General features: G+C 40.5%; 2 protein-coding genes across 2 annotated transcripts in view; one reads left to right on the top strand and one right to left on the bottom strand.

Moving 5' to 3' along the window:
* The window catches only part of LOC120566847 (microfibril-associated glycoprotein 4-like), a 17,047-nt gene extending 13,223 nt beyond the window's left edge, over positions 1-3,824 (top strand). The window contains exons 2-6 of the mRNA XM_039813507.1: positions 176-331; positions 1,442-1,480; positions 1,626-1,722; positions 1,794-1,961; positions 3,156-3,824. Coding sequence (XP_039669441.1) covers positions 176-331; positions 1,442-1,480; positions 1,626-1,722; positions 1,794-1,961; positions 3,156-3,409 — 714 coding nt within the window. The 3' untranslated portion in view covers positions 3,410-3,824. The remainder of the gene's footprint in view (positions 1-175; positions 332-1,441; positions 1,481-1,625; positions 1,723-1,793; positions 1,962-3,155) is intronic.
* A 10,231-nt stretch (positions 3,825-14,055) lies between these two features.
* Positions 14,056-61,619, bottom strand: LOC120566831 (NACHT, LRR and PYD domains-containing protein 3-like). The gene is made up of 11 exons (XM_039813487.1): positions 61,506-61,619; positions 45,051-45,140; positions 43,121-43,413; positions 40,826-42,620; positions 40,559-40,732; positions 30,282-30,455; positions 27,965-28,138; positions 25,153-25,326; positions 24,637-24,810; positions 15,732-15,778; positions 14,056-15,607 (listed from the first exon to the last, which is right to left on the bottom strand). The coding sequence occupies exons 2-11, from the start codon at positions 45,116-45,118 to the stop codon at positions 15,030-15,032; spliced, it is 3,651 nt and encodes a 1,216-aa protein (XP_039669421.1). The 5' UTR covers positions 45,119-45,140; positions 61,506-61,619; the 3' UTR covers positions 14,056-15,029.
* Positions 61,620-72,089: the final 10,470 nt, after the last annotated feature.

Genomic DNA, 72,089 nt, shown 5'->3' with positions numbered 1-72,089 from the left:
AACCCAGTGGAAAAACCCACATAGAGTACGATGTCAGCACAGTTTGTTTTCAAATCCGCACCAACCAAAATGAGAATGCGTCGGCGACAGCAGAGTCTCCCTGAGCCTGCTGCAGAGACCAAAGTCAGAAATGTGTTCTTGATCAAACTAAATGAGAACATCTCTTCTGTTCCAGCTGGTTTCATTCGTCCTCGTCCTGCTGGCTCCACTGTTGAGCAGCTGCCATAAGCTCTTTCTGCCGTTTGACTGCAGTGACATTTACCGCAATTACAACAGCCAACCCAGTGGAGTGTACACCATCTATCCCATCAGAGCCACATCTGCTGTCCAGGTACACTTCATCCTCTCTAGGACGCAGGTTGAACTTCAGATAATAATAATGTTAAGAGTTACAAGTTCTGACTGATGCTTCTGATACAACAAAATAGAAAAAAATTGATTTCCCCAATCAAATTGATCTTTATTTAAATGTCCCATGGCATGAACATTTCACTTTATGATATATGGTCCCCCAGTGGCTAGAAATGGTGATAGGTGTAAACCGAGCCCTGGGTATCCTGCCTTTTAGAAAATGAAAGCTCAGATGGACCAATCAGGAATCTTCTCCTTATAAGGTCATAAGGAGCAAGGTTACCTCCCCTTTCTCTGCTTTGCCCGCCTAGAGAATTTGGCCCCCCCATGAGAGAGAGAGACATCATGGCTTTAATACGAGCAAAGTGGCAGTTGGTCAAGGCCACACCCCCACCCTCCCCCTTGCCCCCCATTTCTTCTCCTCAATAGCTATAGACACAGAAATGGCACATCCTAAGGAAAGCTCATTGTGGGACTGGCTCTAGTGGCTATAATTCTGCACCAAGGCTGAATTTTGGGAAAGAGACTTCAGATACAGTATTAGGGGACCACTAAGGTCTATACAAAAGAGACTTCAGATACAGTATTAGGGGACCACTAAGGCCTATATAAAAAAGACTTCAGATACAGTATTAGGGGACCACTAAGGTCTATATAAAAGAGACTTCAGATACAGTATTAGGGGACCACTAAGGTCTATATAAAAGAGACTTCAGATACAGTATTAGGGGACCACTAAGGCCTATATAAAAAGACTTCAGATACAGTATTAGGGGACCACTAAGGCCTATATAAAAAGACTTCAGATACAGTATTAGGGGACCACTAAGGTCTATATAAAAGAGACTTCAGATACAGTATTAGGGACCACTAAGGTCTATACAAAAGAGACTTCAGATACAGTATTAGGGGACCACTAAGGCCTATATAAAAAAGACTTCAGATACAGTATTAGGGGACCACTAAGGTCTATATAAAAGAGACTTCAGATACAGTATTAGGGGACCACTAAGGTCTATATAAAAGAGACTTCAGATACAGTATTAAGGGACACAATCACATTAACTTATAACTGTGTTTGTGTGTGTAGGTGTACTGTGACATGAATTCAGAAGGAGGACGGTGGACGGTGAGTATTTTAAATGAAGTCAATACTTCCTGCAGTTTCTTCACAATAAATCACATTCCAGTAAAAACGTTAGTGTTTGGAAACATGAGCTGTCAGATATCTTGTGTGTTTAGCTAGTTAACCCCCCATCCCGTCCCCCCCCCAGGTGATGCAGAGGAGGATGGATGGCACGGTGAACTTCTACAGGGGCTGGGATCAATACAAGACCGACTTTGGGGACCCTGCTGGAGAGTACTGGCTCGGTGAGAAATTAAACCAAACTAACAGTCATGTCTTCATGAAACTGTTTCTAAATGTTTATGTTTGTTTTCAGGTCTCGAGTCTGTCTTCCACCTGACTCAGAGGAAAAGGTACGAGCTGCTGGTTGACATGGAGGACTTTGAAGGAAACAAAACGTTTGCTCGTTACTCCTCATTCTTCATCGATCCAGAAATATACGGATACAAACTGCATGTTTCTGGATTCATTGATGGAGGAGCAGGTGAGGCTTCCATATTAAGGACGAGAATTTCAGCCATTAATTTTGAGGAGGGTGACATTGGTTCATGCTACATACTTGTCCCTAAACAACTAAACACAGAGTTAAACAAGTTGCTGAGAAATCAACTCAGTCCTCTGTTTATATTTCATGAATCACATGGTTTCATATTATAATCTAATTCTGTTTTAATGAAGAAATTTAAGAGCAAACTAACTTTGTCAATGATTTGAGTGTTCATCAGGTTTAGTGTTGGGTACCGTATCCTGAACTTTTTATGGTACCGACCGAATTACAGCGATAATATGGATGACCGATTGACGTTAAATCAAATGGTGCCAAATTTCTGTAGCTGAGCGTTAGTGCAACCTTGTCCGTCCTCTGCATGTCAGAGAGCGGGGCTCATCGCCGATACACCCGTCTGCAGAGTTGAGGTTCAGACGGACGAAAATACGACTCTTTGTTCAAGTCACGGGGAGTCATGTCAATGCCGATAAAGAGGTCGCGAGTGCAGTTACACTTTTCAAAACTCCACGCAGCAATATAATAAAATGGCGAGGGGAAACGGGTCGCGGTGCAGTTAAACTTCCTCTGAGACTGATGGGCAGAACAGGGTTCTCTATGCCCTGGTGACTGACTGACAGGCTGGAGGTTGTAAGGCAACTCTATGGTTCTATACAGGCAGCATATTTCAGTAAAAAAGCTTTACATAAAACAATAAAAATAAATGTAAACAGTCATGAAAAATAAATATTAAAAAAGCTAAAATAGAATAAGTTACAGTGTAGTTAATAAATAAATAAATATTTGATTTAATAGGTTGTAGGGACGGGAGAGGGAAGGGTTTATTCTGTGTGGAGTGTAAAATGTTTTTAATAAATAAAATGTTCAGAGTAAATAGGATGAATATGTTTGGAATTATTTTTACAATTGAAATGTTTGTTCTATTACGGATTGAGGGAAAGGTGTTTTAGCTGGCTCAATCTGTAGCTTTATTGATTTAATTAAATATATATACCATAATAGCCGTTAAATGTCCAGTGTTGTTAGTTCAGTAGTTGTATTATTTAGTTATACTTACTCTAGGTAGAGAAGTAGACTGTGGTTATACTGGGCAAATAAATACACTTTAAAAATGTATATCATTGTTAGTTTAATCATAATGTTCGGATTATACATATAGTTTTGTTTCTGTAGGAGACGCCTTGACTTTTCACAACGGAATGAAGTTCACCACCTTCGACAAAGACCAGGACTCTGATGCTAGGAACTGTGCCAGACAATACCTGGGGGCGTTCTGGTACAAAGACTGTCACCATGCAAATCCAAACGGTGTTTATCGTTGGGGGGCTGACAGCTCTCTCTCTGCTGTTGGAGTGGAGTGGTTACAATGGAAAGGTCATAACTATTCCCTGAAGACCATCAGCATGATGATCCGTCCTGTGCAGTAGTTCTCCAGGACCAACGTCCAGCAGAATATCAGCTCATCTCTTCTCATTTCTTTCTCTTTCTCTCATTAAGCATTTAATCTCACAACAGGTCTTATTTTCCTGAAACTGGGCAGCAGCACTAAGAAAACCAACTGATGTTTGTAAATCTTGTTACCGTCTGTTTTGTTTTAAAGCAGTCGCAGGTCGCTGCAATGTGGAAGACAAGTCCGATGTGTCTCCAGTTGGGCGGCTGCAGCAGGAAAGTAGGGCCCATAATCTTTAAATGGAAAAACATATATAGTCTGATTGGTAGTGTTAATCACGGCATGAACTGATAACACAAGTCTAAAAGAGAGAAAGAAGTAAAGAAAATGAAAATGAAAAGTATAAAAAGATCTTTGCAGTTCAGGACATCCAGTTGACGTTTGGTGGAGGTTTGAAATTAAATTCTCTATTAAATAAAAAAAAGATGGATATGCTGTGGAATGTTTATTATACTATTAATATTATTAAAAATTAATGAAAGTATACCGGCCAAACTACTGAAGTATTACTGCAAATAATTGCATTAAGTTTGTTAAATATGACTGAAAAATCATTAAAATATTGCTGAACATATAACGGTTAAACTGTTACTGAAAATAAAAATATTTCACAAATAAATCTTTTGAGAATTGAAGCATTTGGAATAAATGAACAGCTTTGATCTTTCTTTTCTTCTCTTTAAAACTTACTTTTCACATCTGATTCTGACTCTGCGTGAACTTTCTGAGACCTCGTTCTGGGACTTTTTCATACTTTCAAGAGAACTTGAAGAGAAGTTGACAAAGTGCAGCTGGCGATAAGGCCAGAGCCTATAAATCTAGCCTTGAACCACGGACCTATATTTTATTTCAACAACACAGTGGGAGACGGCCGCGAGGAACGTGTGACAATAACGTGGTGGTTAACGGGGAAACATCACGCCACACGCGGGACACGATCCCCGGCCTCCGGGGTGAAAGTCCTAAATTGTTTGACCCATCCACCCCCCCAACCAACCTTCTTATGCGGATTTTCGGTTTTTCACACTACTCGCTAGCAAAGCCGTGCTGTGATCACGGTATATGCTTCCCATTGAAATATATTAGTTTACATTTTCGTGCTGGCCACCACGAAAAAATTTCCCTGTTAACATGAATCGATAGATTAAATAACGTGACCATTTCACGAACTGCCATGGGTGCACTGGGTTGCACACACACACACACACACACACACACACACACACACACACACACACACACACACACACACACACACACACACACACACACACACACACACACACACACACACACACACACACACACACACACACACACACACACACACACACACACACACACACACACACATTTGCTATGGTGATTTCCGCAGTGAAGAAGTGTAGGAGGGAGGGGGAGACAGTATCTTTAATGGGTCAAACATGTCCATTTAATGATAATTATACATCTTAAGTTTGTTCTGTAATTGAAAAACCGTCCAAACGGCAGAAGAAGAAAAGTCAGATGTGTCTCCAGTTGGGCGGCTGCCACAGGAAAGTAGGGCTCATAATCTTTAACCCTCAGAGCCCTAAGGCCATTTTTACAATTCCTTGTCCGTCTGGTTTTATTTTCTAAATAAGCTTGTAAAACATCAACCCTGTTGTCTACAGTCAATGAATGTACATCATTTTTTTCAGGAAAAAATGGGCTATTAGAATATTTGTGCTGTAGTGAGGTCACTTGAATTTAAAAAAAGGTTGTATGACCTTAAAGACAAATAAATGAAATGGAAAATGAATCTCACAGATATTTATTGATATCACACACAGAACAATAAAAGCTAAGCCAATCTCCTGTCTAAATCAGTTCCCATATGTCTTGGGTGTCAAATTGTGAAGAAATAAACATTACAACTTATACAGTTGACAAAATATATAATTCTTTTCAAAAAAAGTCCAAACGCTTTTGCCAATAATCAAAATAATAATGTCATATTTATTGATATCACACCACACAGCAATGCTACACAAGCATTTGTGTTGTCTAAAACAGTTCTCCTATGTATTTGGAGTCATCCAGTGTAAAAATAAACATGATGAACGTTATATCTCATATAAATAACAAACTATTTACATTTCTTCAAAAAAGGCCCAAAAGTATCCCAAATATCTAAACAGTGACGCCATTCTTCCCTGAAATAGACCGGAATTATCTCTCTTTTTCACTTTACTCTTTGTTCTCGCTCGGAACAGCCTGGAGTTATCTATCTTTTCCACTCTCTATAGTCTTTGTGTGACGGACCAGCCTTCCCATTGGTTGAAAACGTAAACACTGTCTTGCAAAGCATCATGGGAGATTTATGCTAGACGGAGCACAGACCTAGCGGCAGAAATGACCGAAAACAAGATAAATTATGGACATCGAGTGGATAAATCTTGGATGTAAGCATTTGGATTTATTGCTGAATAACTCCGAAAAGAGGCACAAGTTCAAGGCTGGATAGAAAACCTTCTGTAAAGGCTACGAAGACAACAAAGATACCCCCGTGATGCCTAGCTCGTTAGCTATTAGCAGGAGAAGACGGAAAGAAGCTAGCGGAAGAAATGACCGAAAACGAGATAAATTATGGACATCGAGTGGATAAATCTTGGATGTAAGAGTTTGGATTTATTGCTGAACAACTCTGAAAAGAGGCACAAGTTCCAGGCTGGATAGAAAACCTTCTATAAAGGCTACGAAGACACCAAAGACACCCCCATGATGCCTAGCTCGTTAGCTTTTCGCTGGAAAAAAGGGTAAGAAGATCGATAAAACTTTCATAAAGTTATCTAAATATTAATCGGAGGTGCCGTGTGACGTTGTGGACGATGTCAGCGTACTTTAAATGGAAACGTATATCGGTGGTGTTAATCACTGCATGAACTGATAACACAAGTCTAAAACAGAGAAAGAAGTAAAGAAAATGAAAAGTATAAAAAAAGATGATGTACCGCACCGTCTCGTTGCATTGGTGTGAACTGGTAGCTTTCAGAGTGTTGTGAGTAACTGGGGGATTCATCTTGTCTCGTCGCTACTCTTTGGTCTGAACTCGCTATGCACCCTCCCCCCCCACCACCACACATACACACACAGACAGACAAACAGACAGACACACATACACACACATACACACACCGATACACATGCTAACGGTGAAAGGAAGATTGATTACACCTTAGTGTGCTACAGAGTGAAATTGTAAGTTGTTTTTAATGACTTGCTTACCTTTAGCTATGTTTTCTTGAGGTAAAGGAAAGGGGATATTTTGGTTTGCTATGGAAAACTAAAGACTAGCTAGAGTGAACGAGCGAAATACAAGAAATGGTTAACTTAGCAAGCTAATCACAACTCTTTATTCATTGCCAATAATATAGCCTATCTCTATAGTATTCTAAAACAATATCAATCCCCATAGAATGTTGTTGTCACTGAAACCTAAATGTCATAAGGTCCCTGTTAATGCTATTGTACCGTTGTATCCTTCAATTCATTGAGCAGATGAGATGGAAATTGGAAGATATATCAGCAGAGAGAAAGAGAAGCAGGAGATTGGCAGAGCAGTTGATTCTGAGGGAGCCGGTGTGATTGAGGTCAGTAGTGGTCTATAGGTCTAAGGATGGTTTTCTTCTAACAATAAGCATTTGTTGGCAGGTCTAGGTACTATGCATAGCCTAAACTAAATTATTTCATTATATTTATTATATATGCTAGTTATATTCTGACCAATTTAACTTTCTGCATTCATTGGCTGTGATAAATTAAATTAATATGTAGATGTTGCCTAAATGTAGGCTATGCTAAAGATGAGCACATGCCCAAAGATACACATGCGAGAAAAAAAAATGAAAGCAATCCTACATACAGTACATACAGTATATACAGTAAACATTACTCCAAATCTTTTATTCCTTCCGCCATCAGGTTATTGTATTTAGACAGTAGCCACTTTAAATAGGATCCGTATTACAGTTTTTTTCAGTCGCTAACAAGCATTTGTCCAAACAGTTGTCACATTTTCAAAACTCTAAACACAATTAGCACAGCATCAGTCTTTTTTGGCCATACAATTCACATATTTCATGTCTTTTTCACACAATATGCAGTCAGTGAACACATTTCCAGAACGCTTACATTTTCTTAACAGACAAGCTATACCTCCTAAAAAAATGATGGATTGTTTTTGTAGTATTTACGAATGTTAAAGGTCCAATATGTAATATTTGTACTGTAATAAATCCAAAAATGACACCAATGCCTCATCAGATATTAAGGAAACATGTTAAACTGAAATACTATCTTTTCTGACAACAATGCTAATTTCAGTATTTTTTCTTTTTGAAATTTACATTCCGTGACGGAATTTATGTTTATGTTTTGATCTGTGTGTTGTTATCAACGGCCCAGTTTGACAGCCAGGCCGGGTTGCCAGATATACCTGTAAAAACGTAAACCCAGCGCGCTACAGCTGTAACGGTAGTACAGCCATGAAAGCAGCAAACAAACAAACAGGATCAATGGAGATAGATTCTACCCGACCTAAAAAAAAGAAAACAGCATGTTTCTAACAGTTGCGTGACCAGAGACATAACAACCCCCTGGTAAATAATGGAGATGTATTTGAAAGATGGAGACAGCTTAGAGCCCAAAAGGACGCAGAGTTGGCTTATTTTCTCCTGAACCGGTAAGCATTAGCTTCAGGCTAATTTATCACAGCTACTAGGGACGGGCATTTTTTGTCATTTCAACATTTGTGTTCTCACATTGAATTATATAGCTAGAGTACCCGAGTTGGTTACTCGCAAAAACAATTGAGACACAGCCAGTAAAGTGATCCCGACTGGTCCTGGCTAACGCCGCCATGCTAACCCTGCTACCTGTTAACGTTACCGGAGAACCAGGCAAGCAGCCCACGGCTGTTTACAGCGTGTAGCCTCGTCAGCGGCTGGAGCCGACAACGGTGAGTTATTTTAAGCCACGAGAGGGGGGCTGTAAATCGGAAAGAGAGGACTGTGAGTTTGCAGTGTGTTTAGCGATTTTTGCCATAATTCTAAGCCAATGAAGTGTGTTCCGTCGGTAAGGTAGTGGTATTTTTAGCGTTTCGTATTGTAATTCTAAGCCGAGGAAGTGTGCCTGACTGGCGTGTGGAGAGGACAGTGAGGTTGTTGTGTTTTTAGCGGTTCATACTGTAATTTTAAGCCGAAAAAGTGTGTCTGTCAGTTGGTTACAGAGCTCCGCGTGAGCACGGGCTTTTATGACTGTCAATATAGCCAGCATCTACCGTTAGCTACTCCGCTGTGCTGTGAAGTAATGTCTGGCTATGTAGAAGAACGTGTCTAGCAACGTTGTTGTGTAGTCTGCGGTCTCAGCCTGGCAACCCCGTGAACTTCGAGTCTGGGCAGGAGGGGGCGGGGGAAACGACTCTCCAGTATTTTGAATTGGTAGTGCAGTAACTATTTTAACCGCTAGCTGCCAGTATTACACACAATATTACATATTGCACCTTTAACACACAACATCCCACAATAGCAAAAACAATTATCCAAACCTTAGATACAGTATAAAAACATCTGCTTCTGCAATGATATTAATTCAAAAACAATATATCTCAGCTGAAAAAAAAAAATGACACACAGCTGATTCATGTTGGTTAAAGTGGGCAAACCACAGCTGATTCCAGTCTGGCTGGGGTTATTTCTTTCAATTACTATAAAAGAAGGACTTTGAGGAGTGATGTGTTTGGAAACAGAAACAGAAAAATACAAACACTGTACGAGGAAGAGGAAGAGCAAGGGGACCAGGGAGAAGATCAGGCCCAGTGAGAGATGGAGGGAGAGGTGCAGAAGCAGTGAGAGATGCAGAAGGAGGTGCAGGTGCAGTGAGAGGAGCAGTGAGAGGAGCAGCGAGAGGAGCAGGGCTGGGGAGAAGAGCAGGCCCAAGGAGAGGGCAAGGTAGAGGTGTAAGAATGCGTGGTGGTGGCATTCCAAGGGCTGCAAGAACAGTAGTCAGTGATGAAATTCGTGCCACTATCATTGACCATGTGATCAACCACGGTCTTTCACTAAGAGAGGCTGGTGAAAGAGTGCAACCCAAGTTGAGGCGGTCAACGGTTGCCTCCATTATACGCATCTTTCAACAAACCAACAGGTAAGTATTGCATTTTACATGGATTGTTTCTATTCTCACTTGACATGTCAATAAGGTCATACAGTAATGCATATGTTGAATTTCTTTTGTCCCTCTAAAGAATGCAACGTCTTCCACCCTCTGGGGGAAGAGGAAAGCTCCTCAATAATGATCAAGAGCTTGCCATTGTAGAAATGGTTGTTGCAAATAATGCAATAAAACTGAGTGAAATTCAAGCTCGAATTGTGGAGGACCATGAGATATTTAACAATATTGAAAGCATCAGCCTCACAACCATTACGCGGACATTGTCTAAACACAGAGTGCGAATGAAGCAGCTCTACACTGTTCCCTTTGAGAGGAACAGTGAGAGAGTCAAGGAGCTACGACGACAATATGTCTAGGTATAGTGTATATTCAACTCAAGTTCCAGTTCTATAAGCTTTGCACTTTGCAAGTAGATAACCTACACAGTAATAGGTTACAGTACAGTATGATATACAATAATGACATGATATACATAAACTTTGTTTCAGAGAGTTATGGAATTGGAGGCCAACCAGGAACCTCATGAATTCATTTACATAGATGAGGCAGGATTCAATCTGTCCAAAAGGCGTCGACGAAATATAATTGGAAAGAGGGCCACAGTTGATGTGCCAGGACAGAGAGGGGCAAACATTACCATGTGTGCAGCAATGGCAAATGCAGGATTACTCCTTCACAAATGTCAGGTTGGACCCTATAATACCGAGCACCTCCTCGCCCCTTTCTTGATCTCGCACCAGCCCGGTACCAGAGCAGGATCAGGAGGGTGAAAACATGAGGACCTTTGTCATTTCCTGGGACAATGTTGCTTTCCACCATTCGTAAGCAATAACAACATGGTTTGAAGACCACCCAAGACTGGTAAGTCTCTTCCTTCCACCCTATTCACCTTTCCTCAACCCCATAGAGGAGTTCCTGCCGGCGGGTGGAAGGTTTATGACCATCAGCCACATGACCAGATGTCCCTCCTTGAAGCCATGGATGCTGGATGCAGGGATATCACAGTTCATGATTGCCAAGGGTGGATCCGACATGCCAAGCGGTTTTATCCCAGGTACATCCCCTTGGATGATATCAGATGTGATGTTGATGAAAACATGTGGCCTAACCCTGAAGATCGCAGGGATTAGATACAGTAATTTTGTGCTTTTTTGTTCCCCCTTTTTTATCTGGGCTTTTTTTTTTTTCATGGATATTTTGTTCACTGTAAGCATTACTGTAAAACTTTTTCTGTTCTATTACTGTATACTGTGTTTCGACTGTACTTCCTTTAGTAAACAGTAAGGGAAAAAAAATGATTTGCTTTTTACTGAAATGTGTTTGAATGTGAACATTATTGTACATGTGGACATACAGTTCCCAACCAAGAAATTTAGTGTAAAAGGTCGATTGCATGTTTTGCATGCAAATACCTGAAACATAAGTCTATGCAGTTTTTATAATGTCAACAATAGCCAGTATTTTGAAACCTGGTGTACTTTGATTGACTACATGTACCTTGTAAAGTGAAAACAAGTGTTATTCTTTGACAGAATAATTTCATTTTGAGTCAGATTTCAAGTGTTTTGGTAAAGTCAGTGTGTGCAGAGAAACATGTGTTCTGTCTTGAAATTGAGAGTTAGTATAGATGTAACAAAATGTGTTTTTGAGAAGAAAATTATCCATTTGGCCAATTGTGTTTTGTAGGTGTCAGTCTGTGTTAAGAGTTTAGAAAAAGTATCCGAAGTATGGGTAAGCGCTTGTTAGCGATTGAAAAAAACTGTAATATCTTACATGATAAATTATGCAGTGATGCCTATTTATTTTCTTTTTCTTGTTCTGCTATTTCTCATATTTGTTTAACTTACCAACTTATTAGCTGTCTGGCCTCTGTTTGTCTGTTTTTGGACATTTTGGATGTTTCATGTGACCAATTTGTATTTCGAAGTCATGAAATTAGCATCAGGGTTTGTTTTATCTTAAAGGATAAGACAGAAGGAATAGAGTAGAAATGGAAGAAGAGGATATGTCTGTCACTTTTTACTCATTAAGATATTGGTTTCTTGACTGGTTGTTGACATAAGTGTAGCTCTAATACAGTAACAAAAGATGTGAGTGCAAAGATTTTGCAAACGCAAGTTACAAATACCCTGGGGGCTAAGCCCCCCTGTCTTTCAATACTAGTGACATCCCTGACTCTGTTGGTACATTTATAGTCACAGAAATTAATTGTCATGCCATCAACCTGCCAGTTGTGCTGATCTGGAACAGCGGTTGTGTCATTTGACTTGTCTATGTCTTTCTTGTTTTATGTGTATGTGTTGTATTGTTGAACCTTATCTATTGTTTTAAGCCATCAACCTGCAGCTAGGGACTGCAGATGAAAATTAGCCTGTATAGCTAAATCTGGCACATTTACATGTTGGACTCTCTACTCATGTTGATTAATGTGCGTTGTCCCGTTTAAATAAAGAAATCTAAATAATATAAATTCAATTGCCTCACTGACACCATTTAGCCAAATATCTTAGCTTCAAAACTCATTGATTTAGCAAAACGGCTTGCAATGTACAACCATTCGTAACGTCAACTTGTGACCAAACTATGCTTTGAGTGGTCTAGTTTATTTGCTCTAAACCAGTTGATGGAAAACGCTTCTAATTCACATTTTCTTTTTCTTTTCTTTTTTTGCAACATTTTAAAAATCACTCAAAATTGGCTTGACAATTAGATGGAAACATGACTAGTAGTATAACTTTGAACATCTTTCATAATGCTTGACATTATAGTTGATATTTCTCACTAAACTCCGCGTGCTGTAGCTAGCTTCCATTACCGTCCATAAAGTGAGAAATTACCCAGATTCCCTTGGATTTCCATTTCTCCATGTACATTTTCTGCTGATCAATATGTATCTATTATTCCAAACAGGAGTATTATGAGGTGTAAAATGATGTTTGTAGATTAGCTTCCAATAGAGAAGGACCTGCTGATGGAAAGCAGAAAGTTTGATGGGTAAAGAATTGCATTCAAAATCACATCACAGAAGAAAGTCTGTTCCCCCTATTTTTTTAAATATTAAATTGGGGACAGTAAACCAAAAGGACTGCCTGTTATTAATAAAAAATCTATGAAACTATCTTCATAGTTTTGAACCATGTTAAGTTTCCTTATGTACTGACACTTGTTCCTCCATGTGAAGTTCAAATCAACCTTGTTTATGGCTTTGATCATATTTGTAGAGATGGGTAAGGAGAAGGCTGGGTAAATAAGTCTGGATAAGCTGTCCAGTTAGGCTAATAAGACTCTCCCAAATATTGTGATATCTCTCTGCAGCCATCTATTTAAGATTAATTTACACTTGTCTATATTGTTCCATATATTCATTTTGTCTGAAGTTATCTTATCCCTGGAAATAACAATCCCCAAATATTTAACTTGTGACTTGACCTTTATGAGGCTGCAAAGGATAATCATGTAATGTTAATATTTGATCTAAACTCAGTTGTAAGCCTGAAGCTCTTGAAAACTGGTTGATAGTTTATAAGGCTAATGGAATTAGATTTTCATTCTTTAAAAATAGATTTGTGTTGTCAGCCAATTGACTTATGGTAATTTGTCTGTCACTCACAACTCACCCTCCAATGAAAAATGGACAACATTTCTGCCAACATTATGAATAAAAGTGGAGAGCTGCTGCAAACCTGATGAATTCCTTCTTCATCTCAAATCAAGGACAGGTGCCCTAGAGCTACACAACTATTGATTCCATTATATAGCATCCCAATTATATTCATAAATTTCTTCCCAAATACAAAATGATTCAAAGTTTTCAAGATAAAGGGATGTTCAACCGAATCAAAAGCTTTATAAAAATCTAAGAATAGAATAAACCCACTATTATGAATAATATGGCTGTACTCAAGTAAATCTAAAACAAGTCTTGTGTTGTTGTGAATTGACCTTCCTTTCAAAAAACGTGATTGTGTCTCAACAATGATGGTCGACATACCTCCCTTTAGCCTATCAGCAACAACTCCAGAGAGGAAGTTGTAGTCAGTATTCAACCAATGTTATTGGTCTGAAATGATGTCAAACGCTTTTGCCTTTACCACATTTAGGAATCAGAGTAATTAGTCCTTGTTTCATAGATGACATCAGTTCTTTCTTCCATATACATTCCAGTAACACTTTGAATAGTACATTTCTCACATCATTCCAAAAGAACTAATTTTAAATGTGTTTTGAGCCTGTCTGTCCCTTCTGCCTTCTTATTACTACGAGTTTACAGACACGTTTTGATACTATAAAAATAAAAATTGAATTGAATTGTTTCTGTTGATTGGCTATCAGCTGGAACACAGCCAATTAAAGAGAGACACACCCAACAAACCATAGAAAACAGAACTCAGAGCTGTTTCACACCATTCAGAGGAAATATGCCCTTCAAGATCAAGATCAAGTAAACTTTATTATCCCCAAATGGGGCAATTCTTTCTACAGACAGCAGAGAACAGAAGACAGCATTCCATACACAACATAACTTACATTCATATTCCATACGGACTAATTATATCAAGGTATTAATGAGGCCAATGCCAACAGGTACAAATGAGCTCTTCCATCTCTTGGTGTTACACCTGGGTACTAGGTACCTGAGACCAGATGGCAGCAGTCTGAATTCACAAGACAAGGCCTTCCTTGTGACACTAACTCTGTATAAAAGGGAAATTCTACAAAGTGAATCCCTCTTAACAATGCTGTTTAGTCGATGCTCATTGAACTTGGCAGAGGCTTCTTCCTGAAATCAATAATCATTTATTTAGTTTTCAAGACATTAATGTTTAGGAATGAGCGTTCACACCAGTCAATAAATTCATTCACCATTGGACCAAGGCTAGTGTCCTTGTCGAATGAAGTTGATGTTACACCATCTCTGTGTCTGTCTGTCTTTTAGAGATGAACATTCCCCTGTGCTCAATCATTGTTTATAACTTTATATTCAATAAATTTGGTTCAAATGTGGCCAGCCAATCAAAATCACTCAGGGGAGAAAACAAACGTGGAGATGAGTGGAACAGATCTGTATGAAGGTTTACTAATGACAAAACTGACTGACTCTTAGAATTATAATAACAAAATAAAAATATTATATCAAAATAAAAAATAAGAATATAAAATATACCACAAAGTACTCAAGTTAAAGTACTGATACCACAGTGTAGAAATAAGTAAAAGTACAAAAGTATCAGCATAAAAATACTTAGAGTACCACAAGTAAAATTGGTGATTCTGCAGAATAATCAGTATGTTACTGGTTTCTAATGACTAATGACTTTGCAGCTAGTAATCTGTAATAATACATCATCATTTATTATCTGATTGTATTTAGTTTTAATAATCTGAATGTGTAAAGGAACTATAGCTCAACTGTCTGGTTCTCTGACAGGAGGAGACTCCCCGTCCTCCACAGGACACAGAGACACTGAGCCACCATATGACATGGATGAGAACCCAAACCCAGGATAAAGAGGCTGGGTGAATGCGGTGTTGAAGGTGTAGATGTGGATCAGTGAGTCAGAGGAGACTGTGTAGAAGGACAGAAAGCCAGCAGGACAGTCCACATACACTGCTACTCTACCAGAGACAGAGGAGGAGGAGAGAGGGAGGCCTGTTACTCTGTTATTGTGACAGACAGAGTAACCATCATCTAAGCAGATCAGACTCCAGGACTGATCATTAAATCCAAACAAACAGTCATGTCTGTCTCCTCTCCTGCTGATTCCTCTGTAACTCACTGATATAGAAACCTCTCCTCTCCTCTCAACCTCCCAGTAACAGCGACCAGTCAGACCATCTCTACACAGCAGCTGAGACCAGTCAAACCTCTCTGGATGATCAGGATATGAATGAAACTCCTTTACTAATGTCACCTTCCTGTTGTTGTCAGACAGTTTGAGGTCTCTGCTCACTGTGTTTGTGTCCAGTGTGAGTTGACAGGAATCTGACAGAGAGAACGAGACACGACACAGCTGCAATTAACCAATCAGCACTTTGATGATGACATCAGAGGGTTGAATGGTTGAATGATGTCACAGTTTCATGAATGAAATGTAAAACAGACTTACACTTCCTCAGACCTAGTGTCAACCATCTGACTCCAGCAGGCTCCACCCTGAAAGGAGGAGGGGGGGAGGGGACATTACATCACTCTCACACATTATTATACATTCATGAAGGAACAGTCTGAAAGCTGGAGACAAAAACAAGCAGCTCCCAAAGCATCATGGGAGACAAAATGGATGGATAGCATCACAGCTAGTGGGATCGGTGGCCAAAAATTCATAAATTAGGCTGGATAGAAAACCTCCTGTAGGGGCTACAAAGAAAGCAAAGACACTAGATATCTCCTTTTATCACTGCACTAGAGCACTGCGCTCCCAGAATGCAGAGTTTCTTGTAGTTCCTACAGTCTCTAAAAGTAGAATGGGAGCCACAGCCTTTAGCTATCAGGCTCCTCTCCTGTGGAACCAGCTCGCAGTCTGAGTTCGGGAGGGTAGGGTATAAAGCTGCAGACATGGCACCCCTCCTCTACTCTGCTTCTCTTCATAGTTATCAGATTCATCTACCAACCCTTATAGAACTGGCTCAGGTTTGCCTTGGACCATCTCTTAGTTATGCTGTTATAGTTTTAGACTGCCGGGGGAATTCCTTTGACACACTGAGCTTCTCTCTCCTCTCTCTTTCCATTCTGTGTGCATCCTTGTCCCAGAAATGCTTGTTACTAATTTAGCTCTAGGGAGCGTATTCCCCAGAGTCCTTATGTTTTTTGGCCCAGCAGTTTTCCTTGGATTAGGGTGGCACCTAAATCATGGTTGCCGCTGTCACTGTGGTCCTGCCCTGCTATGCCCTAATACACCCTGCTACACTCTGCAGTGCCCTGCTATGTCCTGTAATGCCCTGCAGTGCTCTGCTACACCATGAACTACTACAACTACTATTTCTAGTCACTTATCTTTATTGTGACTATTATTGATACTGTTCATCACACCCCCAACCGGCACCGTCAGACACTGACACAGAGCCTGGGTCTGTCCCAGGTTTCACCCTAAAAGGAAGTTTTCCTCGCTACTGTTGCACTTAATGCTTGCTCTTCGGGGAATTACTGGAATTGTTGGGTCTTTGGAAATTATAGAGTGTGGTCTAGACCTACCCTACCTGTAAAGTGTCTTGATATATCTCTTGTTATGATTTGATACTATAAATAGAATTGAATTGAAAATTGAATTGAGATTACTGATACAGCTCCCAATAAGTGACAAATTAATGCCAACATTTTCCTATTTACATGTTGTGATTTGTATAGTCAGAGCATGTACAAAGAACAAGGTCACATGAGACACAGCCATCTTAGAACCGTATACATACTGGGAACTATATTCTGAGAAGAAGGCACTGCTACTCTTTGCTCCTCACGACGGGGCTTCTCAAGTGCTGCGAGCAAATAACTCCGCCCATGTAGCAGAAGTAGCAGTACTTCGCCTTCTGAAAATAGTAATTATAAATCATACAATGCCACAGAAAGAATAACACTCAGTAACCATAATACAGCTTGCTTTCTGCCACATGGCATCATTTGATCAGTGAGTACATGCCACTTACAACCCAGTAATACAGCAGAGATCTTATTTATTGATATATTTCAATAGATTGATCCAGCTTCACATTATGTGCTACGTTGACAAGTAGCTCATGCTAATGCTCAGTGGGGAACGTTACCGTTATAAGGTTAAAACATCGTTCAACAACTTGAAGTTATTTTAGGTATAATTGTTTTGATCAAGGTAAAGGTAACGCTAAACAGCACTGGGCCAACCCACTATTACGTTCGCCAGCTGTATAGATATAAGACACATCTAATAATAATTTAGCCTGCAATCCCACCCAGGCTTTTGGACTGTGGGGGGGCCCAAGGAGGGCACAATCATATTTCAGGGGGGTCGGGTGCCTCCGTATAATTACCTGTTGGGACTCAGATGTTGGTTCTGGCTCTGACCACGGCAACAGTGGTTCACTTCAACACAGTGTAAAAAACTCCTGAAAATAATGTCCATCTGGCAAACGTATCCGTCTCTGCAATCATCTCAACCATCAAGTCCAGCAACAGGAAATAACATTTTTTTTGTGACCAAATGTTTTGCGATTCTTCAAAAAACAAAACACCACTAAATGTTGGGTTAAAATGCATTGTAACTCGCATTATACAGCGAGGGAGAACTAATCACTCAACACAATCCCGACTGTTCACTGTCCTGGCTCCCAAATGGTGGAACGAGCTCCCCATCGACATCAGGATGGCCGAAAGCCTACACATCTTCCGCCGAAGGCTAAAAACACATCTCTTCCGACTACACCTCGGACAAAAAAAAATAAAATAAAAAATAAAAACATTCTTGAACCTGCACTTTCACGTCTCTTTGTAGCTTCGTTTATTTAAAGCTAATGTACTTGCACTTACAACTTGTTGTCTGGAGTTTGAGCCTTCACAGTTGAAAGCATTAAATTGTAAATCGCTTTGGATAAAAGCGTCAGCTAAATGACATGTAATGTAATGTAATAATATTACCAACATTTTATTGGGAATGTGTTATTTTATTGCGTTACAGCCAAAAGGAATACATTACTGTAATTGTACTTTTGTAATGCGTTACTTCCAACAGTGGTGATGAAATAATATAAATATTTCTCAAAATGAAAGACAGTTTCTTTAAATGGCAGATATCTGTCCAAACTGCAGCAGTCTTCAACAACAGGGAATTATAATTTCGTTGTTGGAGATGTTCTCCTTGGAGACCTCCTACACAAATATCGGTAGCACTTTATAATAACTATCCATAATTCATCATTTATTAAGCATTAGTTAACTGTTAGTTAATGGTTTGTTCATTATTACTTATTAATTGTTCATACATAGTTCATCATGAGTAAAGTATTTGTTAACACAGTTATAAATGGTTCGTTCATAGTAAACAAGCCTATTAGTTAATGGTTTGTTCATCATTATTAATTAATTGTTCTTACATAACTCATCATCAGTAAAGCATTTGTTCACATAGTTATAAATGGTTTGTTCATAGTAAATAAGCCTATCTTGAAAAATATGTTTGTAAGAACATGATTTATACTTAACAAATAATGAAACAACCATTTGTAAATGAAATAATTTTCCCATTATAAACCAGTTATTAACTATTGCTAAATGCTTTGTTCATCATTTGTAAAGCACTGCTCCTATGTTAATTCTCATGAATTAAGCATTTGTATACACACTCATAAATGGTTTGTTCATAGTAAATAAGGCTCTCGAAAATTATGTTTATAAATAGAAGTTTGACACTTTCTAAGTATTGCAAAAACCATTAGTAAATTAAATAATTTTCCCTTTATAAACTATCTACAAACTAGTAGTAATTTATTTGTTTATCATTTGTAAAGCATAGTTCCTACATTCTTTCTAATCAATAAAGCATTTGTAAATGCAGTTAGTAAATGGTTGGTCCATAGTAAGTAAGCCCATGTAAAATGTTTATCAGTATATTTTTTAATAATTCCTACATGATGCATTAACCATTTGTAAATTAAGTTATTTTACCATTATCAACTAGGTACTCAGGAACGTAAAAGGTTGTTTAAAACTAGGATGTTAATGATTAACAGACTATCTAGACCTACATTTGTTCATGTCTTAAATAAAATGTTATGATTTAGAAAAAGGCCTAAACTAATAGGTGGGGTGTTAACACATCTGTTACAAATACTTACCAATAATGAAATCCATGATTAACTCATGAGTTACTACTGGTTAGTTAAGTATACTGTGTGAGCCCATCTAAAGTGAGTACTTTCTATGCTTTACAAAGCATTTATAAATGAGTTCCAAAGGCTAACAGAACCTGGACACACACATGTATTGTTCTATTTGGACATGCCTTCAGAAATATGCCTACGGATACATAGTGTGTTAATGCATCTTTAACAAGCACTTACCAATACATCAATCCATGATTAACTCATGAGTTACTACTGGTTAGTTAAGTATATTGTGTGAGCCCATCTAAAGTGAGTACTTTCTGTGCTTTACAAAGCATTTATAAATGAGTTCCAAAGGCTGACAGAACCTGGACACACACATGTATTGCTGTATTTGGACATGCCTTCAGAAATATGCCTACGGATAGTTAGTGTGTTAATGCATCTTTAACAAGCACTTACCAACACATCAATCCATGATTAACTCATGAGTTACTACTGTTTAGTTGACTACATGATGTGAGCCCATCTAAAGTGAGGACTTGCTATGCTTTACAAAGCATTTATAAATGAGTTGCAAAGGCCAGCAGATACAACAGAAACACAAGTAAAAAAAAGTATTTGTAACCCTTATTACGATGTAGTAAGAATGTACATTTATGAAATAGCTCATAGTAGTGTTATGTAGTTGATATCAGTGTGAATTTGGACCAGAACCAGAAGAAAACTAGATTGTTAAGAGCCAGAGAATTTAACATCAATAAAGAGACTAGGAAACCAGGATAAAGTTTGAGAAGTGTATTAATATACACAGAAACATGGCATACACATGTACAGATAAAACACAGGAATGAAAAATAACAACTAAAATAATAAAGTGCGTTCATAAAAGAAACCCTTTTCAGTTCTATGAGCTCAATTGTTCTTTGATGACAAGAGTTCAGAGATGTTCAACGTCGGGGCCCATATGAGTTTGGTTTCTGTTTGTCCTACCACCATGAAGAAGGAATCCAGGGCAATCCATATAAGTTCTGAGTCTCGATCCTGGAGCTGCCACCCAGCCAACTGAACTGTGAATCTGTAACCCCTGGAAGACTCTGGGATCTGAAGAATCAATGTGATCCAATATCCCTCTCTGGACCGGACCTCCCATGCATAGTGCTTCTCAAATCTCCACCTCCTCCACCTGTAGATGAGGCCAAATCAGTTCTCTCAATTACTATTCAGAAACAAAATCAATTGCTTAGGCTACAATGAAAATAAAATGAGGTGATATTTCAGTTAACCCATATTGAAATATCTAAATCTCTATTCAGTTGTACAACCATTCTTAAATTTCTTCTCTTAAGTATCAAAAGTACATAAATCCCTTTCAGGTATCAAAAGTACATTTATATTAATAGGTAAATAGGTAGTTTTATGGAACCTACCTTAGTAACATTAACACTATTCTTAATATAATTGCATAAATTGCATGTAAACATCTCTCAAATTGTATTATTTTCCCATAACTTAAGCTACAGTGTTGTAATTTAGAGAAATTAAGACATGCGTGCTTATTTATCCATCCCTGCACAGGTAACAGTAGAAAGAATGCACTAAAAATTTGCCTCTTTGAGTTACTTCTCCATAAACTCCAGTTAAACAATTAAACACACAACTTGTACCAACATTCATTCAACAAATACCCACAGCTAGCAGTAGTGTTGAAAAGCAACATTACTTTCCATAACCAATAGATAGAATCATTAGCCTTTTCACAGGAAATAGACAGTACTCCGCTAGCCTTTTTGGCTAATTACCCTATTAGCATATGAATACAGCACCTTAGCTAACCCGTTAGCTTTGCACTATTAACAATAGACAGTATTAGCACCGTTCTCTTAATACATCCATGATTAGCACCGATTAGCATGGATGCTAGCGAACTCAAGGCATAGCTACTGTTACGCATTGACATTAATATATAAGGTGTTATGGAATGAATCACCATTTTAATGGAATTAACTGCCTTTAACTCCGTGACGAGAGTGGATTCAGGCACAGCTCTCTTTCGTTCTATTCACAACAAGGCATAGCCAGTATTAGATAGGATTTCATTCACTAAATGTCGTTCTTTTTCTCTTACCGAGTGAATAAAAGCTGCCTACGTTCCGATGTAGCGCCAAAAGGGACGTGAAGAGAAGTAAATCTAGAGATCTGACGTAGCCTAGCTGATAGCTGACTCACAGACCTGAGTTCACCCATTGGCTTATTTACAAGCCCATCAAAGCTAAGTGAAAGTTAAATCGTTTTCCACTATTTTCTCCCATATCTCTTACAACTACTTTTGACCATATTTTAATAACTTGGAAAACAAAACAAATGTCTCAAAATACAATAAAATAATATAAGGGTGTCATTATTGTTAACTTTGATGGGCTTGTAAATAAGCCAATAGGTGAACTTGGGTCTGTGAGTTGACCAATCTGCTATCAACTAGGCTTGTTTGTTGAGCTCTATATTTACGTCTCCTCACGTCCCTTTAGGCGCTGCATCGGAACGTCGTATAAGCATGTTGTTATTCACTCAGTAAGAGAAAAAGAATGACATTTAGTGAATTAAATCCTATCTAATACTGGCTATACCTTGTTGTGAATAGAACGAAAGAGAGCTGTGCCTGAATCCACTGTCGTCACGGAGTTAAAGGCAGTTAATTCCATTAAAATGGTGAGTCATTCCTTAACACTAGCTATGCCTTGAGTTCGCTAGCATCCATGCTAATCGGTGCTAATCATGGATGTATTAAGAGAACGGTGCTAATACTGTCTATTGCTAATAGTGCAAAGCTAACGGGTTAGCTAAGGTGCTGTATTCATATGCTAATAGGGTAACTAGCCACAAAAGGCTAGCGGAGTACTGTGTATTTCCTGTGAAAAGGCTAATGATTCTATCTATTGGTTATGGAAAGTAATGTTGCTTTTCAACACGACTGCTAGCTGTGGGTATTTTGTTGAATGAAAGTTGTGTGTTTAATTGTTTAACTGGAGTTTATGGAGAAGTAACTCAAAGAGGAACATTTTTAGTGCATTCCTTCTACTGTTACCTGTGCAGGGAGGGATAAATAAGCACGCATGTCTTAATTTCTCTAAATTACAACAATGTAGCTTAAGTTATGGGAAAATAATACAATTTGAGAGATTTTTACATGCAATTTATGCAATTATATTAAGAATAGTGTTAATGTTACTACGGTAGGTTCCATAAAACTTGAATTAGAAATGTATTTTTTGTATAAAGGTACCTATTAATATAAATGTACTTTTGATACCTGAAAGGGATTTATATACTTTTGATACTTAAGAGAAGAAATTTAAGAACGGTTGTACAACTGAATAGAGATTTAGATATTTCAATATGGGTTAACTGAAATATCACCTCATTTTATTTTCATAGTAGCCTAAGCAATTGATTTTATTTCTGAATAGTAATTGAGAGAACTGATTTGGCCTTATCTACAGGTGGAGGAGGTGGAGATTTGAGAAGCGCTACGCACGGGAGGTTCGGTCCAGAGAGGGATATTGGATCACATTGATTCTTCAGATCCCAGAGTCTTCCAGGGGTTACAGATTCACAGTTCAGTGGGCTGGGTGGCAGCTACAGGATCGAGACTCAGAACTTATATGGATTGCCCTGGATTCCTTCTTCATGGTGGTAGGACAAACAGAAACCAAACTCATATGGGCCCCAACGTTGAACATCTCTGAACTCTTGTCATCAAAGAACAATTGAGCTCATAGAACTGAAAAGGGTTTCTTTTATGAGCGCACTTTATTATTTTAGTTGTTATTTTTCATACCTGTGTTTTATCTGTATATGTGTATGCCATGTTTCTGTGTATATTAATACACTTCTCAAACTTTATCCTGGTTTCCTAGTCTCTTTATTGATGTTAAATTCTCTGGCTCTTAACAATCTAGTTTTCTTCTGGTTCTGGTCCAAATTCACACTGATATCAACTAGATAACACTACTACGAGCTATTTCATAAATGTACATTCTTACTACATCGTAATAAGGGTTACAAATACTTTTTTTACTTGTGTTTCTGTTGTATCTGCTGGCCTTTGCAACTCATTTATAAATGCTTTGTAAAGCATAGCAAGTCCTCACTTTAGATGGGCTCACATCATGTAGTCAACTAATCAGTCGTAACTCATGAGTTAATCATGGATTGATGTGTTGGTAAGTGCTTGTTAAAGATGCATTAACACACTATGTATCCGTAGGCATATTTCTGAAGGCATGTCCAAATAGAACAATACATGTGTGTGTCCAGGTTCTGTTAGCCTTTGGAACTCATTTATAAATGCTTTGTAAAGCATAGAAAGTACTCACTTTAGATGGGCTCACACAGTATACTTAACTAACCAGTAGTAACTCATGAGTTAATCATGGATTTCATTATTGGTAAGTATTTGTAACAGATGTGTTAACACCCCAGCTATTAGTTTAGGCCTTTTTCTAAATCATAACATTTTATTTAAGACATGAACAAATGTAGGTCTAGATAGTCTGTTAATCATTAACTTCCTAGTTTTAAACAACCTTTTACGTTCCTGAGTACCTAGTTGATAATGGTAAAATAACTTAATTTACAAATGGTTAATGCATCATGTAGGAATTATTAAAAAATATACTGATAAACATTTTACATGGGCTTACTTACTATGGACCAACCATTTACTAACTGCATTTACAAATGCTTTATTGATTAGAAAGAATGTAGGAACTATGCTTTACAAATGATAAACAAATAAATTACTACTAGTTTGTAGATAGTTTATAAAGGGAAAATTATTTAATTTACTAATGGTTTTTGCAATACTTAGAAAGTGTCAAACTTCTATTTATAAACATAATTTTAGAGAGCCTTATTTACTATGAACAAACCATTTATAACTATGTGAACAAATACTTTACTGATGATGAGTTATGTAAGAACAATTAATGAATAATGATGAACAAACTATTAACTAAGAGGCTTGTTTACTATGAACAAACCATTTATAACTGTGTGAACAAATACTTTACTCATGATGAACTATGTATGAACAATTAATAAGTAATAATGAACAAACCATTAATTAATAGTTAACTAATGCTTAATAAATGATGAATTATGGATAGTTATTATAAAGTGCTACCCAAATATCTCCTTTTTATGTTCATCCAGAGTTTATACCTGAGAGTTTCCAGTCCCCAGAGTGGATCCTTAAGTCCAGCCAACAGCAGCTTCACTCCTGAGTCTCCTGGATGATTGTAGCTCAGGTCCAGCGCTCTCAGGTGGGAGGGGTTGGAGCTCAGCGCTGAGACCAGAGAAGAACAGCCTTCCACTGAGATCAGACAGCCTGACAGACTGCAAACACACAGAACAACACGTCACATAATTTGAGGATACTGTGGGGTCACATTAACATTATCACTGATTCTTTCAACTCACAATCAAACACCTACTAATCTCCATCAACAATCTGACAACATTACTGGTAGCTCTCTGATTCCTGTCTGATATTTCAAGTTCTAACAAAAGAGTGAGAAGAAAACATAAAACATGTTAATTGAAAGAGATTGAAACTAAATAAACACAACTGTTTGAAATCATACAAGCAGAGACAATCTTAGGCACATTATGAGTTTATCCATTAATGTAAATCAGGATTTAGGTGACCATCAGTTAAACACATTGTTAAATCCTGACCTGAGTGTCTCCATTCTACAGTGTGGACTCTGAAGTCCAGCCGACAGCAGCTTCCCTCCTGAATCCTGCAGGTTGTTGTTACTCAGGTCCAGCTCTCTCAGACTAGAGGACTGGGAGCTGAGAACTGCGGACAGAGCTTCACAGCTTCTCTCTGACAGATCACAGCCACTCAGTCTGAAGAGACAGAAATCAACAAGAAGATAATATTAGTAGGATTAAAATGTAAAAATATTATAGGTCCAGTCTAAGCTAAAGGTATCATCAAACGAAAAAAAGGATCTGATTTGCAGTTCAAGAAACTAAAAAATCTAGATGGTAAAATTAACTCAGGAATAGTCTGGATCAACAGAAGTATATTTCAAGGCTTTGTCCCTTTCATCCACTCTCTGTGTTCTCTAATCTGGATTAATGACAGTTAATTTGCTGCTGGTTGTCCCTCGATTTGCAAAACTCTGTACGCTTCTATAAACAACAACCTTTGAGCTAGCGAACTACATGCTCAAAATGTCAAGTTTAGAAGAAGATGTGGATGGTGCAACAACAGCGTATATAAAGAAATCCTGGAGATAAATTCAATACATTTTAATACCATTTTTAATACCTTTACAATATTTTTTTTAAACGAACACGCCATTGAGTTGCAGGTTTATACGGCAACATGTTTTCTAACCATTAAACAGAGTTTAAGATTTATGAAACTACACCCTCTAGGCCAATAGAACAATGCAGATAGGGAAAGTCAACAGAATAGATTGAGACTAACTGACTTTGGAAACATCTTGCAACCCTAACCCATCTTGTATTTATTTCACCTTTAGAATAAAATTAATAGATGAAATAAAATGATAAATTAAAGCAGTTCAATGAAACAAGCGTTCACTGATGCCATTATAACCACTTAAAACTAAGTGAACCTTCTTCTGTATGTACAGACACCCAAATGAGTACACATGATTCCATGAGGCAAGTGAAATATAAGAAAACAGACATACATACAGACAAGCAAACAAGCATTCGCCGTTTGAACTTGTGATGCCATTATAACCATTTTAAACTAAGTGAACCTGTGATCTCATGGTAAGTGCTTCAATTGAATTGCTTTTTCTTCCCCACGATGGGTGCATACTGCTCAAAACCAACATGAAAAACGTAGCTACTAATGTTTACTCAGCATTTTGTTTTGTTGCTAAACTGTGTATAATGAGCGGCGACGTTAAATCATCGGTTTCAGGTAACGGCACCGTCTATTTGCTGGATGGTTTTAAGGTAACGGTCTGTAGCTAACATTAGCAGATAAGCCCATTGACAGTGACGTTATTGTTCATATTTTGGCACAATCAGTGATTCTGACCGTAGTAGTAGTGGTAGTAGTGACTGAAAATGTGATGTGAGATGCTAAAAAGAATCTACACGCTGTTTTCAGGTAATGTTACTTTTGGACGTTCAACACCCCCACCCCCGCTGCTGAAAACAAATCTAGAGGAAACACTGTCAACCATCAGAGCATCTACATCGAGAGCTAGGAGTACATAGTATATGTTTTTAGAACTTGTTAAATAAATTATTTAGGTAAAAGCAATGACACTTCCACACTGTTAATGCACAAAACCACCTTGCACACTGAGACCGCTAACACATGTCCTTAATCAATCTGAATAACCTATCTACTTCTACTGTACCTATACAATATTTTCTTACCAGTTGAGATGCCACCTGCCCACTGCTTGCCCTGTAGGAATGTTTGCACTATACTCTTCATTTGTGTGATGCATTTGGAGTTTTGCTGACCGAATACGGCAAAAGTTTAATCTATCAACTAGCTCCGCTATCTTCTTCGTTGCTATGCTTGGTCAGAGTGTGCAGAGGTAATTTATAAGACAACTGTTTATCCCGCCCCTCGGATTGAGCCCTGCCAATGGTGTGATCCCAGACACAACATGTCATATCACCCGCTGCGGGATAGGATATAATATCACACAAACTTTACAAGATCAACTTAAATAGACATAATAAAACAAATGGAAAACTCATAGTTTGCAAAAAAAATATTCAAAACATTAATACCTTGTAAAATGGCGATTAATACCATTTTAATACCTTTTAATGGCCTTAATTTTTTACTAATTTGATTTACTACCTTTTAATACTTTTTAAAACCCTGTGGACACCCTGAACAAGGCAGGCATGTTGGTTCTTTCGGGGAATGATTGTAAAGATTTACAAAGAATATGTTTAGGGCATTTCCTCTTTAACTGTGACGTTTTGGGACTGATTGGTGGGATTGCTGTGGATGAAGTACACATGGAAATACACTGGTAAGAGCTAATGAAGTTTAACCATGTATCCAGCTAATTTAAATAACTCATGTTACTGTATTGTGTTAAGAGTTAACTTAATTTAATATTGTATGTGGTGTTTTCTTTTGGAGGGTACTAATGTTCCACCTAAACAAGTTCCTTCCTGAGACTATTTAGCAGAGCCACTGTCGCTGCGTCCAGAGTTCAGAATCAGAATATATTTTTTTTTTATTGCCAAGTACGTTTTTTTTGCACATACAAGGACTTTGTCATGGTGTTGGTGGTGCATGTCACACATTCTCAAATATAAGGATAAACAAATATAAACAATATAAGTATAAACATATACACACAGTATGTATTAATAACAATAAAATAAATGTAAATAATTAATAAAATAAGTTAAACAGTAGTAAAAAGGAATGCCAAGGACCATTGTGATTGGTTTCAAGAAAAGCAAACAACCCACAAAAATTTATGAAATCATTTTAACATAATGTGTAACCTGATCTGACCTGAGAGTCTTCAGGTTACAGTGTGGACTCTGAAGTCCAGCCAACAGCAGCTTCCCTCCTGAATCCTTCAGGTTGTTGTTACTCAGGTCCAGCTCTCTCAGACTAGAGGCCTGGGAGCTGAGAACTGAGGACAGAACTTCACAGCTTCTCTCTAAAAGGTTACAACCACTCAGCCTGGAGAATCAATAATGAACAAGAAGATAAATATCAGTATTAAAATGTGAAAATGTCATAGGTCGAGTCTGGACTAGTATCTATCTATAAATTGCAGGAAGGTCTTTCTGTCTGTCTGTTAGGGTGTAAAGCGCATATCTCTCGAACCGTTAGTCTGATGGATTTCAAACTTTAAGGTGTCTTGCTACGGGCACGAGTAAGTGCAGCGCCAGTACAGTTTGATGTTGTTTGGATTAGAAATGCAAAAGATATCGTTAAATATATAGCTAAAAAAAGCACACATTGGCTTTTGCAGTATCCATAAACTTAGTCCAATGCGGGGAGAAAGGAAAGTGTGATAGTGTTCCACGTTAACGCCTTTTCTCTCTCATCTACCGCATGCTTAAAGTGATGGTTCGGAGTAATTTCACCCTAGGGTCCTTTGCACCATGACCTCGAGCCAAACACCCCAAGTTGTTAAGCCTGGTTTAACAGTATTTAGAGAGCGTTAGCCGCGAATACTTAAGCGCGAGGCATATCGGACCTGGTGGTCTCTTAACATTACCCCACTAATAATGCCCGAAATGATACCAACGGTCCACACTAGTACATATAGGTTATGCACTCATAAAACGATGGATTGTAAAGTTTGTAAGTACACCAGAAGGTTATGTAAATAACACTTGCCTGCTGGCTTCTGCTCTCTGCTGTTGTTGTTGCTGTAAGACGAGTGCTTAGGGACATCTACAAATTACAACACCGGAAAAGAGATGCAACAAAAATATTTTTTAATTTAACTTATTTTTTAAAGTAAGTGCTGTAGTATAACTAGCAGGAGACAAGTAATAATTGAGGTAAGTTTGGAGACATTACCTTATTTATTAATAAAATTAATAAATATTTTTGTTGCATCTCTTTTCGGTGTTGTAATTTGTAGATGTCCCTAAGCACTCTTACTGCCCGGTAGTAACAGCAGCAGCAGCAGCAGCAGAGAGCAGAAGCCAGCAGGCAAGTGTTATTTACATAAACTTCTGGTGTACTTACAAATTTTACAATCCATCGTTTTATGAGTGCATAACCTATTTGTACTACTGTAGACGTTTGGTATCATTTCGGGCATTATTAGTGGGGTAATGTAAAGAGACACTTCGGATCCATTAGCCTCTGCGCTAAGCTATTCAGCTGATAACGCTACGCTACGCTAACGCTCCCAATGTTCGACCCAGGTGAAAAAAGCTTCTGGGGGGGTGTTTGGCTCGAGATCATGGTGCAAAGGACCCTAGGGTGAAATTACTCCGAACCATCACTTTAATTGCGTTAATAGCCCAGGGCTACTACAGACAGGGAGAGAGAGAGACTGTATCACTAACAGCCAATCCAGTTTGCTCAAAGCTATGGTCTTTTTCACAAATAGGTTGCACGTAAGGGGGAAAAAAAGTAGCTTCCACATAAGGGGCCCTATCTTGCGCCCTGCGCAGCACAGTGCAAACCCCGACGAAAGTGTCTTTGCTAGTTTAAGACCGATGCAGTTGTCAATTTCCCATCCAGCGCCCGCGACTAGGATTAGCGTGTGTTTGACAGGGTGGGGGGTGTGGAATCACGATGGTGGCTCTCCATCGCTCTCCATTCTGGTGGTTGATGAACGCAGATATGTGCTAATTAGCTCTCATAATGGGCCAGGTGGGTAGCACACTGCCATGAGTCCATGAGGCTAATGTCTGATTAGTCCACATTGTCATTGTGATATTTTGTGATTACAGTAGTAGGTAGGCCTACAATGTCTTCCTCTGATGTAGAAGAAGCCTACACTGTAAGTCAGTAGTAGGATATAAAGTGGAGTTGCATATTAAGTGGTTTGGGGTCCTTCTATAAGTCATTTTTGGGTACAATTTGGTTTTGATGAATTCTACAAGCAGCAATACAGGTCAAATCACCCGTAAACAGACACATTTTCAATGGGCATTGCAATAGTTATCAGAAAAAAACAAAGATCTTGGTTACCATTTCAGCTCACAGATTGAACTCAGAGTAAAAAAAACATATATAACATATAGTATGATCTCTACATCTTTATATACACTCTATGATCTCTACATCTTTATACACAGTCTATAATATCTACATCTAGATCATATGCAACATTATTATATGAACTTGATCTGACCTGAGAGTCTCCAGTTTACAGTAATGACTCTGATGTCCAGCTGACAGCAGCTTCCCTCCTGAATCCTGCAGGTTGTTGTTACTCAGGTCCAGCTCTCTCAGACTAGAGGACTGGGAGCTGATAACTAAGGACAGAACTTCACAGCTGATCTCTGACAGATTACAGCCACTCAGCCTGGGGAGACGATAATGAACAAGAAGATCAATATCAGTATTATTAAAATGTAAAAAATTCATAGGTCGAGTCTGGACTATAAAGTACTATCCATAAAGTATTCTCAGAAAAAACAAAGATCTCATATGATATGTGATATGTGTGTTTAAAAAGAACACACATATCACCTTTATCACCTTGCAGTCTAAAGTCCTGGAGGAACCCAGCGACCCGATGCCTTTGGCAAAATATTATCAATCTACCTACTGCTTTTGGGAGATATCCATCCATGTCCGGGCCCTACAAACTTTCAAACAGCGAAATACCGGCAAAAGAAGCATACCATCAGCAGTGGCCCTAACTGCAGAAAGGTGCTAAGAGCAAACGCCAAAGCAGTTGCTCGTGACTTTTGTAATGTTTTTCTTCATATAAGGTGCGGAAATATTGTTCCGAAATTGTATGACCAGGCTGTAAGGAATGAGTCAGATATCCCGTTGGTTTGTAACCGGTGCTGTGTGCGGGAAATGTGCAGTGCAGATGTCTTTGATGACACAAATTAATTGAGAACGTATGATGAGGACAGTATGGATGGGAGAGACTATGATTCACTTGGCCTTTTAAATTGGAAAGGGATGCATTTTATTTACGTTAATGCCAGGAGTCCTCTACTTAAACTGGATGAAATCGGGCGTCTACGTCTAAGGCTGCTGTGATTGCTGTATCAGAGACCTGGCTAGACAGTTCCATTCAAGATGGTGAAGTTGGGCTTACAGGTTGTTACATCTATCGACGCGATCGCAACAGACACGGAGGAGTGTCTGTTGCGATCGCCACAATCTACAGATGGATGGCTATGAACTCCTTGAATCTGTCTGTTGTAAAAGCAATGTATGGCAAGAGAAAGAATGCATCATCATGGGTGATTTTAATACAAATCTATTATTGCCACGAAGTAGCCTGAAAGAGTCTCTGCAGCCCTCTCTCATGTCTCTGCAGGCTGTCTGGTTTACAGCAATTAATTACAGAACCTACTAGGTTGTCTATAAATAACCAGTCCCTTCTTGACTTAGTTTTGGTATCTGACTAATTATAAGTCAATCAGGTGTGTTGGATGTGGCTTTCAGTGATCATAATGCAGTTTTTTGCACACGCAAGAAAATGAAATCTCAGCCAATAAATGAGCATTGTTCCATCAAATACAGATGTACCAAACAGTACTCTGCTGATGTGTTCAATCAAAGGCTGACTGAGAGAGACTGGTCTGATGTGCTTGAATGTAATGATGTTGATAAGGCTTGGGATTTGTTCAAGTAAGTAAATTGCTTGGTGCTTCTGATAAATATGGCAAAACTTTTGTTACCTCTTTTATAGAAGCAAAAATTTCTCTGCTGATGCATTTGCAATTAGTTCTGTCTCAGAGGATAAATTAAGAGTGAGCCTTTCCACCCTGTCAGTGAATAAGGCCAATGGATTGGACCTTATCCCCTCCAGGTTTCTTCTGGACAGTGCTGGGGTTATATATAGTATTCCTACCCATATCATAAATGTGTCCATAAATCAGGGTGTTTTCCCAAATGATATGAAGAATGCCAGGGTCCTCTTTTTAAGAAAAATAGCAGAGCTGATGTTGGGAATTATAGGCCAGTATCAATTCTGTCAACTATATCAAAGATTTTTGAGCATCTTGTGTATTAACAGGTGGATGAGTATTTCATCAGGCATGATCTATTATATGAGCTCCAGTCTGGTTTTAGAGTTCAAGGGACGTATGTTGGTATGCTACTACTTGACCTGCAAAAAGCATTTGATACTGTGAACCACAGTATTTTGATTTCTAAATTACAGTGCATGGGTTTTAGTAACTTAGCACTCATATGGTTCACTTCTTATCTTAACAGATAGGACACAAGGCAGTGATGTTGATGGGACCCTCTCTGATCCACAAAGTATAACATGTGGGGTGCCCCAAGGTTCGATCCTGGGGCCCCTGTTATTTTTTGTATACATAAATGACATATCAGCTGCAGTACAGTGCAAGTTGCTATTATATGCTGATGATTCTGCTTTACTTGTTCCAGGGTGTAATACTCTTTGCATAAAGCTTGACTCTGTCAATCTTGTTTGGTACAAAAAGGAAGTTGGCAAAATCAAATACTTTAAAGGTGATTTGTAATGGGTCTGAAATTGTATCTATAGCAAGTGTCACATATTTGTGTTTAATATTGGATCAATCACTTATAGGTGAATCCATTGCAGCCAAAGTTTTAGCCAAATGTGTCTGTAAGTTGAAGTTTTTATATCGCAAGACAAAGCTTATCTTTTTTTTCCTGTAAATAAATTATTGGTATTAACTCTGATTCAATGTCATGTGGATTTTGCTTGCTCTGGATGGTTTTCTGGGTTGACTGTAAAACTTTAAAAAAAATTCAAGTGCTGCAAAATAATGTTATTCAGTACCTGTTAAAAGCACCCCCACTTTAGCATGTCATCCTTTGAATTACTGTTTTATCGTTTTGATCCAGAAATCCATCAATCAATATATATATACAGTGCCTTGCGAAAGTATTCGGCCCCCTTGAACTTTTCGACCTTTTGCCATATTTCAGGCCTCAAACATAAAGATATAAAACTGTAATTTTTTGTGAAGAATCAACAACAAGTGGGACACAATCATGAAGTGGAACGAAATTTATTGGATATTTCAAACCTTTTAAACAAATACAAAACTGAAATATTGGGCGTGCAAAATTATTCAGCCCCCTTAAGTTAATACTTTGTAGCGCCACCTTTTGCTGCGATTACAGCTGTAAGTCGCTTGGGGTATGTCTCTATCAGTTTTGCACATCGAGAGACTGACATTTTTGCCCATTCCTCCTTGCAAAACAGCTCGAGCTCAGTGAGGTTGGATGGAGAGCGTTTGTGAACAGCAGTTTTCAGTTCTTCCCACAGATTCTCGATTGGATTCAGGTCTGGACTTTGACTTGGCCATTCTAACACCTGGATATGTTTATTTGTGAACCATTCCATTGTAGATTTTGCTTTATGTTTTGGATCATTGTCTTGTTGGAAGACAAATCTCCGTCCCAGTCTCACGGTCTCTTTGGCAGACTCCATCAGGTTTTCTTCCAGAATGGTCCTGTATTTGGCTCCATCCATCTTCCCATCAATTTTAACCATCTTCCCTGTCCCTGCTGAAGAAAAGCAGGCCCAAACCGGTGATGCTGCCACCACCATGTTTGACAGTGGGGATGGTGTGTTCAGGGTGATGAGCTGTGTTGCTTTTACGCCAAACATAACGTTTTGCATTGTTGCCAAAAAGTTTGATTTTGGTTTCATCTGACCACAGCACCTTCTTCCACATGTTTGGTGTGTCTCCCAGGTGGCTTTTGGCAAACTTTTAAACGACACTTTTATGGATATCTTTAAGAAATGGCTTTCTTCTTGCCACTCTTCCATAAAGGCCAGATTTGTGCAGTATACGTAATTGTTGTCCTATGGACAGAGTCTCCCACCTCAGCTGTAGATCTCTGCAGTTCATCCAGAGTGATCATGGGCCTCTTGGCTGCATCTCTGATCAGTCTTCTCATTGTATGAGCTGAAAGTTTAGAGGGATGGCCGGGTCGCGTAGATTTGTAGTGGTCTGATACTCCTTCCATTTCAATATTATCGCTTGCAACAGTGCTCCTTGGGATGTTTAAAGCTTGGGAAATCTTTTTGTATCCAAATCCGGCTTTAAACTTCTCCACAACAGTATCTCGGACCTGCCTGGTGTGTTCCTTGTTCTTCATGATGCTCTCTGCGCCTTTACACGGACCTCTGAGACTATCACAGAGCAGGTGCATTTAACGCGGAGACTTGATTACACACAGCTGGATTCTATTTATCATCATTAGTCATTTAGGTCAACATTGGATCATTCGAGATCCTCACTGAACTTCTGAGAGAGTTTGCTGCACTGAAAGTAAAGGGGCTGAATAATTTTCCGCCACTTTTTCAGTTTTTTATTTGTTAAAAAAGTTTGAAATAGCCAATGAATTTTGTTCCACTTCATAATTGGGACCCACTTGTTGTTGATTCTTCACAAAAAATTACAGTTTTATATCTTTATGTTTGAGGTCTGAAATGTGGCAAAAGGTCGAAACGTTCAAGGGGGCCGAATACTTTCGCAAGGCACTGTATATATAGTATTATCTCTACATCTTTATACAGTGAAAAAATTTAATCATTGTGTTATGTGGAGGCAGGGAATAGTGGGCCCAAACACAGAGACGAGGCAGACAGGCAGGAGATGGCTGAACACGATGATTTATTGACAACAAAAAAGGCAGAGTTCAGAACAGAGGGCCGGAGAGGCCTGGGGGAAACAGAGGGCCGGAGAGGCCTGGGGGAAAGAGAGAGGCCACTAGGGACAGGGAACAGAGGGGCCACTATGGACAGGGAACAGAGGAGCCACTAGGGACAGGGAACAGAGGGGCCACTCGGGACAAGGAACAGAGGGCCCACTCAGGACAGAGAACAGAGAGGGGCCACTCGGGACAGGGGACAGAGAGGCCTCTGCAACAAGGGACAGAGAGGCCTCGGCAACAAGGGACAGAGAGGCCTCGGCAACAGGGGACAGAGAGGCCTCCGGGAACAGGGGGCCGCAGCGAAGGCAGAAGCCTTCAGGCGGCCAAACTGGATGTTGAGGGCTCTCGGCCGGCCGTCACCAACGGCGAATCCCTTCTGGTGGCCAGGCAGGACGTCGAGGGCAGCGCCCTTTCTGGGGCCGAGCAGGTGACGGGTCAGTAGGACTGGAGCCTGGCAACGGGTCAGCAGGGCTGGAATCAGCCAACCCGGCAACCATAACAGAGGTTGCCAGGGGTGCCGCCAGGACATGAAGGGCAGGAGTCTGTCTGACCGCCGACACAGGCAAAGTCTCTGGGGGGCAGGTCAAAGGCAAAGGGCCGCTAGCAGCTGGGGTTCAGTGGGCCTGCTAGCCAGTCAGGGTTCAGTGAGGCCGCTAGCCAGCCAGGGATCAGGAGGGCTGGGCTTCAGCAGGGGATCAGGGGAGCTGGGCTTTAGCTGGGAATCAGGGGAATTGGGCTTCAGCTGGGGATCTGGGAGGCCACTGGCCAGCCGGGGATCAGGGGGGCTGATAGCCAGCCGAGGATCTGAGACACAGGACAACCTGGCAACACTAGGGAACTCGGGAACGCTAGGACAATCGGGAACGCTAGGAAACTCAGGAACGCTAGGAAACTCGGGAACGCTAGGAAGCTTGGGAACACTGGAGGCTGATAAACAGCCGGAACTCTGGGAAAGCACACTAGAAAGCTCGGGGATACTAGAGGACTCGGAGACACTCGATAGCTCGGGGGACAACTCAAACACTATAAATCAGCTTGTGCGACTGTGCCACAGGGTGTCCCCCAGGGGTCATTGCTTGGTCCTCTCCTCTTCATTATACACCTCCTTCCCCTGGGCAAGATCATGAGACACCACAAAATACACTTTTACTGCTATGCTGACGACACCCAGCTCTACCTCTCCACTAAACCTTCATCTCCCCTTCCTCCCACTTTACTCAGCAACTGTCTTCAAGACATTCAAAACTGGATGAACACACACTTTCTGAAACTTAATAGCAATAAGACAGAAGTCCTGCTCATCCACTCCAAATCCTTTCAAAAACAGCATTGCTTGAACATTACTATAGATGAGATCACGGGCCCTCTGTCAACTCAAGTCAAAAGCCTTGGTGTCATTCTGGACAGTTTCCTTTAAGTCAAATCCCAAATGAAAGCAATTACCCAGACTTTTTCACCTCTGCAACATCTCAAGGCTCAGACCCTCATTGTCACAATCCAGCACTGAAACCCTAATTCATGCCCTTGTCATGCCACGTCTGGACTACTGCAACTCCCTTCTCACCGGTATACCTTCCAAACTTACAAACAGACTCCAACTTGTTCAGAACTCTGCTACTAGAATCCTCACTGGTACCAGATCATCTGAACACATCACACCTATCCTAATTAATCTACATTTGCTCCCTGTGCACTACCGTATTGAATTTAAGACCCTCCTCATTACCTACAAAGCACTCCATAATCTCACACCCAGCTACATTTCTGAACTCCTACCATGCTATGTCCCTTCTCGTGTGGTCTACATGTAATACTGAGCCGCCCCCTATAATATGACCTGCCCACTTACTCAGGCCACGCCCCCTTTGGTAACATTTGAACCGTTTAAGGTAGAGCAGGGGTCTCAAACTCGCGGCCCGCGGGCCAATTGTGGGCCGTCGGACGATAGTTTGTGGCCCCCGCCTTAAAATGAAAGTTTAATGTTAGTGCGGCCCGCGAGTTTGATATGTATGGTACTTTAGACAAAGCCAGAAATCTTGGTGTAGTCATGGACTCAGACCTAAATTTTAACAGCCACATTAACATAATTAAAAAGTCAGCATATTATCACCTTAAGAATATATCAAGGGTTAGAGGACTTATGTCTCAGCAAGATCTGGAAAAACTTGTCCATGCTTTTATCTTCAGTAGACTTGACTACTGTAACGGTGTCTTTACAGGTCTCCCTAAAAAATCAATCAGACAGCTGCAGCTGATCCAGAACGCTGCTGCTCGAGTCCTCACTAAAACCAGGAAAGTGGATCACATCACCCAGTACTGAAGTCTCTACACTGGCTTCCAGTGCCTCAAAGAATTGATTTCAGAATACTTTTACTGGTTTATAAATCACTAAATGGTTTAGGGCCAAAATACATTTCTGATTCTGCTACATTACTTATGACCCACCCAGACCTCTCAGGTCGTCTGGGACAGGTCTACTTGTTGTCCCCAGAGTCAGAACTAAACAGGGGGAAGCAGCGTTCAGTTTTTATGCTCCACATATCTGGAACAAACTCCCAGAAACCTGCAGGTCCGCTGCAACTCTCAGTTCTTTTAAATCTAAGCTAAAGACCTATCTTTTTGATGTTGCTTTTCTTTAAATAATCTATTTTATTAACTTTAATTTCTTATACTGCACTGTAACTTTCATTCTTATACTGCACTATCAATTTTATTCTTGTTTTAATTTGTTTATTAATGTTTTAAAATTGTTTAAAATTGTTTTCTAACTGCTCTTTAATGTTTTATGTAAAGCACTTTGAATTGCCCTGTTGCTGAAATGTGCTATACAAATAAAGCTGCCTTGCCTTGCCTTGCCTACCAATCACGGTGGGGTATATGGCTCTCGGGGGGCGGGACATCGGCCGGGCTTGATGCAAGCAGAGAAACATTCCTCAATGAGTGAAAGTTAAAGCAGCATTGGAGTGTTTTCTTCCGTGCCTGGCTGGCTGCCTCGTTTCTATTGGGCACATGCAGACATTCGTCCCAGCGCGCTGCGTTCACAACACTTCACTTTTTTTAAGTTGCTGCCCAACGGGACATTATACGTATATATATATGTATATAAATGTATATAAACAGGGGTTAAATTGGGCCGGGGCTCTCCGGGGCTCAGCCCGCCGGCACATAACCTGCTCATTTGTCCGGATTAGCATGTTTGCAGTCTAAATATGTCACAAAAAATTTGATGATAGTGATGCTTTTGAAAACATGATATTTGAAAGATAATGATACATGAATAAAAAATGGCATGTCTATTATATCTCGGCGGAGCCGAGATGAGAAGAATCAGAACATGGCAACAACCCTCCCAGAACTGCAGACAATTCACCGCTGCGGGGTCAACTACTTAACGCCGTGTCTCCGTCGGTAGGATTAACAGATAGAACGCCTTCTCCTAAAGCTAAAAACCCCGTTCACAGCGGTGGAAGCCCGGTGCTGGAAGCCCGGTGCTGGAAGCTCCACCGGCCGCTACGAGTTCATTTCGCTGACCAAGCCGTGGAACCGGTCCTCGCTGTCGCATCTCCGCCAGCGGTAGGCCTCCAAGCCGGCCACGGCTCGCCTCCGAGCATCGGAGAGCCCCACTCGGTGCCGTGTGTGTGTGTGTATGTGTGTAAGTAAAGAGAGAGAATGGGAGACGTTTGTGTGAGGTGGACCTGATCACCACAGACCCAAATCTTCTCAGCTGTTGCTACTGTCATGCTGCACTGTCTCTTCATGTGGCACATTATGTTTGGCACATTGTATGGGTCACTTCTTATATCATAACAAGGTAATAAAAGGTGTAATCAAGTGATGACTGATTAACAGTAATGTAAATGCTAAATGCCCTAATACCTGTTGATACTACAACAATGCAGAGTATAGGCTCTTAACCTGGCAGTTTTGCACATATCATGTAAGACTAAATTTCTCCATTTCTTTGCACAAAACTCTCCAGAAAGTGCCATTTTATTTTTCAATTTTTTTTCAATTTATACACACACGTCAATTGCACTTAGAGAGTTAATATGAGGTCTCTTTCTCTAAAAATAAACAAAGTGATGCATACGCGGTGGGATAAAGGAATATAGTAATAAAAATAAAGAGATTTGAGAAGATTGGAATTTTTTTAAGAAAGCTTTTCTTGTGGAAAACCCAGCCTCACCCAGACTCTGCCTCCAGCGGCCCCCAGGTAAATTGAGTTTGAGACCCCTGAGATAGAGTCTTGTGTGAGGTGTCATTGAACTCAGCAGAGACTTCCTTCTTCATTGATGATGGTTTATCCCGCCCCCCTATGTTTAAGCCACGCCCCCTTTCATAACATTTGAACCTTTTGATGTAGACCCTTGTGTGAGGTATCATTGAACTCAGCAGAGACTTCCTTTTTAATTGGTGATGGTTTCACCCGCCCCCTATGCTTTAGCCACGCCCCTTTTCACAGCTAATGAACCGTATGACGTAGAGTCTTGTGTGAAGTATTGTTGAACTCGGCGGGGAGTTCCCTTTTCATTGTTGACGATTTGCGGCATCTGAGTGCCGCGCAAATGCACGGTCGCAAGTAGCGGCGGGCGCCGGTTACCCCGACGCGCGCAGAGGCTAAGGGCCCGTCCATCGCTGCTCGCAGCTTTAATTAGGGCCCGAGCGCCGACAGTGGCGAAGGCCCTATTGAAACAGAAGGAATTATTGTTATTATTTTCTGCAAGTAAATTGGCTTTTTGAGGGGCTTAACATTTTCAAAAACTTACCAAATTTGGCGGTCGCATCAAGTCTGGTGAAAATTTACGTATTTTAAGGGTTTCGGGAATAGGCGCACAAAAATGGCTCGCTAGCGCCCCCTAGAAAGTTACAAAAATGTAGCCCCTACAGTGCGTTTAACGTAGACTCACGAAACTTGGTAGACAACTTGGTGCTCATTTTGAGTGTTTAGCGATGAACAAAGAAATTGTTGTAACTTGAGTGTGCGTTGTCGTATCTACCCGAAACTTCTCACGATTGACAAGGGTCCAGGCCTGAGGACACCTACAGGGCAAAATTTACTTTTGGTCATAGCGCCCCCCGATGGCACCAGGAAATCTGCCTTATATGACAAACATCATCTGATTTACATGAAACTTATAATGTGTGGTCAACATGTGATACTGAGCCGCCCCCCTATACTTTAACCACGCCCACGTACTCAGGCCACGCCCCCTTTGATTACATTTGAACCGTTTAAGGTAGAGTCTTGTGTGAGGTATCATTGAACTCAGCAGAGACTTCATTCTTCATTGCTGATGGTTTGGCCCGCCCCTCTGTGCTTAGCCACGCCCCCTTTTAAAACTAATGACACATTTGATGTAAACTCTTGTGTGAGGTATCATTCAACTCAGCAGAGAGTTCCTTCTTCATTGGTGATGGTTTGAACCGCCCCCCTATGCTTTAACCACGCCCCTTTTCATAGCTAATGAGCCGATTGACGTAGAGTCTTGTGTGAGGTACCTTTGAACTCAGCGGGGAGTTCCCTTTTCATTGTTGATGATTTGCGGTGTCTGAGTGCCGCGCAAATGCACGGTCGCAAGTAGCGGTGTCCGCAGAGGTGCGAGGGCCCGTCCATCGCTGCTCGCAGCTTTAATTACTAATATTATTATTATTATTATTATTATTATTATTATTGTTATATGGTCTATGATCTCTACATCATTATATACAGTCTATCATGTCTACATCTTTATATACATCTACATAATATGCAATATTATTATATAAACTTGATCTGACCTGAGAGTCTCCAGTCTGCAGTGTGGACTCTGAAGTCCAGCCGACAGCAGCGTCCCTCCTGAATCCTGCAGGTTGTTGTTACTCAGGTCCAGCTCTCTCAGACTAGAGGACTCAGAGCTGAGAACTGAGGACAGATCTTCACAGGTTTTCTTTGACAGGTTACAGCCACTCAACCTGTAGAGGAATCAGCAATACACGAAAGCAATTGTAGTTTTTTTCTGAATGAAGAAAAGTGCATTTAATGTGTATAATTGTGTATGCACATACAGAGCTTTGTTGGAGGCTTTGACCACTGGCAGCATCCTCAGAAAAGCCTCATCTGAAGCAGAGTATTTCTTCAGGTCAAACACGTCTAGATCTTCTTCTGATGAGAGTAAGATGAAGACCAGAGCTGACCACTGAGCAGGAGACAGTTTATCTGTGGAGAGACATCCTGAACTCAGGTACTGGTGGATCTGCTCCACTAGAGAATGATCATTCAGTTCATTCAGACAGTGGAACAGATTGATGCTTCTCTCAGCAGACAGATCCTTGTTGATCTTCTTCTTGATGTACTCGACCGTTTCCTGATTGGTGTGTGAGCTACTTCCTGTCTGTGTCATCAGACCTCGCAGGAGATTCTGATTCGTCTGAAGAGAAAGACCGAGGAGGAAGCGGAGGAACAAGTCCAGGTGTCCATTTGGACTCCGTAAGGCCTTGTCCACAGCACTCTGGTGGAGATGTTTTAGTTTTTCTCTGAAGACTTTTGGCAGCCATGATGTTGTTTGTTTTCCCGACAGCAGGTTGACTCCATAGTTGGTGAATGTCAGATGGACATGAAGAGCAGCCAGAAACTCCTGAACACTCAGATGGATGAAGCAGAACACCTTGTCCTGGTACAGTGCACTCTCCTCTTTAAAAATCTGTGTGAACACTCCTGAGTACACTGAGGCTGCTGTGATATCGATGCCACACTCTGTCAGGTCTGATTCATAGAAGATCAGGTTGCCTTTCTGCAGCTGCTCAAAAGCCAGTTTTCCCAGAGACTCAATCACCTCCCTGCTCTCTGGACTCCAGTGTGAATCTGTCTCAGCTCCTCCATCATACTTGACTTTTTTCCGTTTTGACTGAACCACCAGGAAGTGGATGTACATCTCAGTCAGAGTTTTGGGCAGTTCTCCTCCCTCTCTGGTCTTCAACACCTTTTCTAGAACTGCAGCAGTGATCCAGCAGAAGACTGGGATGTGGCACATTATGTGGAGGCTTTGTGATGTCTTGATGTGGGAGATGATTCTGCTGGCCTGCTCCTCATCTCTGAATCTCTTCCTGAAGTAGTCCTCCTTCTGTGGGTCAGTAAACCCTCTGACCTCTGTCACCATGTCAACACACTCAGGAGGGATCTGATTGGCTGCTGCAGGTCGTGTGGTTATCCAGAGGCGAGCAGAGGGAAGCAGTTTCCCCCTGATGAGGTTTGTCAGCAGCACATCAACTGAGGTGGACTCTGTAACATCAGTCAGGATCTGAGTGTTGAGGAAGTCCAGAGGAAGTCGACACTCATCCAGACCGTCAAAGATGAACACAACCGGGAAATCTTCAAACCTGCAGATTCCTGCTTCTTTGGTTTCACTAAAGAAGTAATGAACAAGTTCCACCAAGCTGAACTTTCTCTCTTTCAACACATTCAGCTCTCTGAAGGTGAATGGAAATGTGAACTGGATGTCCTGGTTGGCTTTGTCTTCAGCCCAGTCCAGAGTGAACTTCTGTGTTAAGACTGTTTTCCCGATGCCAGCCACTCCCTTTGTCATCACGGTTCTGATTGGTTCATCTTTTCCAGGTGGGGTTTTAAATATGTCTTCACATGTGATTGTTGTTTCTGGTCTTTCTGGTTTCCAGGATGCTGTTTCAATCTGTCTGATCTCATGTTCAGTATTGACCCCTGCAGTCCCTCCATTTGTGATGTAGATCTCTGTGAACATCTTACTCAGAGGGGTTTTGTTTCCTGCTTTAGCAATTCCTTCAAACACATGCTGGAACATCTTATGTAAGTTGGATTTGACTTTGTGCTGGCACGCAGCAAGAATTTCTGAATGAATAAAACAATGAAATCAATGAGGGTTTGTTCTGGTGAATATGAGTGTGCACATTTTTGTATTCATGAAGTCTATTCAGCCCATTTTATGACGAGGTTCTGAATATGTTAACTATTGTAAAATGACTTAGTATTCCTCAAAAACAACTGATATGTTGGGTGTCTCAGTCATACATCTATGAACTCTTCATTGTCCAAATAAACCAGAATGTATATGACTGAATTACAGAGAGAATTAATATTGCCCAAGCAGTATCTTACAGTGACTGTGCAAATGATAACCAGCTAAGTAAACAAAAACAGTCTGACTTTGTTTCATAATTGTTTGTTCTCGGAGACACTTTAAATTTTGTTTCTCTTGTGAATGTTTGGTAGCTTGTTCTGTTGTTGTCAACACAACATATGTATCTTTGTAGATAAGATGGAGACATTGGTAACAAAGCTAATGTTTGTTGAAGACTGTGATATATAAGTTCACAATGAGTATGACTTACCTGCAGGTTCTGGTATGTTGACTTCTCCATGACATGTTAACTTCTCCACTAGATCATTTCGATTGATATTCATTAAAACTATTCTGGTCACATTAATAGTGTTTATACAGTAGGTCTGGAACATCGTATCCACTGTGTTCTCCCTGTTTACATTCTCCAGTTTACTCTTTGGGATTTCTGGGAAGTCTTCAAGTGCTCCCTGCAGGTGCCACTTAAATGTTCCAAAGTCCTCAGCTCCCAAGTCTTCTAAAATTCCCAGGACGACTTTTTTAGGCGTCTCCATCTTTTTGTTCCTGCAAAGATCCAATAGATACGAAAAGGAACACCGTCACTTAAAAGCATTTTTTTTTGGGAGTTTAAAAATACTCAGATGATCAAAACAGACCAGTTTTGTAGATTATGTTATGATGACATTTGTGTAAACAAATAATTCAAGATTCATTCATGGATCATTATATAATGGTAATAAATAAACCAAAAGTAAAGATTGTGCATTAATTCTGCTCTCACACTGATCCATGACTGATAGTGTCATGGAAGCACCTGGTGCAGGCTCTGCTACCATGGTAACAGACAATGATCACCTCGACGACAGTGGTGATGAAGATAAAGTTACACATCTTTGGTCATAAAGTTCATATTCACGCATATCATTGTTTTCTTTAATTTTACTTTTAAAGTGATGGTTGGGAGTAATTCACCCTAGGGTCCTTTGCACCATGACCTCGAGCCAAACACCCCCCCCAGAAGCTTTTTTCACCTGGGTCTAACATTGGGCGAGTTAGCGTAGAGTAGCGTTAGCCGCTGAATAGCTTAGCGTGGGGCTAATGGACCCACGTTTGTATCTCTTAAATGACCCCACTAATAATGCCCGAAATGATACCAAAGCTCTACACTAGTATATATAGGTTATGCACTCATAAAACGATGGATTGGAAAGTTTGTAAGTACACCAGAAGTTTATGTAAATAACACTTGCCTGCTGGCTTCTGCTCTCTGCTGTTGTTGTTGCTGCTGTGAGACGAGTGCTTAGGGACGTCTACAAATTACAACACCAACAAAAATATTTTTTAATTTAACTTATTTTTTAAAGTAAGTGCTGTAATATAACTAGCAGGAGACAAGTAATAATTGAGGTAAGTTTGGAGACATTACCTTATTTAATCATTAAATTAATACATATTTTTGTTGTATCTCTTTTCGGTGTAGTAATTTGTAGACAGCCCTAAGCACTCGTCTAACTGCAGGTAGCAGCAGCAGCAGCAGCAGCAACAGAGAGCAGAAGAGAGCAGGCAAGTGTTCATAAACTTCTGGTGTACTTACAAACTTAGGCTTGACCAACTGCCACTTTGCTTGTTTGCAAGCCATGATGTCTCTCTCTCTCTCTCATGGGCGGGCCAAATTCTCTGGGCGGGCAAAGCACAGAAAGGGGAGGTAACCTTGCTCCTTATGACCTCACAAGGAGCAAGATTCCAGATCGGCCCATCTGAGTTTTAATTTTCTCAAAGGCAGAGTCTTTAACTTCTACCAAAGTCATTTTCTGGTAAAACACTCGTACATTTACTCAAGTATTGCTTTCAAGTACTTTATACAAGACAGTAGCTGGACATGTGTGAGTGAGACAGAGGCACCAATACTATTTCAAGTTCATGTGTTCACCTCTGAGCTGGGACTCCATTGTGTCTTTAACGTTAGATGTGAGATGGTGTCAGACTTTAGTCTGTTCATAGTCTTCTAGTGTCTGGTAGGCGTTAGAGAGAGAGAGAGAAAGAGAGAGGAACGATGTCCACGTTGCAGCACTCTCTCTCCCAGTATACTGAGTAAAGTACTTAAGAGAAGATCATGAGTGTGTCTCATCATCACTACAAGTTTGTATATTTCAGGTGGTGGAGTAATGTGAGTGCTGGACAGTAAGAGATGGTGATCTCACCTCTGAGCTTTGGTCTGGCTGTCCTGTTCCCCACACAGAGTGGTTCCTCTGACCTCACACTGATCCATGCTGCTGAACTCAGCCTCTCATCTGCAGAGGAAACAACATAATTTGTCATTGGCTCTTCTTGTCTCATTCTCATCACTGTCAGTTGAATGCATCATCAGCTGCTGTAGTTCTACTCTGGACGTTTATCAAAGACACCTCTGGAGCCTCAAAATTCTGACAACATCACTTTTAAAAAGAAACATTAATGTTAAACCAATGAAAATAAACTACAAAGCAAAAGAATTGACAACAATAAATTTGAATCATTATCTGAGTTATTTAGCTTTGTCTCTGTTGAAATCTGGCTGTCGTATGAAGAGGCATTTAGCTGGAGGGTTGGGAAAAAAATTAGAGATCACTTTGTCTAAGCTAAAAAACTCATAGAAAGAGTGTTGGTAACATGGAGAGGCAGACTGGGTTTGTTAGATGTTTGCAATCAGGGGAAACAGAAATAAACTCTGTAACTAACACAAATATACAACTATTTAGGTTTTTTCCCCATAAAAGTCCATACTTTTTTATCCAAAAAGGTTAGTAGGGTCACCTCTAATGTATTGTCTGTCTGCTATGAGACATAAGTCAGCCAATCAGACTCATTTCAGCCTCCAGGAGCCTGCTGGCCTCTCTGGACTTATCCTCCAACACACAATACAAGTCCCTCCTGCTTGGCTTCTCTTATTGGCTGAGCAAACACTGTTTCCTCTGATAAAACTGCATGTGATTGGTCCATAGACCAATAAGTCAGCCACCATCTTGGCTCTGGCACTGATCTGCATCGGAAACAGCATAATATTCTATTTTCATCCAGAAAGATGACGAAATAGCCGATCAATCATGGATTAATCTCTCTGGAATTACTCATGGAAAGTAATATATATTTCACAATTTGTTAATTCTTTCTTCAGATATTCACTGACTCAACTAGCAAAAAAAAAGATGTTTTCATTTGCAGATTAGTGGTCCATCAAAACATTCATCAGTTATCAGATAAAGAGCTCCACAGCTTTATGTCACTAAAAACATGACACACACACACACACACACACACACACAAACAAACAAACAAACAAACAAACAAACAAACACACACACACACACATGCACACACACACCCTAGTTATGGGATAGAGAGCTCCACAGCTCTATGTCACTAAAAACATGACACACACACACATGCACACACACACACACCCTAGTTATGAGATAGAGAGCTCCACAGCTGTATGTCACTAAAAACATTAATTTCCTGCCAGCCTTCAGCTCACAGTTCAACCACATTTTAATTTAATCTTAAACCTAATGTTGATTGTATTTATTGTATTTCTGTTTGCTTTATCTGTGTAGAATGACCTGATATATCTTCAGATTTGGTGTATGTTTAGCTGTTTGTTTGATTTTCTGTAGAGAAATTATCATGTTGTAGTTGTATATATTTGTGTAATAGAGGAGGACTTCTCTCCTCTCCTGCTGTAGCAGCTGCTTTTTAAATGCTATCGTATGTATTTCATATAAATAATCTAAACCAGTGGTTCTCAACCTTTTTTGTGCCAGCCTATCCATTATCCAGGTCCCTAACGCCCCATCAAATATTATGTAGGCTAATTGCCCTGGATATTAATGATTCCGCCCTAATATAGGCCTATTATTGTCGTTACTATTGTTATTAAAAATAATCAATAAATCAAATCATTGAATGACAAACAACACATGTATTAGTTTCCCAGGTATCAAAAAGCCATGTGAATAGAAATATTTACAGTTTTTTTTTAAATGCAACCATTTGACATTCAAATTAAATAACAGCAGCCAATCAGAACTACTAGATATGTAACATTCAAACTATAATTAGGTATTATCAAAAGGCCTGCTGCATGGTGTGAACCTCAGCACCTTTATAAGAGGACTATCATTTGAAGTGTCCTTTTTGGTTGTGAAGTGACCTTGGGTGTCATGAAAGGCTTTAAATAAAATGTATTATTATTATTATTATTATTATTACAAACACTAACAGTAGCCAATCAGAAACAGCTAGCAATTTAACATTCAAATCTATTTTTCATTTAAATTGTTCCAACGGAAAACAAGCTTGCACTTATCATGGGGTAAAAGCAGGATTACACACACACACACACACACACACACACACACACACACACACACACACACACACACACACACACACACACACACACACACACACACACACACACACACACACACACAAGGTTTTCATTTTGGTGATGACAAACGACTTGAAGAACGACACCTACTGCCGAATGGAAATAAGTTTACAACCTTTGAAAGTTAGTGAGAGCCCTTTGTTAATGCTTAGAAGAGTATAAGTTAGAAGAGTCTAGGTTAGAAGAGTCTAGGATTGAAGAGTCTAGGATTGAAGAGTCTAGGTTTGAAGAGTCTAGGTTTGAAGAGTCTAGGTTTGAAGAGTCTAGGTTTGAAAGTCTAGGTTTGCTATCGCCTGTCTTGCGAGTAAATAGCAGAAAAAAACGTTTGGAGAAGCGCAACCCCACATCGCGCTGCGTTTTGAGGAGGTGGAGTCCCGTACAGTAAACAGTGACACTCTATCGCTTCAACAAGAAAGTTTTAAAACAGCAAACACAAGCCCTGAATTGCCCGGGAGTTTGGGGGACAGCTAAATGTTTGCCAAACAACAAAGCACAGTCGATATCTCTCGCTCGTAAAAAAAAAAAAAAAATCTCTCGCTCGTCTCTTTTCTCTTTTTCTTCGTGAAATTAAGCTGCCTTCAGGTACAGTAGGAAACGTTGGGTTCTATAAAAGATCTGACGAAAAACTGTTACTGTGAAATATAAAGTCTACTTGTGCTACATTGGGGGGATTAAAGAATACATCAGGACGTCGCACCACCCTGCGGCGATTGCTATTTTTTCTGAACGCAGCTTCACGCTGAAATACGGAGCTCATTTAAGACGATGCTCTGACTTCCCGTTTCCTTGAAGGCAGCACGGAGCTGCGCCGAACAATGATCCACCGTCTCGTCCAGTTGCAGTGCCGTGAACTGGCAGGTTTTTAATGTTGCAGAAAACTGTTTTTTGCAAGTAGTTTAAGTGTAAACATGTATTGTTATTGTGAATCTTTGGTTTAAACTAGCTTTCAAACAAACGCCCCCAAAGGGCACCTCAACGCCCCGCTTTCCAAAATATTGCTTCTAACGCCCCCATCATCTTCTGAACGCCCCTGAAGTGGTACCGCCCCCGTTGAGAAACACTGATCTAAACTAAAGTAAATACCTACACTCGGTCTCTGCGTTCCTCTCCCAGAAATCCAGCCAACATGGCGGCTGATCTTTGTGCAGTTGGACAGTTTGAGTCCCTAGTCAGAGTAGTGTTAGTTTCTCTGCAGCTTTCTGCAGCTTTCTGCTCTCAAACTAAACTACCAGAAAGGTCCATTCCATTACCTTCAGCTGGAGCTCCAGACGGAGTAAACTAACTGAGACACAACCTGTGTGAAAGTGAAAGTAAACTTTAAACAGGAAACGCCCTGAACACGAATCACATGATAATACAGATCAGCTGGGGCATGCTCAGACCTGACGACAAGTAGCAACACGTTTATTTACATTGAAAAGAGAGTGCGTTTCGCTCTCTCTATCCCTCTCTCCCTCCCTCTTTCTCTCTCTCTCTCTCTCTCTCTCTGACTTGCCCTTTCAGAATAAGAGCTCTAGTTCCTGTCTGTTTTAGAGAGACCTCTGCTGGACTCAGTAAGGTATTACCAGGTAAGCATCTCTTACTGCTGATGGTATAGAAAACATACTAACATGTTCAGCGCCGACAACATGTAGCAACCCATTTATTTACTGTTTCTTTTTATTTTTTTATTTTTTTATTTCTTTATTCGGAGTACAGATTTACAAACAAACAAGACACACTAACACATCGATTTCAGAAATAGAGCTTTAGCCTTGGGTCGTCATAGAAACCAAACCTAGGAGCTTCTACATAACTAATCAACATCAAGAAGAAAATACAATAAGAGAAAAGAAATACAAATTAACTTAAGAGTTTCAAATCAAGAAATGATTTTAAGGGCTTGTTTGTCCTTAACCCGTTTCAATGACTTACACCAAAGATTGAATTCATTCTTCCAACGGATCAGGGAGGGTTCGGTCTTAAAATGTCTACAATGTTTCCCTAATAAAATTTTCAACACACACACACCAAACAAAAAAAAACACCCCCCCCCCCCCCCCCCCCCCCCCCCCCCCCCCCCCCCCCCCCCCCCCCCCCCCCCACAACACACACACACCCCAAAAAAAAAAAAATTACATGCCTGTCTGTCTCTGGTTTTCATTCCATGTGTTTTACTGTTAGACGGGGCACCTGTTAGAATAATAATACACTTTATTCTATAGCATGTCTCTTAACAAGGTTGCTGTTGTGAATCATTGCGTAGCAAACTGAACAAAGACTTGCATCTGTTTTGACTGGTATTATACATTGAAGAGGGGTAATAGCACTAACAGAATCAGAATCAGAAAGGGTTTTATTGCCAAGTACGTTTTTTAACACATAGAAGGAATTTGTTTTGGTGTTGTTGGTGCACATCACACATTGTCTAAATGGAATATTAAACAATATAAGTATAGGTATAAACAATATAAGTATATGTACACAGTATGTATTAAATTAAATAAAAAATAAAGATAGAAATAAAAAATAAAGATAGAAATAAAAAATAAAAAATAAAAATAAAAAATAAAAAATAAAAAATAAAAAATAAATAAATAAAGAGCAAAGAGCATTACAGCAGAGAGAGAACAGTGGCATGAAGAGCCAGGTGGAGAGTCAGGGTGGTTTCCGGGCCTTGTTGATAAGGCTAGTGGCGGAGGGGAAAAAGCTGTTCATGTGACGTGAGGTTTTGGTCCTGATGGACCTCAGCCTCCTGCCAGAGGGGAGTGGCTCAAAGAGTTTGTGTCCGGGGTGGTAGGGATCGGCCACAATCTTTCCAGCACGCTTCAGAGTCCTGGTGGCGTACAGGTCCTGGAGCGGCGGGAGATTGCAGCCAATCAGCTTCTCAGCTGACCGAATGACACGCTGCAGTCTGCCCTTGTCCTTGGCAGTGGCAGCAGCGTACCAGATGGTGATGGAGGATGTGAGAATGGACTCAATGATGGCTGTCTAGAAGTGCACCATCATTGTCTTTGGATGGTTGAATTTCTTCAGCTGCCGCAGGAAGTACATCCTCTGTTGTGCTTTCTTGACGAGGGAGCTGATGTCCAGCTCCCACTTGAGGTCTTGGGAGATGGAAGGAAGCGGAAAGACTCCACAGTGTCAATTGTGGAGCCACAGAGGGTGATGGGGGCAGGTGGGGCTGGGTTCTTCCTGAAGTCCACAACCATCTCCACTGTCTTTAGAGCGTTGAGCTCTAGATTGTTTTGGTTGCACCACTTCACCAGGTGGTCAGCCTCCGACCTGTAAGCAGACTCGTCTCCATCAGAGATGAGTCCGATGAGGGAGGTTTCGTCCGATAACTTCAGAAGCTTGACGGACTTGTGACTGGAGGTGCAGTTGTTGGTGTACAGGGAGAAGAGCAGAGGCAAAAGAATACAGCCCTGAGGGGATCTGGTGCTGATGGTCTGTGAGTTGGAGACGTGTTTCCCCAGCTTGACATGCTGCTTCCTGTCAGACAGGAAGTCAGTGATCCACCTGCAGGTGGAGTCAGGCACACCAAGCTGGGAAAGCTTCTCCTGGAGCAGAGCCGGGATGATGGTGTTGAAAGCAGAGCTGAAGTCCAAAAACAGGATCCTGGCGTAGGTTCCTGCAGAGTCCAGGTGCCGGAGAATGTAGTGTAAATCTTTAAATCTGTCTTTGTCCCCACTCTTGAACGCGTCTTCCTTAGCCAGCCTTAACCTTCTGAGTTTGGCTGTGAACCAGGGTTTGTCATTGTTGTAACTCACCCTGGTGCTTGATGGAACACAGCAGTCCTCACAGAAGCTGATGTATGAAGTCACAGCCTCTGTGTACTCATCCAGACTGTTGGTAGCAGTCCTGAACACATCCCAGTCAGTAGAATCCAAACATGACTGGAGATCCTCCACAGCCTCACTGGTCCACTTCCTTGATGTCCTCACTACAGGTTTGCAGAGCTTTAGTTTCTGCCTGTAGGTGGGGATCAGGTGGACCATGACGTGGTCAGAGTGTCCAAGTGCAGCACGGGGACGGCGTGATAAGCATCCCTGACTGTGGTCTAACAGTGATCCAGAATGTTCTTCTCTCTGGTTGGGCATTTAATATGCTGTCTATATTTAGGGAGTTCGTGAGTGAGGTTCCCTTTATTAAAGTCACCAAAGACAATAACTAGGGACTCCGGGTTGGTCCGCTCCACGCACAGTATCTGTTCGGCAAGGATGCGCTGCGCGTCCTGCACGTTGGCCTGCGGCGGGATGTAAACACCGACCAGAATGAATGACGCGAACTCACGAACTTCACCTGACCTACAAAGCTCTAAATGGTCAAGCACAATCCTTTCTAGAAGAGCTCCTAATACCTTATTGTCCCACTAGAGCACTGTGCTCCCAGAATGCAAAGCTACTTGTGGTTCCTAGAGTCTAAAAGTAGAATGGGAGCCAGAGCCTTCAGCTACCAGGCTCCTCTCCTGTGGAACCAGCTCCCAGTCTGGGTTCGGGGGCAGAAACTGTCATCGCATTTAAGAATAAACTTAAAACCCTCCTGTTTGATAAAGCTTATAGTTAGGGAGTGAGGAGTTGCAGCATCCGCCTAGCCCGGCCACCTGCTTCTCTTCATAGTCGTCAGATTAATAATATAATTAAAATAGAGGGAGGCAGGCCAGTACAGCCTGATCCGACAGGGGAGAGTTCTAGCCCGACCAGGCTCCTCTCCTTAAACTGCCTGTCTATCTTAATTACGCTGTTATAGTTCTAGACTGCCAGGGGACTTCCTTCCTTTGACACACTGACATATGACATGAATACGACATACTACGACTACCATTTGAAGTCACTGTTCCATTATCTTTAATGTGACTATTATCGCCACTGTTCATCACATCCCGCACCATCAGACACCGCCTACCAAGAGCCTGGGTCTGTCCGAGGTTTCTTCCCAAGAGGGAGTTTTTCCTCGCCACTGTCACACTGCTTGCTCTTGGGGGAATTACTGGAATTGTTGGGGCTTTGTAAATTATAGAGTGTGGTCTAGACCTACTCTATCTGTAAAGTGTCTTGAGATAACTATTATTATTTGATACTATAAATAAAATTGAATTGAATTGAATTTAATTGAATTTAATTGGCAGCTATGACGTAGCTCTCTCTCTCTGGCTGGGGGGCTGAGCCATGTAGGTAGGTAGCTCCCTCGGTGGATGGTGGTCTGTGACTTCGTTAGGTAGATAAGTCTCTCTGGGAGGGGGGGCTGTGGCAGGTAGGTAACACTCTCTCTTTGGATAGTGGGTTGTGACAGGTAGATTTCTTGGTTTGTTTGGTTATACTGTTGTTGTGGTTGTTTTGTGTAGGGGGGCTGCTGAGGGTACATCTGCTGGGTAGGGTGACATCTGTGTGGGTGAAAAGAGTTTCCTGATTGAGTGGAGTTTCTTCTGCGCTCAGGTATGGATGTGCCTTGGATGTGTCTTTGAGGCTCTTTGCAAATAGCCCCACTGCTCTCTCACTGAGGTGGATGTGATCACATAAGTGCTGCTGAAGTATGTCTCTGTGGAGGGAACATGGACGTTCTGCAGTTGTGTGCATTTCTTTCTAATCTCAGCGTTGATTGTGTTAATTGTGTGTTGGGGTGTGTCAGTCCTTGGGAGTAAAGATGATATAGTTATTTGTGCTCTGGGGTATTTCTCTCTCGCTTTCCTTGCCACCTGCCACAGTGCTGTTGGTAAGTCGCTGATCCTTGCAGTCAGGTCATTGGTCCCTGTGTGCATCAAAATGTGCTCCACATCTTGATACCTCTGTTTGGATAGCTGCTCACTAGCCTTCTTCGTGGTGGGGCTCCAGAGTTTCACTGCTTCTCGGCCTGGGAAGAGGCGTTTTAAGTCAATGTGTTTCCTGTTTGATTTGCACATTAATATGATCTGAGAAGTGTGTGCTGTGTGTGTGTGTGATTGGGGTTATCAGTACTGTGTTCAGTGTGTTGGTCAGTGTCTGTAGTCAGTATGTGTGTTTGAGGGGGTTTTGTGGGCAAGTAAGTGGTGGGGGTTTGGTGGGGTGTAGTGGGTTCTGATAGGATAGGAGGGTCCGGGGTCAGGGAAGCGGTGGGTGTGGGGTTGATGGGAGTGGGGGGTGAGGATCTCTCAGCTCTTCTCTCAGGGCGTGGACCTCAGCCTGTAGAGCCTGTAGAGTCTGCAGCTGGTTGCTCTGGGTGGTGGAGTGTTGGGTGAGATCCTTCATCACTCTGTGCAGGGCTAACCTCAGGGCCTGGTTGTCTTCCTCCAGCTCCTTCATGGCCTGGTACAGCTCGTGGATTTCAGCCTTCTGTTGTAGGACCATACTGCTTGGCTCACTCACTGCTGGATGTTGTTTCTCACTGTTGTTGTGAAGGCAGGTCAAGGTCTTTTCTTTGAAGTCCACAAACTCCCTCTCCAGTACCTTCACACTGGAGGAGAGTTTGGGATTGCAGGGAGGAGAGGACGTCACATGACTGCTGCTGGGAAAGGCTGGTCTCTCTGGGGTCTCTGGCTGTTGTCTGTTTTCTTTCTTCTTTTATGCTATGCTTTTCATTGACTGGAAGTGTTTGTAAAAATTATCAAGGCTATTTTCTGATCCCTGGATCATGATTGTGCCATTGCGATAGATGTTGATAATCAGGGTGGGAGAGGTGGGGTTTTCCTCGCAGACTGTAATTTGTCTTCATTTGCTGATTCCATTCTTCTTAACATGGGTGAAGATTTCACAAAAGGCTGCATGCCAGACAGGAGGATGATGGGTGAAGAAAAGCAGGTTGCTTTTGATCCTACAGTTTCCCCTTCATGGTAAAATCTGCAATGATCCTCTTAGGTGAGTCCTGGAGGACTTTTGTTTTTAAGAAGTTCCTATCTTTTAGGGAAGTCACATGGTCAGGATACTGGATCTCGTATCCGTCAGTGTCCGGTTGCAAAAGCGGCAGATCTGAATGGTTTACCCGCAACGTCAGATGGCTGATAGCGGGGCCGTCCTTCATTGCGGCATCATTCACTCGGACCGACGGTAGGTTTTATTTCCTGTAATTAACGTTACTGGTTGATGGTGCTGGTTGATTGTAATGTTGATTAGTGTTCCGCATTTCATATCTTCTTGTTTGTTTTCGGTCGTAATGTTAAAGTTACCGTTGCAAGCTAGCAAACGTTAACGTTCCGTTGGTGCTTCCGTTGTCTTCTTTGTGTTCATATTTCAGGAAATAATTAATGGATTTTACCGGTCTTGGTCTCAAAAATATCCTCTCCATTTTATATTCTTTGTTTCAGGAGTTGAAATTGTAAATTGAATATTTTTCTCTCTCTCTCTCTCTCTATCTTGGTCTCTCTCTCTGTCTTTCTCTATCTGTCTCTCTCTCTCTGTCTCTCTTTCTCTATCAGTCTCTCTCTGTCTCTCTGTCTCTCTCTCCCTCTCTCCATTTGTCAATTGAAATTCAAATGGGCTTTATTAGTATTTAAGTTTTGAAAACAATGTTGCCAAAGCATCAACATCTGTTTGTTTGGCAAATATTAAAACAATAGTTTTTAAACAACATGAAGAAGAAACAATATAAAAACATGGAAGAATGTAACATTAGATAATAAAAATATGCTCTAATCTCTCTGTGATGTCCCAACTGATCTGTTAACCTGGTGTACTGGATCAACATCCTCCTGTGGAGCCCCTGTAGAGTTTAGGGGGGAACCCCTAAATTTGGTTCATGTTCACACGTTAACAGTTACTGATAAATGTGTCAAGCAAAAACAAATCTTATTTTAATTTTTTCAATTCAATTCAATTTTATTTATAGTATCAAATCATAACAGAGTTATCTCGAGACACTTTACAGATAGAGTAGGTCTAGACCACACTCTATAATTTCCAAAGCCCCAACAATTACAGTAATTCCCTCAATAGCAAGCATTAGCAGTGGCTGTTGCGACATTGGCAAGGAAAACTCCCTTTTAGGAAGAAACCTCGGACAGACCCAGGCTCTTGGTAGGCGGTGTCTGACGGGGCTGGTTGGGGGTGTGATGAACAGTGGCACATAATAGTCACATTAAAGATAATGGAACAGTGACTTCGAGGTAGTCATGGAAGTTCATGTCATAGCAGGGCACATCGTGTCATACAGAGTAGTGCAGTCTCCTATACCGGATCCTGACTACTCGGGCATTGCGGGCACTGCAGAGCACGGGTGGATGCAGCGGACGCAGCAGGATGCAGCAGGACGCAGCAGGACGCAGCAGGACGCGGCCGGGCATTGCAGGGGTAAACTCCCCAGAGCTAGGTTAGTAACAAGCAGTTCTGGGACAGGATGCATACAAAAGGAAAAGGAAAAATGAAAACATTGATGAGAGGCTGTACTGGCCTGCCTCCCTCTACTCTCACTATATTACTGATTATATGATAAAAAAATCTGATGACTACGAAGAGAAACAGGTGGGCCGGGTTAGGCGGACGCTGCCACTCCTCACTCCTTAACTATAAGCTTTATCAAAGAGGAGGGTTTTCAGTTTACTCTTAAATGTGGTGACGGTGTCTGCCCCCCGAACCCAGACTGGAAGCTGGTTCCACAGGAGCGGAGCCTGGTAGCTGAAGGCTCTGGCTCCCAGTCTACTTTTAGAGACTCTAGGAACCACAAGTAGCTCTGCATTCTGGGAGCGCAGTGCTAGTCTAGTGGGACAATAAGGTACTAAGAGCTGTTCTAGATAGGATGGTGCTTGACCATTTAGGGCTTTGTAGGTCAGGAGAAGGACTTTAAAGTCAATCCTGAATTTTACAGGAAGCCAATGTAGCGAAGCTAATACGGGACAAATATGATCTCTTTTCTTAGTTCTTGTGAGAACACGCGCTGCAGCATTCTGGATCAGCTGGAGAGTCTTAAGGGACTTATTTGAGCAACCTGACAGTAGGGAATTACAATAGTCCAGCCTGGAAGTAACAAATGCATGGACTAGTTTTTCAGCATCGTTTTGAGACAGGATATTCCTAATTTTGGCAGTGTTACGAAGATGAAAAAAGGCTGTTCTCGATGTTTGTTTTAGATGGGCGTTAAAGGATATATCCTGATAAAAAATAACTCCTAGATTTCTGACAGTAGTGCTGGTGGCCAGGGCAATACCATCCAGAGTAGCTATATCTTTAGATAATGAAGTTCGGAGGTGTTTAGGGCCCAGCACAATAACTTCAGTTTTGTTAGAGTTTAACATCAGAAAATTGTAGGTCATCCAGGATTTTATATCTTTAATGCATGCTTGAAGGTTTGCTAACTGACTGGTTTCGTCTGGTTTGATTGACAAGTATAATTGGGTGTCATCCACATAACAGTGATAGTTAATTGAGTGTTTCCTAATAATATTACCAAGAGGAAGCATATATAAGGAGAATAGAATTAGTCCCAGCACTGAGCCTTGTGGAACGCCATGGTTAACTTTTGCGTACTTGGAGGATTTATCATTAACATTAACAAATTGAGATCAATCTGAGAAATAGGACTTAAACCAGCTTAGTGCGATTCCTTTAATGCCGACTAAGTGTTCCAATCTCTGTAACAGGATGGTATGGTCAATAGTGTCAAATGCAGCACTAAGATCTAGGAAAACAAGTATGGTGACAAGTCCTTTGTCTGCAGCAGTTAGAACATCATTATTAATTTTCACCAGTGCCGGAGTTGTTATGACTTTAAGAGTCATAACCACCAGAACCAATGTGTAAATGTATAATTCTACGTGTTGACACATCTACAGATCTGTGAGGGTGGAAGAGACAAAAATGAACTGATGAAAATGGAATAATGGAAATGCATATGAAGTCAAAAATGTAGTAATAAATGATTTGATGAACTTGATTGACATCCCAGTGAGCCATTGACTTAAAGCAACACCACAGCACTTTTCCTCTTTTGTGTGTGAATTGTATTTCATTCAAACTACAGATCTGCTACTGGGAAACTTGCATAATTGATGCATTGATGCATAACGATTTTGGAAAACATTTTAAGATACAAAATAATCTTTTGGTGTAGAAATGTCATGTTGACATGATTTAACTGAAGTGCTATGTGTGTTATGGTTACATGATTAAAATTGTAGTTTGAGTCCCAACATGGCCGCTGTATGAAAGCTGTGGTGATTAAAATGGAGGCCTATCTCTTTCATCAAGAGGCGTTTGAGACGACTAAGACTGTGTAGGCGGCGTCTAACATCCTGGTTTCCCCTGATCAGACAGGTTGGTCGTGTTAGCTGTGTCTCTGTAACTAATCATAGTCTCAACTATTGTTTTCGCTCAGCTTCAGACTGAGCTCAACAGAGAGGAAAGAATGTATACTGCCATCCTGACAAACAAGGATTAATGTTTAAATCTGATTAAATCAGGGCTCTTCAACATTTTTTAGCCACTCCTTAATTGAAAGAGAGACGGGGCAGGGTCCCCTACTACATACAGTGCCTTGCGAAAGTATTCGGCCCCCTTGAACTTTTCGACCTTTTGCCACATTTCAGGCTTCAAACATAAAGATATAAAACTGTAATTTTTTGTGAAGAATCAACATCAAGTGGGACACAATCATGAAGTGGAACGAAATTTATTGGATATTTCAAACCTTTTAAACAAATAAAAAACTGAAATATTGGGCGTGCAAAATTATTCAGCCCCCTTAAGTTAATACTTTGTAGCGCCACCTTTTGCTGCGATTACAGCTGTAAGTCGCTTGGGGTATGTCTCTATCAGTTTTGCACATCGAGAGACTGACATTTTTGCCCATTCCTCCTTGCAAAACAGCTCGAGCTCAGTGAGGTTGGATGGAGAGCGTTTGTGAACAGCAGTTTTCAGTTCTTTCCACAGATTCTCGATTGGATTCAGGTCTGGACTTTGACTTGGCCATTCTAACACCTGGATATGTTTATTTGTGAACCATTCCATTGTAGATTTTGCTTTATGTTTTGGATCATTGTCTTGTTGGAAGACAAATCTCCGCCCCAGTCCCAGGGGTCTTTTGCAGACTCCATCAGGTTTTCTTCCAGAATGGTCCTGTATTTGGCTCCATCCATCTATTTTAACCATCTTCCCTGTCCCTGCTGAAGAAAAGCAGGCCCAAACCATGATGCTGCCACCACCATGTTTGACAGTGGGGATGGTGTGTTCAGGGTGATGAGCTGTGTTGGTTTTACGCCAAACATAACGTTTTGCATTGTTGCCAAAAAGTTCGATTTTGGTTTCATCTGACCACAGCACCTTCTTCCACATGTTTGGTGTGTCTCCCAGGTGGCTTTTGGCAAACTTTAAACGACACTTTTTATGGATATCTTTAAGAAATGGCTTTCTTCTTGCCACTCTTCCATAAAGGCCAGATTTGTGCAGTATACGACTGATTGTTGTCCTATGGACAGAGTCTCCCACCTCAGCTGTAGATCTCTGCAGTTCATCCAGAGTGATCATGGGCCTCTTGGCTGCATCTCTGATCAGTCTTCTCATTGTATGAGCTGAAAGTTTAGAGGGACGGGCGGCCGGGTCTTTGTAGATTTGTAGTGGTCTGATACTCCTTCCATTTCAATATTATCGCTTGCACAGTGCTCCTTGGGATGTTTAAAGCTGCGAAATCTTTTTGTATCCAAATCCGGCTTTAAACTTCTCCACAACAGTATCTCGGACCTGCCTGGTGTGTTCCTTGTTCTTCATGATGCTCTCGCGCTTTACACGGACCTCTGAGACTATCACAGAGCAGGTGCGTATTTACACGAGACTTGATTACACACAGCTGGATTCTATTTATCATCATTAGTCATTTAGGTCAACATTGGATTATTCAGAGATCCTCACTGAACTTCTGGAGAGAGTTTGCTGCACTGAAAGTAAAGGGGGAGGCTAATAATTTTGCACGCCCACTTTTTCAGTTTTTTATTTGTTAAAAAAGTTTGAAATAGCCAATGAATTTCGTTCCACTTCATAATTGGGACCCACTTGTTGTTGATTCTTCACAAAAAATTACAGTTTTATATCTTTATGTTTGAGGCCTGAAATGTGGCAAAAGGTCGAAACGTTCAAGGGGGCCGAATACTTTCGCAAGGCACTGTATATTATATCAAATGAAGTTGCATATTAAACTGGGCCTACACATGTAGGGCGGCCTAAAGCCTTTATACATACCTTTTTTAATGCATATAATACTAACCCATTTAAATACTAACTGTAATCATGTTTTAATGCTAAACATACAACATGGATCTGTGGATGGCTACCTTACCTATGGGCCACTTATTCTAACTTTAATGTTGGTTTTCTTCACAAATAGGCTGATTTATATTTGCTAATAATATGCTAAAATCATGTTATGACATTTAAATAAAAATAGAAAACTAACAATACTTTGGTGGCCCCCTGCTGAAGATCTCTGGATGACATCATGGTTTAACTATAAATCATGTGTCATTAAAACTCTCTTTAAACGTCAGTTTAAGGTTTGGCAGGTTTGCACTGTAGAAAAATAAACATCAAAGAGGAAAGTAGCTGAAATAGAAAAGTGATTTAATATCATGAAGCTTCTTTCCAGACTTACTACCTCCTCTGCCCCCCCATACTTTACTTGAGTCTTTTCTTTTCATGCCACTTTCTACTTCTACTCCGCTACATTTCAGAGAAAATATTGTACTTTTAATCCACTACATTCCTCTGTTCCAGCTTTAGTTACTAGTTACTTTAGTTACTCCACTACATTCATCTGTTCCAGCTTTAGTTACTAGTTACCATGGTTACTCCACTACATTCCTCTGTTACAGCTTTAGTTACTAGTTACTTTAGTTACTCCACTACATTCATCTGTTACAGCTTTAGTTACTAGTTACTTTAGTTACTCCACTATGTTCATCTGTTACAGCTTTAGTTACTAGTTACTTTAGTTACTCCACTACATTAATCTGTTAAAGCTTTAGTTACTAGTTACTTTAGTTACTCCACTACATTAATCTGTTAGAGCTTTAGTTACTAGTTACTTTACACATTAAGATTCCTGCACACAGAACACATGTAGTTTATAAAATCTGATGTTTGATTCTAAAGTAAACTAGCCAACAATATAACGGCTACAAGTCCAGCTGAGATGATTAGACCATTAAACACACAACTGGTTGGATCCTTTACACTTTCTACAATGTTTTAATACTTTAACTACATTTTCACTGCAGGACTTTTACTGTAACAGAGTATTTTTACAGTGTGGTATTAGTACTTTTACTACAGTAATCTGAATACTTCCTCCAGCGCTGCCTGTCAGGAGTAAAGCTTCAGTAAATAATGCTCCAAAAAGTTAAGCTAATTTTCGGCACGACAAAAACTGGCATAGCCATTTTTAACAGGGTCCCTTGACCTCTGACCCCCAGATAAATGAATATAAATGTGTTACCAACGAGTCTACGCTTTACAGACACCACCTCTTTATAATAATCACATGCAGTTTTTCTCATGCAGTGTTATTTCACCTATTCTGACACATATTTGAAACATTCAGCCTCGACAAAACGTAGCAAAAGGTTTATTTAACATTTTTATTCGGTGCATTGAACACCCTGCTGTCCTACCTGAAGAACACAAACTATCCCAGCCTATCACAGCTCAGCTCCACCCAGGCTACACCATCTTTGCCCATATTAGGATTTCCTGGCTCCAGTAACTGCCAGAGACAAACTGCAGGTTTGAACTTGTCTCTTCAGAAATCTCTGGATGTTTTCATTCAGTCTGTAGTTGAGGGTTAAAAGACTGCTCTGCTGTCCACCAATCCAAACCAACACACATTTACACTTTGATACAATGAAGTTTGTGACACACACCTGCCAATCAAAAACACCTCTCTGAGGAGTACAACACAGGCCCTGCTTCCTCAACATGGATTCTCCTAACTTTGTCTCCAGGTAAAGACTACAAACAGCTGTGGGCGTGTAGTTTGGTGCTGTCAGAGAGTCAACAGCTTATCAAGTTTCAGTCAGAGAGTAAAAAGTATTCAGGCTGTCGGAGTAGAAAGGCACTCCCTCATTCCTCAGAAATGAAGGGATTCAAATCTAACTTGTTTCCTGTTGATTAAATCTGACTTCACTGAACTTATAAAGGCTCATTTTGAAGAAAAAGTCACAAATCACAGAATAATTAGTAAATTAATTAGTGAATATTCAGATCTACAAACAGTAAACACCAGTGTTGACGTATATTATAAATCCCCCAAATATAAGGAGTGACAGCAGAGTTTGTTCATCAAAGGTGTTTAATGTTACCTGTCAGACTGCTCACCTGTTAAAGTCACGTCCAGGTGAGGTCAGAGAGACGTCCTCCTCCGTCTGCAGACACTGACAGACGCTGCTGCTGTCTGTCTTCATCACTTCCTCACACCTTTACATCCAAACCTAGAAATGTCAGTATGACGTCAGAGCAGTGTAGGCGTGGCCTTGCACTGTAGGTGATGTGGTGTAGGCGTGGCCTTTCAGGACCCATTCCCGACTAACCAGGAAATAAACATTCTTATAGCTTTGCGTCTATTTTACATTCATTTGTCGGTGTCTTGTGAAACTTGACGGTAGAAACGAGTTGCTGAGCATTAATTCTGGTCCCGACAGACATTCATGCAAACACTAGCCGTTGTCGTTGCGAAATATCATCCGTTGTCTGGCGACTGTGTCTCGATCTTACTGCCAGCCACGGAGACACCCAGATCGACGATATTGATGTGATTTACATTGGTAAACAATCACCCAATGTTATAATAAATGTTTAAAATGTAAGTAAACTGGGATATGATATATATATATGATATATAGGAAAAATACATGTCTTAATGTAAGTAATTAGCTGGGGAAGTTTCATGTTAATCTGTTATTTATTTTTACCCTATCACATAATGTCATGCAAAATGTGTGGGAATTTGTAATCTTTAAAGGCTGTTTTCTCATACTACTAGAGTCAGAAAACTCAACTGCAGTAGCACTTACACATACATGTCCGTTTAAGCATTATTCACACAAATTACGACACATACTGTATGAACAGGGAAAAAAAAATAAAACGAAAAAATGCTGGGATCTAGCTGGGATTCGAACCTTGGATGTCATGGACAAAAAAATTGACAGACTAACTTACACATCATCTATAACACTACACTACACAACGCTGAAATGGTTTTGTGATTTCTATCTATATATTGGACTCTTAGTGTAAATTAACACAGGTTAACATATGAGACAAATATACGCCCATGTTAACTGGTGATATCACAATTTAACATGGGCCAATGCAAACCTAGAAACTGTAAAGTATAGTTCATATTTGCCTCACATACCGAAAACTAACTGATGTACAACAAACTGGCCTGACACTTAACACTTTATTTATGAAACACGTCAGTCATGCGTCAACTAATTTAATTTAATTCGACCCAGAATCGCACTTTTTGTCTTATGGTAGCCTATACACTATTGTTATGACCATATGGCCATTGAATGTTTTGTAGCAAGGTACTGATCCTCGTTTTCTCTCGGGCAACTTAGTGTTATCTTAGTCTCAGTTAAGTTATGAAGTGAGTTGCAGCAAAAGTCTAGTGATCTGCAGTGAAGAACATATGAAGCTTATTTTCTCACAGTTTGACTTTTATTTATCCCACACATAATTTGTTGGCCTACTTTGACGACACAAAATGGTCATTATGGTATATGATTACAAAGCTTTGATGTACTCAAGAGTGTTTGATAACATTCATGTTTCTGTTTCAGATTCCTAATATGGGTCATATGAAATTAAACTCAACTAATCAGTTGACTTGCGGCCCAGGTTGAAGAGACTGTTTGTGCTGAGATAGGCCTACACATTAATAACAATGATAAATGATCACGTTTGCGCATGACTGACGTACGTTTAATTTTTACCCCCAAAACGGAATAAAGTGTTAATGAGTACAGGCATAATGAATATTATATAAAAAATGTGGTTGCGAAGAGGCTGTAGCTTAACATAACACATCTACGTAGCCTACAGAAATATATTTGCATTGCTATAATATGCCTACAGATGTAGGCTATCACAACTTAATCTGAGCGGATCGCACATTTTGCCACAGCGGAACTGTTTCCACGCTGCGTTCAGCTGGGTGTAAAACCTCATATGTTTCTTAATGTTTTACTGACAGGCTGTATTGAAATATAAACAGATGTCTTTTCTTGTCACTTAATCCATTTTGTACTGTTATTGAATGAACTTGTAATGCCGTTGCAAAACGAAGACTGACAACGTAGGTGGCTATATCGATTTTAAATACTGCAAACGTCAATAAATTGTTCAAATGTTCATGTTGTCATTCTTATTTGTGTCATAATCCTGTTTAAATAAACCTAATTACAAACACATTAAACAGTCTGAGATGTTTGTTGACACCGCAGATCGAACACAGAGTGAAGACCGCTGAAATTAGCAAAACAGAGCGCAGTGCGCCCAGATTAACTTGTGTCACAATTACCATCGGTCATATACGCTATTAGATCTTTGTAGGTCTAAATGAAACTATATGAGATATCTCATATAGTTTCATTTAGACCTACAAAAATCTAATATGTAACATGGGCAACACAACTTATCTCTCTCTTATTCCCGCATTCACTGGCTCTGTTCAGCTGTTCCTACGAAAGTTTGAACAATTGTGAATGGTTTGGTTCATGTGACAACATAATAACTTAAGACTTTGAACATGAATTAATTAAAGGCAAAAAGCGTAATGAAAAACTATTATTTCTGGACAGTACTATATTACTCTATAATTTCTTAAGATTGATCTATACACACTTTCATCCAAATAAAACACAAGTGTAACTGATTTTGATAATTGAAGTGGATGCACAGCTGTAGCAACTACAATCAGGGGTGAGGGGTAAACTATAAAGATCTGAGTTGCATGTCAGTATTTTGTGGGTTTTTGAGTAGGTTGGATAGATAGACGACAGTGAGCAAAAATAAGTAGTCAAGAGAGTGATAGTGTGTGACTGAGTGTTTAGTGTAAGAGTGGTAGTCTTGGGAGTGATAGTGTGTGAGTAATTGAAGTGTGTTTGTGAGAAAGGCTGGTCTTGTAGGTTTGTTGTGCGTGTTTGTCTCTGTGTATTGTCTTGTATTTGCTTGTTTGTGTGTTAGTGAAGAGTTTAGGGTGAGCAGGAGGTAGGTCAGACAGGTGGAGGGAGGTCAGACAGGTGGAGGTAGGTCAGACAGGTGGAGGGAGGTCAGACAGGTGGAGGTAGGGCCACAAAGATGGATCCGAAAATTGTTCAATAGGTGCTGGATCTCAAACTCCATAACAAGTATCCTGAAGGATTAACCAGCAAGGAGAAGTAGGTCATCAAGAGAAGAGCTTAAACCTTCAGGATAAAGGGTGAGGAAACATGCATTATGCACTGCAGAACTTCATGATAATCTGTTATGCTACAACTCCAAGTAAATCTAATATTATGACATTTAAACACCAGATGGAGACCTGTACTATATATGCAGGCGAAAAAGAAACCAGTCACAGCACCTGGCCAAGGTTGTACTAACTGCAGAAGAGGCCAATTCCATTTTTTAGGAGTTTCATTGTAGCAAGATTGGTGGACACTGTGGAGTAGAGAAAACCCACAGTGCTATAATCACCCGCTACTACTGGCCTGGAATGGAGGAGGACGTTCGCAAGTGGGTGAGTTGGTATCCTCAAAATGTCGAGGTGGAATGCACACTCAACAACTGTATCGTGTACTTTACACTTAATTATTAGTGATAGTTTTCTGCCTACGCACATTCCTGTCATACAGCACCGGGGATTGTACTGTTTATTAAATTACAAATGTACAAGGCCTGTCTGTGGATGTAACCTTAAAATGTTTTCAATGATCATCATCATTCTTAAATATGTGTGTATTTTAGGTTCCTCAGTGTCATCAGTGCCAGTTAAAGAGGGCACATATTAAAGTAAAGGCCCAATCCAATCCAATAGAGGTAAAGGAAATTATGCTATACACTCACTTTTTAAAACCTTATTGATATCCTTCTCATTTCTTCATTTTATAATTTTTCTCATGTTTCACAGCCTCTGGAACTTGTTGGGATTGATTTGATGGGTAAACTTACACTAATAGATGGTGGTAATCAGTACATATGTGTCATGGTTGATTATTTCACCAAATGGGCAGAAGCCTACCCACTCAAAAGCAAAACTGCAGTCGAGGTGTCAAATTGTATTGTTGCTTTCTTTTACAATTTGGTGCACCAGCTAGACTGCTTACAGATCAGGGCTCAGAGTTTTGCAACAAGGTACAGTAACAATGCTTTATGTGTCCCCCAGTATGTAATAACACTTAGTGCTGTGCTGACTTCATGTGTGTCCAACTAATCATTTTCAAGGTCAACTATGGGTTGTGCCAGAAGCTGGGCATCAAAAGAAGCCTCTGCTCCCCTTACCATCCACAGACTAATGGCCTTGTGGAAAAATTGAATGGCACAATACAGAGGTTTCCCTTTCTTTCTTTTTTTTAATACCTGAACGCATTTGTGCTGTCAAACATGTTTTAGCAGTTCCTAGCAGAGCATCTTTATTGTAAAATTGAACCCAAATTCTCTTCTACCTTCTCATGCTTGAATTTGAATTCTGCATTTTCAGGTCTCTGAACAAAATGGCAGCTGACCACCCCCAAGATTGGGACCAGTATTTGCAGGCCACAATGTTTGCACTTCGGACGAAGAAACCGCTCACCACGAAGTATAGCCCATACTTTTTGATGTTTGAGAGGGAGGCGAGGTACCCCTCAGAGGTGGATGAAGAATATGAAGTAAGATTCTCTAATGTTCCTCTTTTTAAACATATATCTATATGTCTACATCTGTATATCTACCCTCTACTTTCTGTGATTTGTGGCAGGTCACACATGACAAAGTACACAGGCTGCTCGGTATGGAGGAGACCTCAGAAGGCATACGCAACCAAGACTCAGCATATGAAGAAGTAAAGCACAATGTAAAAAAAAAAAAAGCCAAGACAAGGTTCGAAAAAGGAAACAGGAGAGAGGACAGGAGGACCACTTTAAAGTTGGGGATTTAGTTCTCCTGAGAAATATGAAACCGGAGCTAAGGAAAGGGGGCAAGCAAGAATCAAATATGCTGGGGCCCTTCAAAATTGCTAAACTGCAGGGAAAGATTGCTGACCTTGTGACATTTAAGGGAAAAAAATGGTTTGCAGCAACATAGACCTTTTGGCACCTTATGTCCTCCCAGAGGAGAGGATTCCTGCAAAACTAACAAAATTGGATCCTTCAACCATGGCTGGCCCATCACAACATGCACACATACACAGCACACAAACATGCACTTCACAACATGCACACATACACAGCACACAAACATGCACTTCACAACATGCACACATACACAGCACACAAACCGCTGAAGGAACATCCATTTCCATAAACATTCCAGAAGCTCCAAAAAATGCAGAAATGTGTGCGTAAACCTCTACAATGTACACCCTAAATTATGAATTTCAGAAGTAACTGATTGTCATTGATATTTTACAGTAATCAGAGACCTATGGGCAGGAGGTTGTAAAGAGACCTTGTGGTCAAAGGCTGGGCCATACAAAGTTTATTCTGAAAATATGATGGACCTGGCACCAGGAAAGCAGTTGGAGTCAGAGGTACTTTGTTGTTGCCTGATAAATCTCTTTAAGTAGTAAAAAACTGTGGATCACAGTTCAGTCTTATACTTATAGGTTGTGAATGCATACCTATGCATTGTGGGCCGTACAACGGGGGCAAGAATTATTGACGCCCATACAATGACTGAGGTCTGGCAGGGCTCCTAAAAATGTTTTAGAAGGGTAAGTAGGATGTTTTACCTCTTCAGTATATTAATATCTGAAATGGAGATGTGAGTATAATGTGTTTGTTCTTAGCTTGACCTTCTGAAACATGATGTGGCTGCTGGAGCCGTTTGCCACCAGGGACACTGGACGCACATCTTAAATGTTAACAGATTCAGATAAAAACTATGACAACAGCTGGTGTACAAGAGGTTGCTATAATTTGTAACTACATTTCCATAGATCATGTATCTCAAGGAGAAGAGGTGCTTGTACTTGGACCCATTTGGGGACACGCAACAACAAATGGATCATTGCAGGGATGTGACAAGGTGGGTAAAGTACCAGCTTTAATAATCAGGAGCCGGTTGCACCAACAGGGCTTACGCCTGGTCTTAAGGTAAGTAGGTCTTAACTCAGCATTCTAAGTCCGACCTAAAAGTTACGACAGTTGCACCGTCCAGGCTTAAGTCCTCTTCTCGCTAAAACCGGGCGTAAATCCTTACGCCAGTAGTAGGCGAAATTCGAATAAATGGCGCTAATACGTTAATGCGTTATCCGATAGATAATGTTTCTATAGTAACCACTTCGTAACCACATAACTAAAGACAGTATAGACATGGCGCGCCTTATACACAGACTTTACAATGAGCGGGCTTTTAGACGGGAGAGAGTCATTAGGGACAGAAGCAATCCATTGGACATATACAATGATGAGGAGCTGATAGAGAGGTTTCGATTCTGTCGGAGGGATATATATGAACTTGTTGAAGAGCTGTCACCCGACTTACAGTATGTATCGAACCACAACAAAGCATTGAAACCAGCATTACAGCTGTTAATAGCGCACATTTTTATGCAAATCATGCGTTTCAAAACACTGTTGGAGATATGATTAATGTCCACAAATCCACCGCATGTCGGGCCATCCGCAGAGTGTCACTGGCACTGAGCCGTCGCCTTCCGCGATCTGCTCACCTCCCCACTGAGGCCGAGTCTGCGGTGATGAAACACCGATTCCGCCGGGCCTCTGGCATTCCTGGTATTGTGGGCTACATCGATGGGACTCACGTCCGGATCCAGGCACCATCTGAGCATGAGTATCTGTTTGTCAACCGCAAGGGATACCATTCAATCAATGTGCAGATTGCTTGTGACGCCAATTATAAAATCTTTAATTTGGTGGCGAGATGGCCTGGATCTACCCATGATGCACGCATCCTCCGGGAGAGTGCGTTATACCAGGATTTCGAGGCTGGAAGAGTAAACGGGCTGCTTCTCGGCGACAGTGGATACCCACTGAAACACTGGCTGATGACGCCTATAATTGCTCCGAGGACTGAGCAAGAACGACGGTATAACACCATCCACACCACCACTAGGTCACTTCGAGCGGTGCATCGGAGTCCCTGCGCGCAGGTAAATTCCTTTCCGCAGTGTCTGTTCCCCTATCCATGGTGATGATGTAGTGCGGTCACTAGATCACTGAAAACTATATACATGGGCGGCTAGCAGTTGCTTCATATTTGTTAAAATATTATATTAGATTATGAAAAGTGAACAGTGAATTAAAGTGAATTTCGTTTTAGATAAATTGTATCTTAATTTCAATAAATTTTTCATAAACCAATTGCCTGTATTTAATAAATAAGAAGCAAATATAACAGACAATCATGGAGGCGCCCGCGCGGTCACTTGCATGGACGTGAACTGGAGCGCATCTCATCCTAACTTAACGAAACTCAGTGTATGCCTCACACAGACATGAGAAATACATCAAATACACAAAGCTTGAAATGCCTTTAAACGAAATAATTCAAAACGAAAAGACAGGCTACTCTCTGATTATGTAATCCATTATGTGCATTTCTCTCTATATGCGCGTTCACTACGAATATGGTGATCGTCAAAAAAATTTAATATTAAATATTTAGTGGCCAAGTTTTGCTCATTTATTAATAGTAAAAAAGTGACACATTTAGGTTTTACAGTAATCATAACTATTTTTTCTAGGTTTCATTGTCTTCATGGAGAGATGCGGATGCACCCTGAGCAAGTCTGCACCGTAATAGCAGCGTGCACTGTCCTCCACAACATCTGTGTCACCAAGAGGATCCCTCTTCCTAGGCAACACCATCAGCCGGTACCGGAGGAAGGTATCAGACCCTGTGGACCATGCAGGGCATGAAGATGTCGTGTTCGACTAGTCCGCATTAACGCATTATTAATGCTTTATAAATGTTAAAAATAATTCTGCCAATTATCTGCAGGTTGTAAACCATACAAATAAGCCCCCCAAAGAAAGTCCAGTAGGTCTATAATAAACTTTTTTTTATTGTCATTGATTCATTGTACACAATTTGCCATTAGGCTTATTTACAGAATTACAAAGACCGCCCATCCTCTTCAGAAATAGGCGAAGATGACCTGTTTATCTGTTGTTGGAGCAACTGTATTTCTAACAATATTTTTTGTTTTCAAGTTCCAACTTTTCCTGCTCAGTCTGTAATTTTTTTGTTTCAGTCTCCACTCTAACAATTTCCTTCTCAAGAAGTGTCTGCTGAAGATTATCCAGCCTCCTCATCCATTTCACCAGCGGTGCACCGCTGCTGTGTTCGTGAGAACTTTGTGGAGTGACTGGGTACTCCATCAAGTCTAAAAATACAGATAATCTGTCATAGGTCTGTTGTTATAAGACAATTACTAAAACTGTTATTCTAGGCTACTCTAATATATAGGCTACACACCTTCACAAATCACACTCTCGATTGAGTGATCGACATCCATCTCTGGAGAGACAGCAGTTTCTTCCATGTCGGTACCGCCACTTTCCGCACCGACCAAACCAATAAAAGCCGGGAATCCTCTCCAAAGATATCCACAATGATGGTACTGTACACGGAAGTTTTGGGGGGGAGGACCCCGCCCGGTCGGTGGTGTTTTTTGCAGACAAATCTTTTTCTGCTTTGCTCAGGAGGTCTTTCCACTTCTTTCTTACATCGCTTTCTGTCGAGAAAAAGCCGGAGTCAGAGCAATCGTTCATGGCCTCTGTTATCTGTCTCCATGTTGTTTGTTTTTCTTGTTTGTTATTGTATTTGATTGCTTGGCAGTCAGTGTGTGTCTGTGCTGACTGTACAGCTCTATTAACTTTCGTATCTCAATGTCGGTGAAATTTTCCTTTCTTTTTCTTTGCTCCTCCATTGATACGACTAACGTTACAAGTTAACAAAACAGCGGAAGATAGTTTACAGCGTAACCTAGCAACGCACGCTGCTGGTCAGCAACACATGAACGCGCAACGCTAAGACCATGCGTAGTTAAGCCTAGGCTTAAGTTTGGTTGGTGCAACCGACGTTAGGTCAACTCTAAAGACTGGTCTTAACTAAGACCTACTTAGCAGTTAGGACCAGGCTTAGTAAAGCGCTGTTGGTGCAACCGGCTCCAGGTTCTCACTTTGGATAATATTGAGGGAGGAACAAAGCACTTGTGATTGTTTACCTAGGCTAACATTAGCTTGTCCCAGTGTAGTCATTTTAACATTTAAGTCACTTTGGATTTAAACGATCTTACACGGCTTAAGTTAAAACTGGAAAACTAATCATTCCATTTTCTATGTAGAGCCCTGGTCCGTAAACATTATCCGGCTATCGTGAAATGGACATGCTCCACTGTTGCCCATCCGGGTTAGGGTTACTAACCCTAACTCTCAGAATAACAAAGTTATTGAACATTTGTAGTGTTTCTCTTTCAGATTGAGTGCACCACCTGCAGTAAATGGTACCACAGTGTGTGTGTGTTGGGCATCCCTCCACAGAGGGAGATTATTTTTGTAAGGGCTGTATATTTTAAAATAATTTTTTCCATCATTGCAAGTAGGCTATGGACTGAGGAAATGTACATGTTCACAAAGATAAAAGATTAAAACAAAGATGTATATCGGCAAAAGGAGTAAACTTGTGGAATCTTTTTAGATGAGGAAGTAAAAATGTGTTACTTTACAAAGAATTAAAAACAAATACTAAAGTAGGATGATTAACAAATATGAAAGCAAGGCATGAATGGCAGTGTGTATATGAATGGGAATGTGTTTGGTTTATTTTGCACATGTGATGTATATCAATACAGAAATTAATAATACATTTTATTTAAATTGATAATATCCTGAGGGACCTAAAGAATAAAATAGAATGTTAAAAGGGGTTGGTGTAATAAGCAAATGCTTCAACCTACACCTTTTCAATCAGTATTTCTTATGAACAAGTTAAGATGACACTGCATGAACTAAGGTGTGTTGAACTAAGTTTGTTTTTGGGTGTTTTTTTTTTTTTTTTTTTTTTACCATTCATGTAATGTAAGTAATGTGTATTTATGTGATTGATTGAAATAAACTAAACTAAATTGTTGTGTTTCCTTCAGACACAGTATTGGGTCAAAGTATTTCCTTATGAAACACGACGTAGATCTTGCATTGCATAATGAGCTTGATTTGGCGCACCATGTTGACGTGTGGAAACTATGGTTTTGTTTTTTAACACCACAGCTGTTGTGTTGCCCATGTTATTAGACCTTTGTAGGTCTAAATGAAACTATATGAGATAGCGTATATGACCGATGGTAATTGTGACACAAGTTAATCTGGGCGCACTGCGCTCTGTTTTGCTAATTTCAGCGGTGTTCACTCTGTGTTCGAGCTGCGGCGTTAACAAACATCTCAGACTGTTTAATGTGTTTGTAATTAGGTTTATTTAAACAGGATTATGACACAAAAATGACAACATGAACATTTGAACGACTTATGTTGACGTTTGCAGTATTTCAAACAGGCTTCGATACAGCCACCTACATGATCATTCCTGCAGGGTTTCTCATGGCACGCCTACGTCGCATCTGGAGGATCACCAGTTAATTCAAAAACCAGTTAAACTGAAACACCGGCGGCGGTCTGAGCTGTAGTTCTGCCAGTCAGAAGCAGCTGGCAGCGTTCCAAAAGCTCTGTCAGTCA

This window comes from Perca fluviatilis, chromosome 10, assembly GCF_010015445.1.
Source record: "Perca fluviatilis chromosome 10, GENO_Pfluv_1.0, whole genome shotgun sequence".
Taxonomy (NCBI): Eukaryota; Metazoa; Chordata; class Actinopteri; order Perciformes; family Percidae; genus Perca; species Perca fluviatilis.
Note: the sequence above shows the minus strand (reverse complement) of the source record. Positions and strands in the feature narration are given on the sequence as shown.

Coding starts and splice junctions, on each gene's coding strand:
- LOC120566831 (XM_039813487.1), bottom strand. CDS start 45,118: ATGGATCAGTGTGAGGTCAGAGGAACCACTCTGTGTGGGGAACAGGAC. Junction 25,327..27,964: donor TGTAACCTGAAGACTCTCAG/GTCAGATCAGGT, acceptor CTGTCTCTTCAG/ACTGAGTGGCTGTGATCTGT. Junction 15,608..15,731: donor GACACTAGGTCTGAGGAAGT/GTAAGTCTGTTT, acceptor TCTCTCTGTCAG/ATTCCTGTCAACTCACACTG.